At 37.5% G+C, this 72,089-nt stretch overlaps 1 protein-coding gene across 2 annotated transcripts; it reads right to left on the reverse strand.

The window, feature by feature from the left end:
• Positions 1 to 1,636: 1,636 nt before the first annotated feature.
• Positions 1,637 to 27,887, reverse strand: col8a1b (collagen, type VIII, alpha 1b). 2 transcript variants are annotated; one of them, XM_051908471.1, is made up of 3 exons: positions 27,731 to 27,887; positions 5,872 to 6,160; positions 1,637 to 5,387 (listed from the first exon to the last, which is right to left on the reverse strand). In XM_051908471.1, exons 2-3 carry the CDS (start codon positions 6,155 to 6,157, stop codon positions 3,481 to 3,483), a joined length of 2,193 nt encoding a protein of 730 aa, XP_051764431.1. In that variant the 5' UTR covers positions 6,158 to 6,160; positions 27,731 to 27,887; the 3' UTR covers positions 1,637 to 3,480. The 2 variants fall into 2 exon arrangements, with proteins under 2 accessions (XP_051764431.1, XP_051764430.1); XM_051908470.1 differs by lacking the exon at positions 27,731 to 27,887 and adding an exon at positions 17,541 to 17,693.
• Positions 27,888 to 72,089: the final 44,202 nt, after the last annotated feature.

Raw genomic sequence — 72,089 nt, forward strand, 5'->3', positions numbered from 1 at the left:
TTTATGAAGGCCCACCCGTTTGAACATTTCTGGCCTCGCCCCTGCTTCAAACGTCTTAAAATGCACATATGTAGATCAGAGAAATTTAAATTTTAAGAAGTTAATATTGTTAAACACAATACTTCACTCCTGAATGAATCAGCTGCTAAAGTATAATTTAATTTTAAAAAATATCATATTTCAATATTAATAAAAAAATAAATAAAGATATAGTTCACCCAAAAAATGAAAATTCAGTCATCATTTACTCAACCTCATGGTCGAAAAGTTTGTGCAATAAATTCTATGTTAAATCAAATAAAATATTTCTTTCTGAATCTACTTTTTGTAATGTTTATTTGATGCTTTACACAATAATGACTTTAAAATTATCTTTTGGGGGTAATTTCTCAGCCAGATTTGATGTGCGGTTAATTTGGGATTAATTACTTACCACATCATGTAATTAATTAGATGAAAAATTTTAATCGCTTGACAGCCCTTATATATATATATATATATATATATAAAAGAGCTTCTCTTCCCTGCAAACGATACCATGAAGAATATTTAACCAAGTCAGAAACAAAAAAGGTAAGCATTAAGCAGGTATCCTTATTAATTTCAGTATCAGCAGATGCAAAACGTTATTAAAAGCGACAACTTTTTCAGTTATAAACGATAAAAGTTACGTAAACAATAAAAGCTCCTTGTGTTTTTTTTTTCGGTTTGATCGATTTGAGCAACTATAAACAATGCAAAACATAGGAATTTTGAGTTTGTGACAGCAATTTCTATATAGAAAAATCAATTCCTGCCCTCCAGCTGCATTTCGCAAAACACAGCAATGACATCATTTGCAAACAACCTATTCCTATGGAAGTTCAACTTCTATAGGAATTAATTGAAAATGCTCACTCTGCTCTTAACCGTTATGAATGGCTGTGTGCATTTTACTTTCGCTTTCAACCCGTGCGTGCATGTATGCAGGGGAGGGGTGCGATTTTTGAATAATAATTGATTAAATCCCAGCGATCATCGAATATTATTTTTGCTTGAAATGCCCTTTCCTAATAAACAAATTATATATATATATATATATATATATATATATATATACTGCCGTTCAAAAGTTTGGATTCAAAAGTCTCTTATGGTCACCAAGGCTGCATTTATTTAATTAAAAATAAAAACAGTAATATTTAAAATTTAAAATAAATCGTACATTTTTATTACAGTTTAAATTACAATTTAAAATAAATTGTAAGCTTAAATTTGGACATTTTCTACCATATGATGGCTGAAGCAGCAGTGTGTGCCCAGCGTGTAAATTTATTAAATATTGTACTAAAAATTGTAATAAAAATAAATTTTTATTACAATTTAAAATAAAATAAAATAAAATGTGAAATTTTACTACAATTTAAAATAAACATAATAAATGTTTCTTGAGCATCAAATCAGCATATTAAAATGACTTCTGAAGTATCATGTGACATTGAAGAGAAAAAGTATACATGAATTAGTTTAAATTTCATTCCAAAAAAGCATGAAATGGAGTAGGAGATTCACTCTTGTTTGTGCAGTATGTACATTATCATAGTGTCTGGCTAAGTGTGTCCTTTGACACAAAATTCCATAAATGATGGTCAGCATCAAGATTGAAAACGGATTCTTTATTTATTTATTTATTTATTTTGTGAAATTCCCTAATTACAAATTCACACAATTTCAGTTAATTAAAAAACAAAAACAAAACAACAACAATGACATTAACCCCCGGTTTCACAGACAAGGTTTATGCTAGTCCCAGACTAAAATGCATGTTTGAGCTGTTTTAACTAAAAGTAACTTGCACTGACATATCTTAAAATATGTCAGTGCCATTGTTTTGTCTCAAGATGCACACCAGTAATGTTTTTGTTCTTTCTTTTTTTTTTCTTCTTCTTCTAGTGTACGTTTATAAAAGCTACTTAAACGTCCTAACTGAACTAAGGCCTAATCCTGGCTTAATCTAAGCCCTGTCTGTAAAACCGGGCCAAAATCTTTACTCCATATTTGTTTAACAATTCAGCACCATTGTCAAAAATTAAAAACAAAGAATAAATTCTTTTTTGTGCCCCACTATCTCTTTTGCACATATACAAATTTAGTCATTCAGTAGTAAAACTAAAAATAAATTACAGAGAGGTTCCTAAGATTGTTTCTGTTTAACTGTTTAAAGTGTTCATGTGGCCTTATCCAGTGTTGGGTGTAACTCATTACTAAGTAATTAATTACTGCAATTTAATTAATTTAAAAAGTAAGGGATTACTCTTTAATTTACTCTTTAAAAAAAATTAATTACAGTTACTTCTGATGTAATTGCATTAAATACTGTATAGACTATAGAACAATTCTATATTAAAAAAAGTGGATTTAAGATCAAAATTTAACGTCTAATGTTAAAATGTATGTACGTTTTTTTTTTTTTTTTTTTACGTAAACTTCCCCCTTTTAAATACTATGGTCATTTCAAGAATAATTTATGAAATTTATATTATTTATTTGAAAGAATTAAAAGAGCAGTTTCATGTCCATCCTTGTATTGTTCAACTGGTCAATGGTGATACTGTATAGGATTTAGAAAGTAATTAGTTATAAGTAATTTCTAAGTATAAGTTTTAAAGAATTAATACATTAGTCTAATTACACTGTTGAAGATATAATTAGTAGCTAGCAATTAATTACTTTTTTAGAGTAACTAACCCAACACTTGCCTTATCGACTTTTAAATACCGATATACTGTACTCATTAACAATCAATACCCTTGAGTTTTATTTTGTTAAAAAATGATATATACTCAAATATATACTCAAATCAATTACGTGTAAAGAACCAAAATGTAAGGTTCAGGACATTTCATATATGTATTTTTACTGATTTGGTTAGTTACTGAGATCATTGAAAAGCAAAATCTAAAAAAAAAAAAAAAATCCTATGTGCTCACATACTCTCTTGAAGTTCATTGAGATGGCACAATGAGAAACTACTAAGACAGCAGAAAAATAGTGCATATCCATCAATCTGAACATTCTTCATTATGACAGTCCCAATGTCACATCATTTTACACTGATATGTAGTCAATGTGACCCATCTATATACAATCAGTATACTGTCAAACAATGGGAAATATGTAAATAAATAATGTGATAAGAGTTCTAACAAAGTGCTAACCGTATGGATGAATGAATACCTTAAAATGTTAAAAGACTGTTTATATTATGTAATTATGTGTATGCTTAAAACATGTATTTAACATTCTCTTGTATATTATATGAAGTTCCATTGCCACTGTAGCACAGTCTGCTATAAAACATACCCGACTGAATCTCTATGACTTAACTCTCAATTTCTTACCTTGTTAGATATAAAAAGTGGCTCTGTACTGATGGTACATACACAGTTTATTTAAGAAAAATGTAGCATTGATTTTATATAGGTGACTTTTTTCACATATTCACATGGGATATAACAAATACCCAGAGAATGATGAGTGGACATATGGACCAGCGTAAAGTCCTGCAGCTTGGTCTGATGGTAACTGAACATGAACAGTGTCTCCAACTTGTAAGGGCAGCACTGCACTCCCTGATGCCTGATCCAGGTAACTTTTTTTGTATTCATCATATGTATACATTACTGGCTCATTGTTCCTGTATAAGGCCACCCATACATTGTTTCCTTTGCAATTAACATGGTAGACAAAGTAGTAAATTCCAGGTATTTTGCAAGTGAAAATGCCGGTTTGAGAGTTGTAATTCTGGTTGCCATTATGCAGAATCTTGTTGAAGACAACAGGTTGCCCAACTGGAGGGAATGGGGTTGTCAGCTGAGCTGTAAATGCTGGCATCTCTAAGCCATTCCTACCAATAATGGCTCCTCCAGGCTTTTCTTTCTTATAACCTTTTGCCCCATCTAGCCCAGGACCTGTCTCGGGAAGTATTTGCCCGAAAAATGGAGATTGAGCAGGAGGTCCAGGTAGGCCAGGTGGGCCAGGAGGACCAGGTATTCCAGGTTGACCTGGGGGCCCACCCATTCCAGGTATACCAGGAGGACCTATTGGGCCTGGAAGCCCTGGTTTTCCCTCACCTGGGATTCCAGGTTTTCCTGGTGCGCCATATTCCCCTTTTGGGCCTGGTAGACCAGGTGGGCCTATTGGTCCTGCTGGACCCATTAATCCTGGGATTCCCATGGGCCCTGGATTACCTTTCTCTCCTGGAAATCCACCTTCTCCTTTTTCACCAGGCTTCCCAGGGGCTCCAGGTAGGCCAGGTAAGCCTTTGTATCCATTTTCACCTTTAGGTCCTAAGGAACCAGGTAAGCCTCTAGGTCCTGGTTGCCCCAATTCTCCTGGGAATCCTGGCTTGCCTGGATGTCCTGGGGGCCCTGGTTCACCTTTTGGACCCAGTTGTCCTTTAGGTCCTACTGCACCGCCCTCTCCTTTTGAACCAGGGAAACCAATGCCTCCAGGGGGTCCCATCAGACCTGGAGGACCTGGGAGGCCACTTGGCCCTGGTGGTCCAATCATTCCAGTAAGGCCACCATGACCCTTTTCACCTTTTGGGCCTTGAGGGCCAGGCAAACCACCATGCCCCTTTTCACCTTTAGGGCCAGGATATCCAGGCTTGCCAAACCCAGGCAAGCCTGGGCCCCCAGGTAAACCAGAAGGACCTGGTTCGCCCCTTCCACCTGGGAGACCCGGTTTCCCTGGAAAACCATCCAAACCAGGTTTTCCAAAGCCTGGTAGTCCTGGTGGTCCTATTTGTCCTCTTTCCCCTGGGACTCCTGCCAATCCTGGCTCTCCAGGTGCACCAGGTTTACCTTGCCCTCCAGGAGCCCCAGGTAGTCCATTCAGTCCTGGCTTGCCAACTCCCGGTAGTCCTACTTGACCTGGTGGTCCTGGAAGTCCAGAAGGTCCCTTTACACCTGGCAGTCCTGGGAGACCAATCCCATTCTCACCCTTTGGCCCTGGGAGACCAGGGATCCCAGGGAATCCCTTTTGTCCAGGTTCTCCACGAGGACCAGGTTGTCCTGGAAGTCCTTGTCCACCTGGTTTTGCCACACCTGGTAGGCCATGTGGTCCTGGAAGACCTGGAGGTCCTGGCATTCCTATCGGCCCTTCACCACCAACCGGCCCCAACTCACCCTTCGGTCCTGGTAAACCTATACCACCAGGTTTTCCTGGCAAACCTGGCATTCCTGGCTTTCCAATTCCAGGGAATCCTGGTGGACCTTGAGGACCAGGTTTACCTCCAGGTCCTGGGATGCCATGGCCAGGAAGTCCAGGAGGTCCCTGTGGCCCTGGAGGTCCCATTGGACCAGTCTCTCCAGGGGGACCTTTCTCTCCTCTTGGAATAGTTTCACCTAAAAAGAGTACAGAAACACTCACACAGATTATTTGCATGTCTGGATGATAAAATGAATGGATAAATAAGTAAATTAATGTATTTCTGGATTCTTGGATCAAATTATATTCCATATATATATATATATATATATAGTGTGTATTTAACCTAATAAATTAATAGTATTTAACCTAATAAATTAATACAGTAGAGCTAAAATGAGATTAAACAGAAATTTACTATGAATAAACTACACAAAAATGACACACCCACCCTCCAGGAAAAAAAATAAATAAATAAAATTGGATGACAGATGTTTTTAAAAGGTTAATAAGGTCAAAAAGATTGAAAAATTGCTTTCTGTCAGTTACCATTTGTCAGCATTACCTTCACAGTTCATTAAAATGAATTTTTAAAAGTAACAATATTCCATCTAATCTCTAAATGAATATGATGTAATGAAAGCTGCACACAAAATTATGAGAATTAGCAAAAATACCAACCTTTTCCTACAATGGGTTTACCCATGTGCATGGGTATCTGTGGACGCTCTTTTCCATACTGAGGAAGCAAAGGCATCTCATTTCCATATGGCATGTGTGTCATTTCCTTTCCATGGTAATGGTGTTGGGGTATCCCCTCATTGCCATGTGACAGGAGAGGTAACTGAGGCAGAGGCTGTTGGGGCAGTGGCTTGTGTCCATAAAATGCTCCTGCATGGATATGATGTAGCAGACACAAGTGCTCCACCAGTACAAACAAGTGGGCAGAGAGGAGAGGCCCAGCCATGTCCTGTGGAATGGAGAATAGGAGAGAAGTTTAACAATCTTGGGAAAACACAACAAAGCTATCAGTAAGGGCCCACACAAAAAATGTAGTAAAAGCACTTCTATGCCTTTCTCAAGCAGCACATTGTTGTAGCAAATTAGCTCAAAAGGGAAATATGAATAATTAATCATACCTCGTTATAATTAATCATAAATATTTGGATCAGTTAATCGAATTAACTTCATGTAGTTCAATTAATATTACAATCAATTAATCTGTCCGTCCAGCGAACACTCAGTATTGATCATCGATCAACTCTTCAGAAAGGATATTTTCCGTGGCCACAGAAAAATAACCCTTTCTTAGCATGTAGCTGTGATCAAATCATTAAATTGACACTGGTTTATAAGCAGGTCAGAATCAGCTCACAAGAATGTGCACAAAAGTTTATTTAACTAAATCACGAACACATAACTAAACACATACACAGGAAATGAGAAAGTGGAAGTGAATGAAACCGTAGCATAACAGAGGAACGGCGCTATGGGAGGAGTCACTTAATGAACTGAAAGAACCATCAGTTTCTCACAATAAAGCACCTTTGTTAACAAAGGGGTTCACAACTTAAGACTAAATCGCTGTTTAGTGTTCAAATGTACGATACTTGCAAATGCCTTAGCTGTTGAAATGCAGTCTCAGGAGAAATTCTTGATGGTTCGGTCCGATGGTGCTGAATTATAATCAATATCTTCTGTGTTGAATGAAGAAATGACGACGAACTTGCTCTGTTAATTTGACCCTGTTGTGGTCGAGGAAGCTGTGCATGGCTTGCTGATGAGGCCTGCCAGCGCGGCTGCGCCAACTTGGGGCCAGGTGAGGTCTGACATAAACTGCAATCAGTAGAATCAGCAAGAGCCAGGAGGGAACATTGTGTTGGCTTTTAAGCTCCAAAGAGGTCACACCTTTGAGTTTTGGCTTGACCAATGAGAAAGGTGCAATTTCCAAGTGGGAAAGTTCCTTTGTTTGAAAGTGAACTCATTTGCATGAGGGGAGTAAGCTGGCAGTTTGTCTCCATTTATACTCTGATAAATGTAACAAACATACAGTGCATTCCATGAGATGGTGATGTCCACCAAAGTGTGAGTCATTAAACAGTATTAAAAGTATTTTGATATGAGACACCACCTATATGGGCTACATTATCTAGTAGTTCTATCATCAGGCATGCATAACAATATTCAATTTACAAAAGAACAATATACAGATAGTAATAATACACAAAATGTACTGGGGAAATGCATGTTCATTCATTTAGGCAGATTTTTCAATTAATTAGTGGAAAGGACTCCATTTCTATGGGACATGTCTGCTTCTTGTAGCCTGTACTTTTTTTCTGAGCAGGCACTGTCTCCCAAGTGTCTTTGAAATGTATGAGGGGAGCAAATGGTGATAGTTCTTAGTGGGGAACCCAGACATCACTGCATGGGTCAGGGGTTGTGAACTTTTACAATTGTGTGTTTGATCGATCCAGTCATTACAATCCACCCTTTCGCACATTGTTGTCCGTCCTGTAGACAACAGCGAGCGATGACAAAGATGCAGGAAGATCAGACACACCTGGCATGCAGGGCTGGAGGTTGGCATAGCTGGTAGCAAGGTTCTGGTCTCTAAATTTGCTCAGCAGGTGTCGAGGTAGCAGGTGCCTTGACAGTGTCACCTGTTGTCCTGACGCTGGTTGGTGTGGGGCAGGTGGTTGTTTGTGGTTGCAGGAAGTGGTTATGGGAGTTGTAGTGTGAAGAGAGTTTCAGACTGACCTAGTGCTGATGGCTGAAGGGCACCAGGTGTTTGTAGCCTCTGCTCTCAGTCAGAAGAAGTCTGAAGTTTGCAGTGTGGTGGCGCCGACTTGAGCTGGTCTGAGTGGTGTTGTGTGAGCGGTCAGAAGCTTGTGCTTTCCAGTACTCCTCAGGTAAGTACTGTTCAAGGAGCTCTCTTACTAGTGTTAGAAGCTCATGTAGGTCTGATACAGGCATGTCCAGGCGTCTTTGTGCAGCCTCTGAATGGCCGCTGGGTGAAGGGCTTGGAGTAGGATGTTGTTGTTGCCTGCCGTTGGAGATCCTTTTCCTTTCTAATTTCATCTTATTTTTATTTCAGTTTTGTTTTATTTGTTACCCTCGTAGTGACAACCTGTGGAAAGAACCATCAGTATTTTCAGAAATAGTTTGACGACATGTACCAGCTCAGTCATCAGTTGAAGCGACAACCGTCAACAAAGATACTCAAACTCCTTATTTGTGTTCACCAAACTAGCTGCCCCACATCAGCTATTCACACCTTACACATTGACCTCTGTATGAACTTGCATTTGCCTTTGCCATCTCTCTCTTGTGTTCCCACAAGTGTGCCAGTATGTCTCAGACATCCAGCCCTGCAACCCAGGACCCCCTGGAGACCTGGCAGAGCAGTGTGATGGACATCCTTCAGCTCAAAGCAGCCAACAACCTGCAATGGCAGAGAAAGGAACAGCGAGATGGCAACACAAGCGGACACCCGACACCCAGCCTGAGCCATAAAGAGCTGACCAACATCATCTTCTCCTTGGCCCATGGTCTTATGGGGCTCCAACATGAGGTAAATGAACTAGCGCTGCAAGTCACAGAGTTCCACAGAGAACCAACCCCCGCTCAGCGTGAGAAGGCACAGGACAGATGCAAGGACCCTGACAGAGTGGAGTAACTGAAGGAGATCACCAGTCTTCAAGAGGAACTGACAGCTGCTGAGCACAGAGAGCAGCTGGATAACACCACCAAACAAGACCTTTTTGTTTTTTTTACTTAAAGGAATTTTTTTTTCACTCCAAGAACTGTTTGAACTTAAAGAGAGAGATGCTAAAGCTGAGGCCCTTGAAGGCCATCTGCGTGCAGCCAGAGCTAAATTCCAAACACTGACTCAGCAATTCGGCAGCATTAGAGACAAGCTTGATGTGGTCCAAAGAGAATCGAAACACTCCAACTGCAAATGGATCCCACAAGAAAAATGTACCATGCTGAACAAATGCAAGCTCCACCAGCCCTGCATAAAGGGGGGAGGAGCCAAAGCCCTCTTTTTAACACTGCAACAGCCAGTTTCCTGAGAGCCTCTGCAACCGCAGAAGGAAAAGGATTCATTCAGACAAACAAACCCTGAAACGGCACATGAAGTGACACTCAAAGACCCCAAGCGAATGGCCAGACACATCCCTGCATTCACACCAGAGCTTGCAGGAGACCACGACGTCCACACTTACCTGTGAGATATCGAATTCCACCTGCAGTTTTTGACCAGTGTAAAGCACCAAGATAGACTCTTTCTGCTCTGGATCACATCCAGCCCAGAGTTTCTGGTTCAGCATCCAGAAAACCTCAAATCAGACTAGCAGGAGCCGAAACAAGCCATCATAAAGGAATTCTCAGACCCAGAAGTCTGAAAGCAGACTGAGCGCTGCCCTAGACACCAAGCAGGGTAGATCTGAAAGTCTCGATGTCACTACCACAGACTCAGTCGAACCTGGGATGGAAGGAGGAAACCAGCTTCAAGAACCTTTTCCTCCGAAACCAGTTAGTCACCTTCTAGGCAGTACAGCCTGCCCCCACGCAATGCCCATTCAACAACTGTGTGACCTGACACAAAAGGCCTAGCATTGTTCAGGAAGTAGACACACTCTGTTAGTTTAAATCTAGACTAAAAACAAATCTCTTTAACCTGGCATACACATAACACATTATCAATTTATATTTTCACATCCGTTAAAGGATAGTTAGGCTGCATAAATTAGGTCAGCTGGAACCGGGAACACTTCCTATAACACCCAATGTACTCGTTACATCATAAGAAGAATAGCATCTGCGGTAATATTAGTATCTCTGTTTATCCCAAGGTTTACCGTAGTCAGCCGGATCCGGGCCGTATCCAAATCAGATGGAGGACCTGTGCCTAGACACGACCACAAAGCATCCCTGAAATATCAGCTAGATTGTGTCAACTATCGCCTGTGAAGGCCTCATCGACATGACAGCCAGTGGCACAGATATTCAACAAAACCATTTCCATACCGGTGTGATGAATCTGATCTTCAATCAGATGGAACTGCATTAAATATTTTGACTGTTCCGATCCCAATCTGACTTCTGACCTGTAATGCTGCCTGAATCATAATCATGCACTATTGGTTGTTAGCCAGAGGAGAACTGGCCCCGACTGAGCCTGGTTTCTCCCAAGGTTTTTTTTTTCTCCATTTTTGTCACCTGATGCAGTTTGGGTTCCTTGCTGCTGTTGCCTCTGGCTTGCTTAGTTGGGGAAACTTGATATTCAACAATATTTTTGATCTGCCTGCATTGACACTATTCAATGCAAATTGAAGTGAGCTGGACGATGAGATCACTTTTTTCTCCAGAGCTGCTGTGTAGATAAATGAACTAAATTAATGACTAATGATTTTTGCAATGAAATGAATCAATACTGAACTTACTGAATCTGGACAATGACACTATTTTCTAAAAATTATTTTCCTTTTAATTCATTTTAAAGCTGCTTTGACACAATCTGCACTGTAAAAAGCACTATATAAATAAAAGTGACTTGACTTGACTTTATCGAACACAAGGCCCCCTCAGAAATGGTTCTTAAGACCCCACTGACTTTGAACTGCAAAACCCAGAAGCCAAAGTGGGCACCAGAAGGCACCCAGCATGGCCCCAATGCAAGACCACTCTACAAAAAGTTCCTAGTCAGCACAGGGCATAAAACTTTTAAAGTAGGTGAAAACGTGTTCACAGAAAAGCAAGAGTCTGCATTAGTAAAATTTGAATTTTACTGATTGAAAGAAAATCTTGAATGAATGTGTAAGCCTCATATTTCAACAGACTATGCATGGCTCTTTTGAAACATACAGACATTTGCTATATACTATTTGAATTGGCACTGCTGCGCATTGGTTTCCATGACAATGACTCAGGAACACTAATCCCAAATAGTGCATACATCACCCTGACGCCAGAGTGTAAGCAAACCACCTGAGCTGGTTAAGCTAACCCAAACTAACAGCCCTTCAGCTTAGGCTAAGCTAACCAATAACTTAAACAGTCAGTGGTTAGCATCATTTACTTGAAGCCTTTAACCACAGCTTGTGGATATGCTGTGTAAAGTGAAAACATTAAAAACACTAAAACAGTCTCCTTTAACCCCATTTCTGGTTTCTGATTTCTCACTTTCTCTTTCTTTACCTTTAATTCTTCTCAGCTAATTTCACCTTCACCATTTTAAGTGTATTCCTTCCTGAACCCTGTTCATCTAAATTAGCAGTTACTTTGTTAATTAAATCTAAATTTAATTACATGTAAACTGTTTAGCTAGAGAAGAATTCTTGTAGATGTTGAGAATTTTCAATAGCACTTTGACTAAACTTTATGCAGGGACACGCCCATGATGTGGTCTTGAACATGCAGCAGCTGCGACCAACTATGGAGTGATGTTCAAAGCAAATCTAACGGTTAATTTCTAGTGCTTTTGAGTTTTCCCAATTTCAGAGAATTTCTATCTGAATAGGAAAGCTGTTCTTTTTCCTTTTCCACCTCTTCTTCACTTAAGAGATCTAGCCTTTTGCTAGCTATCAGAAGGTTCTGAGAAATAATTTGACCATAAGAACCATTTTAAGTCATTTATTAAACCTCAGCTTAAACCCTTTCAGAAACATTCTCAGAACCACACAAATCTTAGCATCCTAACATCTGCAACTAAGATATTAATCATAGAAGACACACTTCACTAGCAAGGTATGTCCAAAGCTGTATGTTATATCTCTAGCTGACCCATAAAACATTTAGCTCTGAACTCTTTAGGGTCATGCATTAGTCTCTCACCCTTACTCTCACCACAAGGTTGCCAAAATGTTGCAGATGCTCAGCTTGACCTCACAGATGGCAGACCTAAAGGACTGACTAGCCATTGTGAGTAACACCGTTCCACCCAGGACTGCTGACAACCTACGGCACCAGAGCCAAACGCAACGGGACAATGAGAGAAGAGGACCAATGACACATGACCCAAGCCAGAGTTACAGCCACACTGGGCTGATCAAGACCATCATCTCCTTAGCCCACCTCATGGATCTGAAACAGAAGGTAAACAACCTCACATAACAGATCACAGAGACCTGCAAGGAGCGGAGATGTGCCCAAAGCCTCACAAACCAGCTAGAGACTGAGCCTTATACCAGAAACAAAAGACTTCAAAAGGCTCAGACAGCTGCTGAACAATGAGAGCAGCTGGACAGAGCAAGCCCAGTACCAGCAAAGAACTGTCACCATGGGAGACAGCACCCTCAACCTGCAAACACCACAGGATGACTAACAGCGGTTGACAACAACATCCTCCTTTACACCCTTCACAGGTGTCAGTCGGAGACTGCACAAGGACAGCTGGACACGCCTGCCTCAGAGTTACAGGGGCTGCTGGCACAAGCAAAATGGCTCCCTGAACAGGACTCACCAGAGGAGTACTGCTAAGGACAAGCTTCTGACTCCTCACCTGATGCAGCTCAAGCAACTTAAGTCGGCACTGCCACAAAAGCAGAGTAACGCTCCAACCTTCAGACTTCTTGTGACTTCTTGTTAGCAGAGGATAACAACCACCTGCTGCCCCCCTGCCACCAGCACTAGGTCAGTCTAAAACAGTCTTCATGCTGCACAGACCCCTAACCACTTCCTGTAACCACAAGCAAACACCTGCCCCAAATGAACTGACTTCAGGTTAACAGGTGACACTGTCAAGGCACCTGCTGCCTCGACACTTGCTGCACAAACCCAGAGACCTGAACTTGGCTACTGTCTTCTACATCATCTGCTGTGGAATGACGACCACTCTAGGAGACAAACAACCAGAGTGACTTTTCCCAGACTTGGTACCACTTTATATTAAGTGGCCTTAACTACTATGTACTTACATCAAAAAATAAGTACAATGTACTTATTGGGTTCAAATTGAATTGCAAAACACTTTTGTTGCTATTGAGGTGTGATACGGGTAAGGTTAGGGACAGGTTTGGTGGTATGGGTAGGTTTAATGGTGGGTTAAGGTGTAAGGGATGGGTCAACAGTGTAATTATAAATGTAATTACAGAAATTAATTACAGACGTAATTACATGCAGGTGTTTTTAAAATATAAGTCCAATGTAAAAACATGTATGTACACAATAAGTGCATTGTATCAAATGATTTATTTAAATGTAAGTATATAGTAGACCCCAGACTTTAAAGAGCCCACGCACAGTTCCACACTCCTCCTCTGACTGACTTCCTTCTCCTGGTTGCCCTGCGCCTGTCCCTCAACCTGCACTCCAGCCATGTGCTTACCCAGGAGAGAGAGAGAGAGAACTTTCTCACAACTACAAGAGTCAAACTAACCATGCAAGTTCGTCACCATTTCTTCATTAAACGCAGAAGAAATCGATTGCAACTTCAACACCATCGTTTCACGGAATCAACAAGACCCTGTTCAGAACAACAGACTCCTTCCACTGTGAAGGCCATGCAAGTATCAAATATTTTAACTAAACAGAGGTTTAGGATAAGCAGTAAAATCCTCTTAATGAGGTGTTTTGAAATTAGAGACTGGTGGTTCTTTTCATGGTTTAATGACTCTTTTCCATTCCCTGTTCCCATTTCCGGCTTCATTCTGTCACTTTCATTTTACCCATGTACCTGTGATTGTGAGTCTGTGTTTGTTAGATTAGTTGTGTTCGGGATTTAGTTAATAAAACTTGTGCGCAATATTTGGTTCTGATTCTCTGCTTGCAACAAAGTCAATTTAATGATTCCTGGTCTTGTTACACGCTCTAAAGAAATAATTCAAAGAAATAAATTTTTTTCATTGGCCATGAAAAGTACTTTTTCCTTAAAATTAATAAATAATATCGCTAACAATTAATCGACGAACGGGTTGTGGTATTAATTCTGCTACATCAAGTTAATTGTATTAACTGATCAAAATATTCATAATCAATTATAACAAGTTATGATTAATTATTAATATTTCCCTTAAGCTAATTTGCTACATGAATCTGATGGTCCGAAGGAGCCAGCGAGACGGGCTGGGGAGCACTAGCCAGGGTCACAGAGACCATGAAAGCAGGACCAAGGGAACCACAGACGCACCCGCAGTGGGGCAGCGAGGTGGAGCGCAGGGACCCTGCTCGGAGGGCTCCGTGGCGGCCCGAAACGGGGTCTGAGTGTGCAGTGCAACACTTACCTGGTTCCATGGTTGGGCAGAGTGTGCGTGAGAAGGCTTGGTTGCACTCTCAAACCACTGCTGCCCGTTATGGTTCTGCACCGTCCACTGCTCTCTCTGTGCCCTCTTGGGACCCAGAGATAGAGGAAACTGCTTTTTAATTGAGAATTAGGATACCACTGGCTGTGGTGGAACAGAAATTGGAAAGTGGTGGAACAGAAATTGACTCAAAAGATTCTCTGCCCAGCCCTCCTCCGGGGGAAGAACAGCCCCACCCATCTTTGTGTCGCCTGTCTCAGGGGCGGGGCTAGGCGATTTATGCGTCGCACTGCACCCCCAGACACCAGCCACAAAAGCTCAGAATGAGACTGAGCGCACAGCAACCCGGGAAAGCATGGCTGTCAACTCTGAATCTGATTCAGCATGAGTACACACCATTACAGTGGGAAGCTCAGTATCATCTTCATTCCAGGCACTCTGACTGGTCTGCGGCTATGCAGCCCCATACACAACAAACTGTGATGCACTGTGTATTCTGACACCTTTCTATTAGAACCAGCATTAACTTCTTGAGCAATTTGAGCTATAGTAGCTCATCTGTTGGATCATACCACACGGGCCAGCCTTCGCTCCCCACGTGCATCAGTGAGCCTTGGCCGCCCATGACCTTGTCGCCGATTCACCACTGTTCCTTCCTTGGACCACTTTTGATAGATACTGACCACTGCAGACCAGGAACACCCCACAAGAGCTGCAGTTTTGGAGATGCTCTGACCCAGTCGTCTAGCCATCACAATTTGGCTCAAACTCGCTCAAATTCTTACGCTTGCCCATTTTTCCTGCTTCTAACACATCAACTCTGAGGACAAAATGCTCACTTGCTGCTTAATGTATCCCACCTACTAATAGGTGTCGTGATGAAGAGACAATCAGAGTTATTCACTTCACCTGTCAGTGGTCATAATGTTATGCCTGATCGGTGTATATGCTAGAACTTTTCAGGTTCTAAGTTATTTTGTTGGCAACACATTTCCGCACTACTGAATGATTCTGTGCATGCGATCTGTGCGTGATGTGCGAGTCTACGAGCTAGCTAGACTGTATGTTTGTGCGTTACAGTGCAGCACACATTAGTTTAGAACAGTGATTAACTTACAACTATACAATAGGCTGTTTAAAACGTGCATTCTCCCGTTCAGTTTCAAACATCTAGATGGTATAATCACACATGTCTTGTGGAGCGCTCTCAGAGTATGTATTTTTTTTTTGTCATTTTGGAAACGGAGCGTAAATGTGGACTATAAAGACTAGTCGATGTCAAGCTTAAAGCATCATGGCAGAGCATTAAAGTTAACTAGTCGACTAGTCTGTGCAACCCCTAATACCTACACATACGCACTTTATAGGTACACAATGATTACAGAAAGTTGCGCTGTAAAATCATTTTAATTATGCAGTACTTTCCCGGCTGTAATCTAAAGTGTTACCAAATTATTATATAAATTAGTAAATAAACAAGTAGGTAAATAAAAAATTAAGCAAACTAAACTCGTTTGCTTAAAATTTCTGTGAATAATTTGCTGATGCAGGTACAAAAAGACTCTTAGAGAGAGCATGTGTTTACATGCACATTCTTAAACCGATAATGCCTTATAAGCCGACAACGTGTGTGGTTATATAAACATGTTAAACCATTTTCCTTTATAAGTGTAAGGTCATAAAAGGTCTAGAGATGCATTTTTTAAAAGTTGATTTTAACTTTTAAATCTTTAACACTGCAAAAGACGCGAGAGCCGAGCGCATTTACTGGTTTTTGGTAGTTATCAGCATATTGGTGTGCATGTAAACATGCTCATTGTTTGCAACAAAACCAATCATTAATAACTAATGTTAAATCATTTTCTAATATATTCAGCAAGGTACAGTGTGAGGTTTAGTGAACTTGCATATATTTTTGTTTAGTATTAATTACATTTATCCAACTTCTAGCCACTTTTGACCGGGCAACATAAGTTTCCAAACATCTATCCACTAAATGTGCAGAATTGGACAGTGATCTATTCATCTTTCTCACGTCAAGTTATGGAAGTTCAGAACAAGCTATTTTGCAGCTGTGTTTCAATAAATGGTCTTTTTGGGCTGGGGAGGTTGTCTTAACATCTAAAAGATGCCATATATTTTTATAGTAAATAAAGTTTAATAATAATAATCCTAAATTCAAGGAAGATTTGATTCTTCATGACAATTTATAAAGCTCTTCCAAGTCTTTTTTATTGAGTCTTTTTCAACTTAACTCAATGCCTTCTGCCCTTAATACAACATGTTGCCTATAAATAGACTATATTGTCCATTTAATTCACAGCAGATCAAGGAAAAGTCAATATTTTTTAAATATAACTGAATAATGTGGCAAGCAGGATGGAGCCGAGAGCCGCGAGAATGGAGCGAGGCCGGTGGCGAGATTGCTAATGAGTTTGAATGGTTTTCGTTAAAGGGGCTTGTCAAATGTTTACTTGTGTCTAGTAATTAACGGAAGAATGACCTTCACAATTCAAATCAGCCTCACACGAGCCACATTAAACCTTCAACAGAAAGGACTGTATTACCCTTTCATAGAACAATGACATATAAATACAATACTTTACAGCTGACTTGATATATCTAATTTCAGCTCTAGCTAGCATCTTGCCATAATGTCCAACAGATTGTACATTATCTCTAACATAATCTATGCCAAACTATAGGCTTTATTATTAGGCAATACAAATAAAAACATATTGAAGTTTCTTAAATTAATTATGCATTAAAAAGAGAGATTTTTGCTTGCAGTAACATATCTACAACAGAAGTAATACATGTTGTACGACCACTAGAGGTCAGTAACTGCCCACAAAACAGATATGAACACTGTTTCTTACGCCACTATTCACTGTTTTGCATTCAAGTGTTCAGAAAAAAACATAAATCTTAAAAAAAATCATAAATTATCAAACAGATAATACCAATAAAGCACCAAAATGTAGACTGCCACAATGTGATGCCATTTTTACACTCCAAGTTACACAATGCACAAAAAAGGCCCACAAATCGTCAAGCTCTCATTTTCAGAACACTATGGCACAAACAACTTGATTTAGTTCTTACTTTTTTGTTCATTCTTTCTGTTGCTTGAGAGCCACGTCCTTTCAGGTATGTCCTGAAACTCTGAGGAATGGGAAACCCAGCCTCTCAGTTTATGTGCGTTGGCGTTTTAGCACCCAGGCGACAGCTGCGCTAAAATCTAAAACGTGAGCCTAAACGAAAGCCGACCCCAGAGTGGAGGGGGCATCCTGTTTGATTGAGAGCGGAAAAAAATCTTAAAAGTTGGAATTCTTTTTACGGAATCAGTTTTTGATTCTAATACATACAGACATATTGGGATCAGTGTGTGGGTGGGATGCCAGAGCTTTGATTCTCTTTTGTGAGGTACTGTAAACAAAGATCTTGATTGATCTAGCATGAATAGAATGAAAAGACTAAGTAACACATAAACCATTTTTCTTGGGATGCTTTCAGCCAGGTTGATTGTGACTCCAAAGATACTTTCCATCTCTTCCAAATATCTAAACCTTCTTCAATATCATCTGTTCAAACCTTATTCTACTGTATATTCAGTTTCTCTCAGGGAGAGTGCACACCTTTTTAAGGCATGTAATTAGAAACCTTATTTAATCATGTTAAAAACTATTTAATATATGCATTAATAACAATAATGAATAAAAAGAAATACAATCTATCCTGAAAGACTATTCAGTACTTCATTATGGATGACAAGGAGCGACACTTAAAAATAAACTGAAAGAATCAATTATCAATATATTAAAGAGTAATCACTTTTAAAATAGATAAATAAATGACCTTTTCAAATATATATTTTAAATTCTTTGCACTTTATGAAAAATGCTTTTAAAATGTATTTACTAATGTATTATTTTATTGCAACAATTTAAACAAATTAATTTAACAGTTGATTTAAATTAATAAATAATTTATCTAAATATTTATTCAAAAGACAATTGATTCCTTAATCATATTTTTAAGTGGCATTCCTATTTATTGCAACCTTTGACATTCATTCCCTCATTCAGTCATTAGGCACCGAACCCAACCCAGACACTTCATTCCTCAGAAATGATTTTCATTCCTCAGGCCTCTCGAATTTATAACTTCACCCAGAGATTTGTTTTCAGAGGATTTTGTGTCATTCTTAGTGCTGACTACATTCAGCCTAGAACTGTAACTTTAGGAAAACAACTCTTTCTCTGTATTCAACAAGATTGGCAAGTCAAAGTGAACAACTGTCCAATGTCCTCTATATCCAAAAGTCTCATTCCATCTGAACATTTCTCAATTACTGCTGGCCATGTTTGTAAAGTGACATAGAATATCAAAATCAATAGTTCTCATTTGCATCCACATAAATCACAAATGAGATACCGAAAAAATCTCAAGAGAAGCATTTCAGGAGAGGTCATGAGGGAAAAACATGGCTCATAAAAGCTTCTGTTCATTCTGAATCCAACAACTGTGTTCACAACCATGCCCAGTCAAATCTCCATGATTATTTATCAAATTCACAAGGCTAAAACAAGCGTCTCATGTTGTTCCCTCTGGCCTACATCAGATGTTCAGTGATGCCAGAAAAATCTATAGTACAGATTTCGGTGCTGAAGCCAAAGGTCAAATGAGAAATATGTTGACAGGCGAGGGTCAAAACCACAAGGACCAGCATGACAGAACAACAGCAACCCTGCACATCCACTGCAGAAAGCAGCAAGCAATGTTTTCTTCCACTCTTTTTGGCCAAAATTTACAACCGCAGCATTTGTCTGCTTGGTTTTATGCCACAGCACTGTTATCGCCCTGCCCCGATTCTAATATAATCAAATTTCCATTCCTACTTTTCTGACTGCTTCCAGATGTGCACATCAATTCACAGTAAACAAATAAAGAAGAGCATGCTGGGTGTCAACCATATAGTTGATACTGGCATGATAAGAAGGTTATATGCTCAGCCTTACATTATTTTGGCATATTCACCTCTGAATCCTTTGCTTTTGGTTTCTGTGTCCAATTTACAGCAAAACATTTAACATAGACGTGTTAGTTTAAAATTATTACAAAATAAAATGTTGGTTTGATTCATTTTTATAAAACACAATAAAATTCTGACAATTTTAAGTGTAACTTAGGGCCCTATCATACAGCCGGTGCGATGCGGTGCCAGGCGCAACGCAAGTGTTTTTTGCTATAGTTTCAGCCCGACAGTTATAATTTTTACGTCCTGCACCACGTTGTTTAAATAGCAAATGCATTTGCTCCCATTTATGCACCCATGGGCGTGCTGGTCTGAAAACAAGGTGTGCTCAGGTGCATTGTTGGCGCATTGCTATTTTGAGCTATTTTGAACTAAAATAGACTGCCCCATTGACCAACTGAAACCTGGTCTAAAGTCAATGGCGCAATATATATATATATATATATATATATATATTTTGTTATTTAAAGAGCGTGTTAGTAATATGCGGCTATAGGCGGGTACACAACGCACGTACACTCTGCTTATTACACACACAGGGATGCGCAGCAGCACACAAACCTGCCAAACATTAAAAATAAAAGGATTTCAATGTAAAAGATTATTATTGTGTGCATAAAGATAAAATGGAATCCGGCTTTTCCCTATAGATGGTCTGTTCGCGCGCTTTAACCTTGTACATGAGCAGATCCGTCTCCTCGCTAGAGAAGCATTTAGTTTTTCCGCTTCGATCATGTAAATAGCAAATCCGTCATGGCGCGACCGCCACTGGCTTTTAAAAGGAATGAGAGATTAGACTTTGATTGGTTTATTGCACGTTACACCCAAAAACACACCCATTACTCATTAAGAGGATAGGGACAAACCTTTTAGACCATACGCCGGGCGCATCGACCATTTTTCCTGTCCTTAAACTAGCAAAAGTGGATTCGGACATGCCCTAAGTGCACTTGCGCTGTGTGCTTTAGACCATGCTCTTAGATCGTTAAAATAGGGCCCTTAAGGTTTGTGTCAAAAAGTTTGTCCAAATGTTTTGGGGACCTGCTCTGGGGACTCATCTTTTTGCATTGAGACACTTTCAGTGTTCCCATGTTCAAATAAAACCTGTAAATATCAGAATATTAAAGATATCAGACCTGGTAAATTTATGGAAATTAACTCTTTCCCCGCCATTTAAGTAGTTTTCTGGCTTTCCGTCTTTTCACAGTTATACTGTAGGGGGCATTGTTACACATCTTCTGAAAGAGTACAGAATCTCCAGATGAAAATGGGTAAAGAAGCAGCAGAAACAAGTGATAAACGCATTGCTTATGCAAGTTGTCTTTGAAAAAAAAAACTCGATTTTCTCAGCTTTTTTATGAAACTTACCCACATGCATGTTCAGATATTTATACAACAAAATATCCTGGGGCCATTAAAAGTTTTGTGAACATTATCAAAAATGCTAGAGCTCGCTGGCAAGTTTATTTAAAAAAAATAAAATAAAAAAAATAAAAAAACGCTGAAAGGAAAAGTTAATAAAACCTTGTATATCATGAATATCTTTATACTGAATATAAATTTTTCTACTTATGCTCTCTAAAATATGCATTGTGAATGTGAAGAGTGTAAAACTTACAAGCAAAGCTAGCATGATCAAATCATCTTAATGGAAACAAAAAGTATAAATAAGTTTGAATTCACATACATTATGTGACACAACTGGAAATCTCTATAAAATTATCCAGTTAATTACAAATGAATGGAAAGGCCATGGAAAAGTAATGGAAATTCATGAGCCAAAAAGGCAACCCTGCACTTTTTCCCACAGTTTGCTTAGGAGTGATGGAATAAAATAATAAATAATAAAATTACCAGAAGACACTTTGGACAAAAAGCATCTAGCATGCTAAATAAACTAAATGAGATGGAACAGATGCAAATGAGTGTTGTTTTTTGTTTTTTTTAAAATAGTGATTATAATTTTTTTAAAGTTGCATTCCTGTAATTCAAACAGTAAAGCATAGCGCAAGAAAAACAAAGGTCATAGGTTCAGTTCCCAGGGAATGCATGAACTGATAAAATCCTTAAATGCAATGTACAGTAAGTTGCTTCGGATAAAAGTGTCTGCAAAATGTATAAATGTAAAAGTTTTTTTTTTTTTTTTTTTAAGAGAGGGTCAGTTTAGGGCAGGGGTTCTCTCCACTTTCCTGCAGAGTTTAGCTCCAACCCTAATGAAACACACCTGAACAAGCTAAATAAGTTCTTCAGTTTGATCAAGGTTGGAGCTAAACTCTTCAGAAAGTGGACCTCGAGGGCCAGAGTTGAGAATCCCTGGTTTAGTGTGTTGTTCTCCATAATGCTGGCAAATGGTTTCATGATGCAGTGTTTTGGAGTTTCTCTTTCGGATCTGGCTACTGAATTTGAACAACCTTACGAAGCTTTACAGTCAGCATGACCGTGATAATGAGGTGCCGACAGTATACAGCGGAAGATGCCAAAAGACACACTCACCCACCCACACACCACTCCGTGTTCCCACCCTACCAATTACTACAGGTCTTGCTTTCTCTGGAAATGGGAAGAGTGAGAGAGAGTTTCAAGACATTTCTCCCATGAAACAGACGTAGCTACAATTCTCACACACAAATTTACCCACACTCTTAAAAATAAATGTTCTTTACTGGCACTTATGAGTCCATGAAGAACCTTTCCATAGAATCCACAGAACCTTTCAACTGCACACAAGGTTTTTTTTTTATAGTGGAAAAAGGTTCTGTAGAATGTTAAAAATGTTATTTACACTAAGAAAGAAAAATGGTTCTTTAAGCTAGAACTGTTCACTGAAAGGATCTTAATGGCAATGGCACAAAAAGGATTCTTCTATGGCATCACTACAAAAAGCCTTTTTGGAATTTTTATTCTTAATAATTTATCTAAATACTGTAAAACTTCTATTATTATTATATATATATATATATATATATATATGTTAAGCTAGTTAAAAATACTACTGACTAACCCAAAACATAACCCTACTCATACACCAAAAAGAAACCTTGTATTTTTATAATGAATTAACTCATAAGTAACACAATATTAACTAGACATCATAATGATATTTAGTACTCGTGCTGGTATGATATTGCTGAGGTTGAGTTGCAGTTATTCCTCAGGACAGCGGAATGCAGAATCAGCTGACAGAACGGACCGTGAGCCAAAACAGCTGCCTGCTGTAAAACACGTTCTCTCTCTCACTCACTAACTCACACTTCTCTCCCAGGTAGAAGGGAAGATTTTCATGTAACCATAAGTTTTAGTCTATATGGGGAATAGGAGATTTTGGGCAGTGTATGAACCATTATGAGATAGCAGAAAGCCACTCTGTTTCCTCCATATAAAAATGGAATGGATGCAATTTGTGCCTGAGAATTTCAAGAAAAATACTTACTTTTTTAACATTTCCTTTGGAAAGATCTTTCAAGAAAATCATATTTTTTTCCATCTCTGGCAATTGGTACCAAAACTTATTTTCATACCAGACAGACTCTGGCAGTACACTTAAGATTCTTGTGTGATAAGTCAAATGCTGTAATAAAATAATAACATAAAATCCATTTCTCTTTCAAAGCATGTTCTGTAGACTGAGCATTCAGATCGATTGCATATCAACAAGCAAAATATGAGGCCAAGGGTTTTAAGGGGATAAAACACAAAAACATATTTTTTATTGGAATTATTTTAATATCATTAATATATTCTTATAGCTTTTATTAATATTTTTAATTAGCTTTTATTTTTATATTTTCCATTTTCATTTTAAATTCAGTTAAAGTTTCAAAAATGTTGCTGTTTTTTTTGTTGTCTTTATAGGTTTTAATTAAGTTTTATTAGTTACTTTTAGTACTTTTCAACTTTTTAACTTTTTAACTAAAATAAAATAAATGTACATTTTTTATATATATTTTATTGTATTTCAGTTTTTATTTTGTTTCAAGTAATAACTTTTTTCACTCATGTAGGGCGATACTTCAAGTTGTACACTGGTTGTGATGACATAAAAAATGTTAAGCTCATGAATATTAATTAGGTTCTGCACAAATATTATTATTTAATGTTTTAACAAATAAATAGTATATGTGTGTATATATGTACTATGTGTACTGATCCGGAGATGAAGCCTGTAGTAGAGTATTTGCTCATTTCCAAGTCAAAACTCAAATGTAAATGATAAAATCATGATTAGAAAAAAAAAAAAAAAAAAACTAATGAAACAACAATTTCAACAGCTCATTAATTATACATATAAAATGGATTGACCAGTTCAATTTCTCTCATTAGCCTAATAGTAATGTTTTTATTTTGGTTTAGACATCGTAAATGACACTGATAACTAACACTGATGATAATTATTTTTTTTTTCTGTGACACAGATTTTTGGGCTTTTCCAGTTTTTCCAAGAAAAGTACACATAATTAATGCATAAATTTTTGATTAGCCCTGAGCCTTGTCAGCCTTGCAAATATCTGGCGTCTTAGAAACCAAATCTAAGCACAGAGCCAAACCTCTTTTTAAACAGAGAACTGTTGGTCCGCCACATTTTGGTGTTCTCGTTTCAGTACAGAGCTGATTTGACATGAGAAACTACTGCCAGGGAAGACCTGTAATTCTATAGTCTACGATGGAGAAGATTTGTACGGTACACAGCTTTTGGCCTTCGGATAGAGGTCAGTACAATAGCTGCATTCATAATCCAAACTACAGTAGTAAAAAGAAATAGATTTTTTCCAAATAATACGCATCACAAAATAATTCTATGGAAAGAAGCGATCCAATCCACCCCAAATCCTACAAAATCTCAAGCAAGACTTGCCTTCCTTCTATTTCCTTTGTTTCCTATTTGTGTAAGAGTGCATGGTTTTCATTCAGATCAAAAACAAAGTTATAAAACAATCTGTTAATAGGAAACTAAGGGAGGAATATTCACAGGTCAGGCTATGTCTGTGACTGTTTAATGAATCAGGCTGCTCAAGAAAGTTCCAAATAATGGAAGAAAGAGAGACAGCAGGGTTGTGAGGTTCATAGGGTTGTTGCATGAAGATTAAAGATGCTCCGCAGCAAAACAACTTTGAGAACAGAGAACTAATTCTTATTTGGAACTGGTTCCATTTGGTTCTAAAAAACAAAACAAAAACACCAGAAGTGAATGATTGAATCTAATGATTTACTCACTGACCAAATCAGAATCGTTTAGAAGGGTTCTTCACTGAACTCAAAATGTGTTAAAAAAAAAAACTCACTACGTGTACTTAACTCTTTCCCCACCATTGATGGAATTTTCTGGCTTTCCGTGTTTTGACTGTTATACAGTAGGGGGCACTATTCCACATCTTCTGAAGAGTAGAGAATCTCCTGATCAAAAACAGGCAAAAAAGGAGCAGAAACAAGCAATAAAAGCATTGCTTATGCATGTTATAGTCTTTGAAAAAACATGATTTTCTCAGCTTTTTGTTCAAAATGTTGCTTTTTTTTTTATTAAAATTACCCACATTGAAGTGTTAAAAAATGCATAAAGCTAGTATAATTTTTTTTTTAAAAAGGAGAGTTCCTGTTCTTTCTTTTGATATATAGCATGTTCAGATATTCATATAACAAAATATTCTAGGGACCATGAAAGTTTTTTTTTTTTTTTTAAATGATGAAAAATGCTGGCGGTGGCTGGCAACTTTATAAAAAAAAAAAAAAAAAAACACTGGCGGGGAAAGAGATATTTTTCATAAAATCTGATGGCTCAGTGAGGCCTCCATTGCCAGCAATGCAATTAACACTTTCAATGCCCAGAAAGCTACTAAAGACGTATTTAAAACAGCTCATGTGACTACAGTGATTCAACCTTAATGTTATGAAGCAACGAGAATACTTTTTGTGTGCCAAAAAAACAAAATAACGACTTTATTCAACAATATATAGTGATGGGTGATTTCAAAACACTGCTTCATGAAGCTTCGAAGCTTTACGAATCTTTGGTTTTGAATCAGTGGTTCGGAGCGTGTATCAAACTGCCAAAGTCACGCCCCCCAGTGGTGAACCATTGAAATTTCGAAACACTTATGATGTAACGAAGCCTCGTTTACTGAAATCACATGACTTTGGCAGTTTGATACACGCTCCGAGTTACTGATTCGAACAAAAGATTCGTAAAGCTTCGAAGCTTAATGAAGCAGTGTTTTGAAATCACCCATCATTAGATATTGTTGGATAAAGTCTTTATTTTGTTTTTTTGGTCCACAAAAAGTATTCTTGTCGCTTCATAATATTAAGGTTGAACCACTGTAGTCAGATGAACTGTTTTAAATACGTCTTTAGTAGCTTTCTGGGCATCTGAAAGTGTAAATTATCTTGCTGTCTATGGAGGCCTCACTGAGCCATCGGATTTGATCAAAAACATCTTAATTTATGTTACGAAGATGAACGAAGGTCTTACGGGTGTGGAACGACATGAGGGTGAGTAATTAATGACAGAATTTTTGGGTGAACTAACCCTTTAAGGCTTGTTAGACTTAGTCAAACTGGTTGTTCATACAATAATGTGTTAAATATACACATTCAGAAAAGTTTTCTTGTAATAAAAGGTACTTGGTACTTTAATTTTGAATAAGATATTTAATATTTAACAAAAATGCTATTGTTTTTGTTAAATATATTTGTGTGTATATATATACCCTCATGTCGTTCCAAACCCAAAAGACTTTCGTTCTTTTCTGATGAAATCTGAGAGCTTTCTGTCCCTCCACAGACAGCTATGCAACTGACACTTTGATGCTTCAAAAAGTTCATAATTTTTATTCACATTGATCAGCGAACATAAACAGAAACTCAACCGAACCTGCCTGACACGTAAGAACAAACCTCTTGCGGAAGCTCAAACGTGCGTTACACACGAGAATGAATCTCATATAAAGTGATCGAGTCTCTTCAGAAAATTTGGACTAAACCACTCAATTCATATGGATTAGTTTTACGATTTTCTTTATGAACTTTTTGAAGCGTTAAACTGTCAGTTGTGTAGCTGTCAATGGAGGGACAGACATCTCTCAGATTTCATCAAAAAGATCTTCATTTGTGTTCTAAAGAAGAACGAAAGTCTTACAGGTTTGGGACGACCTGAGGGTAAGTAATTAATGACAGGATTTTCATTTTTGGGTGAACTACGCCTTTAATCAATTTAGTAATCAATGTCAAGATGGGAGTGGAAAAAACTGCATTTTTGCAATCCATCTGGACCAGAGAAAAGGATCAAGAGGAAAGGGAGGGAAGGAAGAACGGTTGCCAAGCACCACAGCTTTGCCTCAGTGTCCAGAGCTGGTCGTGTGCCCACAGGAATGGATCTTCTGAACCCTGGAGACATAACATCCAGCACTGATCGCTGTAGGAAGCAGGGAAAAATCACACACACCCGCCCTCCGGCTCACAGCCATGCCCAGTGCCAGGAAAATCAAAGTGAAACTAAAGTGAATGTGGCTCTAGAAATATACAAACCCTTGAGCAGAGCTGGATAAAGACTCTTGCACAACAGCAGGTGTGGTGTGCAGCAGGATATGAGTTAGATTGAATCGGGTCTATGAATCCACATTATATTCAATCCAAAATCAAATCAAAAAATTTAAAAGGTTTGGACAGCCTCTTGGGTTTCTTATTAGTAAAGATATATAAAGATATAAAATAAATATAAATAAAATATATTTAAAAATGAAAAACAAAAAAAATAAATAAATGTTTGTTTATAATCAATATAAACAATCATCTGGGTTCCCATGAATTTCCATGAATTTTCCAAGACTTTTCAAGATGTTTGTGACTGAAAAAATATTTTTTGTGTACTCACAAAGAACACTTGCCAATGAAATATTTCACACCCAAGGATAACAAAATAAATAAATAAACAAATAAAAATAGATATTTCCATAATTTTTCATATTTTATTAAATACCAAAACTTTTTTTCAGGCCTAGAAATCACAATTTTAAAATCCCTTACTATTTACAGGGTATTCCAGACAATGGAAACCCCTACTCCACAATCTAGACAAATTCAAGATGATGAATAACCCGAAAAATGAACAAGCTGCATCATGATCAGACAAGAAACATCTATCATGAACTGATATTACTTTCCTTTGCATGTACACTCCCATTCAGATCAATATCGATACTTAAAGCAATTTTTTTTTTTTTTTTTTTTTTATGTACAACATGCATTACATATGTACAGCACTCACCTCTCTCTCTCTTTCTGTCCTGGCCTCTCTCTGTCTCTGCCTTCTGTTTATCTCTTTCTCTCTGAGTGAGAAGTGAAGGACGGCGATCCAGAAGACAGAAGGAGAAATGTAGTAGAGACTTCAGGCAGCATGGTTTCCACTTTTATGAGCTGGTAGGAGGGGCAAGGCAACTCCTCAAAGGAGGTGGGCAGAGGGAAAAAGAAAAAGGGAGAAAAACGTTCACATAAGCCTCCACCCAGGGTGTTGATGCAGTAGCTATTTGGTTCAGTTATGACATTTACCCACAGTAGCCTAATATATTTAATTATTTAAGCTATTTAAATGCTTTGTATTTTTTTCAGAGGAGCAACAACTACTGATAAAGTAAAATAAAACATTAAATTATCCCAAAATTATTATTTTAATATTGTATGATTGTATTTTTATAATACACAGTGCTGGTAAACGGTAAAAATCAGAATAGAGAGGAGGGGCATTCATATTCTCAAGACAAAGAGATCTGAAGTTATTCATTATTAATGAGATGCTGATTTCCGGATTGTTATGGAAGTTATCTTAACCTTTCTTCCTTCAGTATATGTTCATTATCAGTATCATTTACAAAATCACAGACTAAAACCAAGAACATGAAGCAATTCAATGGCAGCAATAAAGTTTCTGAATATCAGCATGACTGTGAAGAGGTCGCAAGAAGATAAACTTCATTTAAAGTGTGATATTGGTACCGTTTAATATATACAATAAGTTAATAAGTAACTTAATTTTTAGACACAATATTGTCAGTTAATTTGTCTATTTCCCTGTCAATAATGAAAATATTTTCTAGTTCATCTCAGAGCAAGCGTTTCATTCCTGCATAAGTACACTTAAATGTTTCAGTAAATGATTCAATGACTCATTCATAGTCACTTTTTGCACTTAGAATTTGTTCAGTGAATGATTCGTGAGCGACAGTGGCTTAATTCGAAATACTAGCATATAGTAGTATAGTACCATACTATTTCTGCCATATAAAGATAGTGTTACGAAAGGACAGCACTGAGCACAGAGAGTGAGGATTCACGTGCAGTTTAATGAGAAAATACAATCCACAGTCATAGTTCAAAAAACAGGCAGAGGGTCAAAGCACAAATTATCAGTCCAAATCCAAAACAAGGCAGAAATCAGAACCAGGAACAACGAAACCACTCAGAAAACTGTCAGTACCATGAAACACAAAAACAAGACTTCATACTGATCTAAAGCCTAGAGGAGTATAAATAGACAGAGTTAAAGGGTTAGTTCATTTATTACTCACCCTCATGTTGTTCTACAGCCGTAAGACCTTCGTTCATCTTCGGAACACAAATTATGATATTGTTGATGAAAAATGATGGCTCAGTGAGGACTCTATTGAGAGCAAAGCCATTCAAACTCTCAAGATCCATAAAGGTGCTAAAAACATATTTGAAACAGTTCATGTGAGTTCAGTGGATCTATCTTAATATTATAAAGCAACAAGAATACTTTTTGTGCCCAAAAAAAACAAAATAAACACTTTTCAACAATATCTATATGGGCCGATTTCAAAACACTGCTTCAGAGCTTTAAGAATCGAATCAGTGAATCGGAGTGCCAAAGTCACGTGATTTCAGCAGTTTAGTCGAGATCCAAATCACTAATTCGAAACAAAAGATTCATAAAGTTCAGAAGCTTCAAGAAGCAGTGTTTTGAAATTGGCCCATATAGATATTGTTGAAAAGTCGTTATTTTGTTTTTTGGCGCACAAAAAGTATTCTTGTCGCTTTATAATATTAATATTGAACCACTGAACTCACATGAACTGTTTCAAATATGTTTTTAGTACCTTTATGGACCTGGAGAGTTTGAATGGCTTTGCTTTCAATAGAGGCCTCACTAAGCCATCAGATTTCATCAACAATATCTTAATTTGTGTTCCGAAGATGAACGAAGGTCTTACGGGTGTAGAACGACATGAGGGTGAGTAATAAATGACATTATTTTCATTTTTGGGTGAACTAACCCTTTAATTACAATGTTTAAACCAGACACAGCTGAAACTGATAAACTAATAATGAGCAGAGAGTTCTGGGAAATGGAGTCTGGGAATAACAGAGTGTGACAATAAGGAAGGCTGCCATCTGCTGGTAAACAATTGCATCCTCAGCTGACAGATGTAACAGATAGTCTATGGCAGAAATAGAAAGACTGGTATGCTAATGAATTCAGTCATTTTTTTTTTTCTCTGAATGAATAATAATTACTCATTTTATTCAGATTCCGTCTCACAGTCCCTTATTGCCACCTACTGGTATTATAACATAACATCGCACTTATCTAAACATTATTTAGTGCTTCCTTGTTAGTTTATAGGCTATGCAGGTCTTGTATTCATTCTGTTTTGATCTAAAGCCATAAATTATACTGCTATTCAGGCCCGGCTCCAGCTTTGAGATCTAAGGTGGGCCAAGTGACATTCCTGGTGGGCCAGAGTTTTAACATTTTTTTATTTTTCCACATAACAGATTTTGTAACTTTATTTTATAACAAAAGGGGCAGGTCTTAAAAGGGACTCACACAGGGCTCAATGTCACTTAGTAACTTAGCGTTACTAGGTAACGCTAAGTAACGCAAGTTACTTTTTCACATTTATTGACTGAAAGCTCTCCTGTCCCCATGTTGAGAGAAATAAAGTACAGAGGCATTGTGTGCGCTATGTAAACATGACAGTTACTGTAGTTCTACACTAAATGTGAACATTTATTTACTCATCTCACTTGCACGAAAACATTCAGTATTCCTCAAAATTAATAACAGTGTAATGTAATCTCAGAATTTTATGCACACCTGTAAAAAGACACATAGACACATACCCGTTTACACCTGGTATTTTAATCCGTCTCTTTTGTCCACTTTTAACCACTTCTGTCCTGATTTCTTCAAGGGGAGGGTCTATGGGCAGGTAAATGCATGGACTTTTTCAGAACTTTCGATCGAATGGACAAAATAAGCTTGCTCAATTTACATATGAACACGCCCAGAGATGACGGAAAAACATACGGAGAGCATCAGCTTTCGTTTCAGCTCTGATAGCCACAAGACCATGCCGAACGTGGTGAGTGTGTTTTAGAAATCAGGAGTGGTGAAAGAACATTGTGCTTAGTACGTTTTTCATCTTCAAACCAAACTTGGGTCTCCAAACAAAGTTTAAATCCCATCTGGCTGGCACGCTTCCCGTAATGTTTACGCGTTGGGTCAGTAGGTGGAGAGTAGGCGGTCTTTTGCGCTGTTTGAACACATTCGACCACATGAGCGTTTCCAAAGCAATCCGGTCGAATTTCGAGTGGAAAGTGGAAGTGGTCGAAACTGGACAAGGTCAAAATGTTTAACACCCCGTTTACACCTGTATTTAGTGTCGTCCACTTGTGATTTAATCAACCTAAGCGCATCTTAATACCAGGTGGAAACAGAGCCTAAGACACAAAAGAGAACTTAGTTCAGTAATGGTGCGCTGAAGCGCAGCTCTCTGTGTGTAACTGCGGTCACGTTCTAATACTGCTTTCTAGTTTCTAAATAGCAAGCAGATTTTTAATACCAAGCGGCCGAAAAGCATGATCTCCCTCAAAATCTGGAGCTGCATTGAACATCGCACTAATTTTGCAAGCGGTCAGTATTTGGCATGGGGCCAGGATGGGCCAAGCTCCTGACTGTGGAGCTGGGCCTGCTGTTATTAATGGTTTGTTTCCTGCTGTGCGGTGAAAGAACTTTAATCTGTGAGATTGGCAGTTGAATCCGGTGACTCATGCTAGCAGGTGGGTGTAAACCTCCGTTTATTCCCTCTGTTCTTGTGCTGTTGGACAGTGTCAACGAACTGAAGGCGTCTGGATTATTTCTGCCGCACAGCGGAAAAAGCAAACTTTTATGAGGTCAGGAACAATTTGTGAGTCGAGATTCCTTGACATTTGTTCAAAAACAACTCAAATATATTTGACCTGAAATTGAGTTTATTTACTTTTCATTTCAACAGAGTGAATGAGACTTAGACTGTTGTTGATTTGATTCGCTTTCCCCTCCATTCCAGAGACAAGAAAACACTGTGACAAACACCAATCCATGTGTTTTCCAAAAAGTGGCAAAAATCTTGCTTTTGGCAAAACCAAGTGCCAGATATTCAAGCAGCAACATTCCCTTTAAGCAGATTATGCTGTTGTGTTTTGGAATGTTGCCTTGTATGGCGGGATTTTGTTTGAAGTTGCCACACACTGCCATACACAGTAAAACACCCACGTGTTTAATCATGTTGTTTGGATTCAGAATGGCGTAAATGGCGTAATATTGCACAGTGCTCACATTAATACTCAAATTAACAAGTTAAGAATCATTCTTATGTGGTGAAACTATTTTATACTGACGTACAGTGAGGGTAGTTTACATTTTAAAATTTCATTTTTAGAAGAGTTGTCAATGCAACAAAAAAATGGACAAGAATATATTGTTTCAGTTTTTCTACTTCAAAATTTCATGTTTAATTTAATGTGTTTTTATTATTTAATATTAATTAATTTGCTAGCAATTTCTTAGTGAAAACTGTTTTTACACTTTTTTTTTTCAGCGGTAGGGCAACATGATGCCATTAACTGTTTTCCCATGTTTTCATTGGTCTAAATAGATGTTGACATGCAACAGTACATTTAAAGAGTATTACACATCAAAACTGTAAGATGAAGGAACAGTTCCTAATGAAATGATATGGAGTTAGTTAATCATCTAGGCAGGTGTTCAGGCAGTCTCAGTTGTTTGTTTCCTTTTCATCTTTTTATATGTGATTCTTCAGTTAGGTGCAAATGTTTTAGCACATGACCTAGAATATGAATCTGATGATCATGCAGGCCTTTATTATCTTTAAAGTGGATTTCACACATTCGTCAATACAAACTGGTTTGGTAATAACACTGAATAAAGCTACTCAGACTGTGATGTAAAAAATTGAATTAAATTTAAATGTATTGAATTAAAAATTATTAAAATTAAATTGTCCATTTGTTATAGAGGGAGCCCACAACATTATAAAATATTAAATGTTATAAAGTAACACTAAAATAACTAAAGTACAATAAAATATCTTATAATCTATATTTTAAAACATGAATCATTTAAAAAAAAAAAAAAAAAAAAAAAAACATGTATTCTTTAAAATAATCCTAGGGAACAGAAAAGTTTCTTCTATTTGAAGAATGGCCCATCTATAGAGCCCCCTGCTGTCAACAAACAATAATGCATCTTCACAATACTCTTACCTGTATAAACACATTCAGTTTGTCTGTGAAAACTTTTTATAAATTAAAATCCGATTCCTGACACTGAATAGAGGTGGATATAAGTCATATTTCCCAAACACTGTCTCTTTCAGATCAATGGTCTTGTAATCAGAGGGAAAAGTTTGTCAAACTGCAATAATCATAAATCAACAAATACAAAAAACCTAATACTGATCCTTCATTAATAAATAACTACACAGGAACAAATGAGTAATGCATTATTAACACTCTAGTAACTACCATTAACTAACAAGAAACTGATTAATGAGTTAGTAAGTAATAGTGTTCAGTTGAAGGTGGTAGTTCACTATTAGCTAATCAGTAACTACAATTTTTTTCATACCTCCCAGAAAAGTACTATAAGAACTACTATATACAGGTTCATAATTAACATGAATGATGCATAATGTATAATTAATTCTAATGTAAAGATCATGGTAACCCACTAGTAACGACTGAAGTATTACCAAATCCTTCAGAAAGAATGACTAATTATTTGGATCAGTATTAAAGTGAGAAACATGATAACTCTCTAGTAACTACTGAAGTCATTGTAAACTTTTGAGGTTTTTGTAAATTTTTTGTACAGTTTTGTACAGTAATTCCTTCTGATGTATTTGGTAACAGTTAAGTAATTACTAGTGGGTTACTACAATAATTTGTAGTTCCATTAGAATTATGTAGTAACTCTATCACTATCCAATACTTTACAAAAACCTCAAAAGTTTACAATGACTCCAGTAGTCACTAGAGAGTTATCATGTTTTTCACTTTAGAATACTGATCCAAATAATTAGTCATTCCTTCTGAAGGATTTGGTAATACTTCAGTCATTACTAGTGGGTTACCATGATCTTCACTTTAGAATTATGCTGCGTTCCAGGCAACCTGTGTTTTTCCAACCTTCTACCCGTGAAAGTGCACTGGAACGGCAGTCAAACCCGTGACTTCCCACCCGTGAACTCGTACTAGATCGATGTACTCCCAGTTTCGTGCTCTGACGTCACATAGCCCGCGAAACAACAATGGCAGCCCCTACGAATACATTTCCAAATATACAAATAACATAAAATAAAAGGTATAACAGCTTCTCTTGCCTTATGCACCATTTTCCCTCCTCCTTTTTCCTCAAATAAGCAAGGAGTAAGCACCTTTGGCGATAGAAATGATTGTAAATGAGCATAAGCCCCGTATGGTCCGCCATGCTGGTCTGTTTACATCTAGCTACCACAATTCCTTGTGCTCAGGCAGTTTGGCGTGACTTGCTTGGAACGCTACAAAGTCGTGTGTCGTAGTTAGAAGTCATGACTTACGGGTTCAAAAACCTGCCTGGAATGCAGCATTAATTATACATTATGGATTATTCACATTAATTATGAACCTGTTTATAGTAGTTCTTAGTAGTTCTCTGGGAGGTATGAAAAAAATAGTACTTACTGATTAGCTAATAGTAAACTACCACCTTCAACTGAGCACTGTTACTTACTAATTCACTAATCAGAGTTTCTTGTTAGTTAATTGTAGTTACTAGAGTGTTAATAATGCATTACTCATTTGTTCCTGTGTAGTTATTCATTAATGAAGGATCAGTATTCTAAAGTGTTACTGAGAAAACATGTCTAAAACAGTGTCAATTATATATTATGAATATCTTTTGTGGTAGTTTGCAGTAGACATTGTTCATAATAATTCTCACTCCCACTATTATACAATTTATCGGCATTAAGAAAAACTCAATGGGGTAACTAAAAAAAAAAAAAGTTTTCTGTATAGAGCCTCATTTCTGTTGAACCATTGTCGGTGTGAAGCACAATGTGAGCCTGCTGTTGTAGTTACGCTGCAGGCCTTACTTTGGATACAGTGCAGCTGTGGAAATATTTGAGATCATTTCCTATTTCTAATTCTCGCAATTCTTGCTTTCTCAGCACAAACACAGCACCTGAAGAAAGTCCATAAAACAGGCTCAGATAAAAACATCGTGACACACTCAAGTGGGGTTTCTGAAATATTGAGGCATATGTCTGAGACAGCAGTGAACTTTTCCAAGTCTGTAAGGTATTTGAATCTTTTCAAACAGCCAGTGAGAGTCACTTGTTCAAAACTTGGAGACGTAAACAGACAGCTCTGAATGAATGTGCTTAGCAGAAGAACCGTTGATAGCAACAGCACATTATTACTCTAAACAATTTTTATCCCTGCAAAAGTTATGCTAATGAAAAAAAACTGGCAAATCTTTTTCCTTTAAATCATTGGCTTAAAAAAACACTTGCTCATATTCACCAAAAAGATCAAATTTTGGCGAGATAGCCTGATCCAGTGCATGTGCGAGTGACTTTAGCACTTGAAAAGTCCACTAAATAGTGCGAATGCGTCTTTCTGCACTCACAGAAAGCAGAAAATTAAGTATACCCGGGCCTTAACCACTCCAAATTGTAGCGGAGCTGACGGCTCACATCGGGAAACTCCATGACTACAATAAATATGGGAGGACATGGGGGCATCTGCTTCAGTAATTGCTTTAGTCATTTTTTTTTTGTTGTTGTTGTTTCAACTTTTTATTTTTTGCAAGTAAATTACTATATTTAAAGAAACTAATTAAAACTAATTGCTGCATTTCTCATTCTTTATGCTGTAATACAGTCAGTACCATGAAAAGATCTTATTCTTATCATATAATGAAATACAGATGTGAAAAATCATTCAGACTTTAAAGATAAAAGTTCATCATTTATGTAATGCTCCCTGTTGTTAGTGTTTTTTTTAGGTGCGTCCCAATTCACGTACTTATGCACTATTCTATGCCATTTTGTAGTATAAACAGTGTGAGTAGTTTGTTCACACTGAAAATTCAAAATTAAAGTATTTAAAGTGCACTTTAAATACCCAGATGACGCACTTAATTAACCGAAAAAACTAAGTGTGGAATGTTGGACACTTTATGCACTCAACTGTTGCAGCTTTAATTACGTAGCAGAAGGGTAGGGGCTAACAGACTCTGATGTTGAATTTCAAAATAACCTTATAAAATTCATACATTACACGGTTGAGTACATAGTGCATAAGTACACAGTGTATAAGTGCATAGTGTATAGTGCATCATTTGGGATGCAACGCTAATGTTTCAGCACACTTTGGCTAGCATGCTAATGTTTTGACTTGCAATGTGAAGCCAAATGTGTCACCACACTGTAATCACATTTACATTTTAATCCAATATATGTATATATATTTCATAATTAACAGCATAATGTTTTTAAAACAGCTCAAAATTATACTACCAAAACCAAATAGAATGACAAAGTAGGCTGTAATGGTAGCATTGCATGACAAAGTGAACTAAAGATGTAAAACAGGTCTTGCTTTGTGAATGTGAAAAACGCATTTTACAAAGAGAAGCTTTCATGCAGGTTTCTCTAAATAGCCTGAGTCTGCAATTCTCTGAAGGCTTGTATTCGTTTTGTGGTGTTTGCTATCACGGTCAGCCTCTGGTTTATGTCCTGGCTGAGGAGAAATCATGTCGAATACATTTGGGGGGTAAATTCAGTTTGAAAGGATGTACCTGTCATCACGCTCTTACACGTGGCTCACGCTATACGCTTATAATGTCATTGCAATGACTGACGGCTCTAAAATCAGACCATGGACTACTGAACAAACATGATAGCATCAGTTCTTGATTTGGGAAAATAAATCAAATGCAACATTTGATAGCAATTAAATTCAAAAGAAAAATGTTTATACATGTTATTTTTTCCACTGGCTTTTGCACCATATTTCAAGACTTCTGAAGCTGTACAGCAGCCAAGTGTGAAGAAAAAAAAACTAATTGACATTGGTATATACTGTATACATCAATATATACATTAATGTGTGTATGCATGTATTATATATATATATATATATATATATATATATATATACACAGTGCTGCTTGAAAGTTTGTGAACCACTTGCAGAATCTGTGAAAATGTGAATAACTTTAACAAAATAAAAGGGATCATACAAAATGCATGTCATTTTTTATTTAGTACTGTCCTGAGTAAGATATTTTACATAAACAATGTTTACATACAGTCCACAAGACAAAAAAAATAGCTGAATTTATAAATATGACCCCATTCAAAAGTTTATGAACCCTTGATTCCTAATACTGTGTCTGGTTACCTGGATGATCCACGACTATTTTAGTTGCGCTTGAGTCCTTCAGTTGTCCTCAGTGTAAAAAGATGGATCTCAAAATCATACAGTCACTGGAAAGGGTTCAAATATGCAAAAGATGCTGGAAATCTAAAGAATTTTCAGGACCTGGAGGATTTTTCTGGAGAATATTGAGCAGTTTAACTGCTCAGGACAAACATGGGACTCATGAACAACCATCACAAAACAAAAAAAAACGGTCGTAGATCATCCAGGTAACCACACAAATTAAGAATCAAGGATTCATAAACTTTTGAGCGGGTTGTTTTTATAAATTCAGCTATTTTTTTTTGTTTTGTGGACCATATGTAAACATTTTTTATGTAAAATATCTTACTCAGGACAGTACTTAATAATAAATAACATGCATATTGTATGATCCCTCTTATTTTATTAAAATTATTCACATTTTCACAGATTCTGCAAGGGGTTCACAAACTTTCAAGCAGCACTGTATATATATATATATAATTAGTGCTGTCAAGTTGATTAATCACGATTAATTGCATCTAACAAAAGTTTGTAAATACACTGTAAATGTATATATATATATATATATGTATATATATATATATACATACAGGTGCTGGTCATATAATTAGAATATCATCAAAAAATGTTCATTTTTTTATTATAAATTATTTTTAAAAATGAAACTTTCATATATTCTAGATTCCCTACATGTAAAGTAAAACATTTCAAAAGTTTTTTTTTTTAATTTTGATGATTAGAGCGTACAGCTCATGAAAGTCCAAAATCCAGTATTTCAAAATATTAGAATATTTCCTAAGACCAATCAAAAAATGGATTTGCAAAACAGAAAAGTTCAAGTTCTTTAAAGTATGTTCTTTTGTGCACTCAATACTTGATCGGCAGGACATATTACAGCAAATGATTTGCTCCTAGCACAAATTACTGCATCAGTGAAGTGTGGCATGGAAGTGATCAGCCTGTGGCACTGCTGAGGCACTATTGAGCCTTCAGATCATCTGTATATTGTTGGATCGACTGTTTCTCATCTTTCTCTTGAAAATATCCCATAGATTCAGGTCAGGCATATTGGCTGGCCAATAAAGCACAGTAATATCATGGTCAGCAAACCACTTGGAAGTGGTTTTTGCACTGTGGGCAGATGCTAAAGTCCTGCTGGAAAAGGAAATCAGCATCTCCATAAAGCTTGTCAGCAGATGGAAGCATAAAGTGCTCCAAAATCTCCTGGAAGATGGCTGCATTGACTTTGCACTTGATAAAACACAATGGACCAACACCAGCAGATGTCACGGCCCCCCCAAATCATTATTGACTTCAGAAACTTCACACTAGACTTAAAGCAGCTTGGATTCTGTGCCTCTCCAGTCTTCCTTCAGACTCTGGGACCATGATTTCAACATGAAATGCAAAATTTACTTTTATCTGAAAAGAGGACTTTCGACCACTGTTCACTGTCCAGTTCTTTTTCTCCTTAGCCCAGGTAAGATGCTTCTGACGTTGTCTCTGGTTCAGAAGTGGCTTGGTAGTCCTTTTCCTGAAGATGTCTGAGTGTGGTGACTCTTGATGCGCTGACTCCGGCTTCATTCTACTCATTGTGAAGCTCTCCCAAGTGTTTGAATCGGCTTTACTTGACAGTATTCTCAAGCTTGCGGTCATCCCTGTTGCTTGTGCACCTTTGCCTACCCAATTTCTTCCTTCCAGTCAACTTTGCATTTAATATGCTTTGATACATCACTCTGTAAACAGCCACCCCATTCAGTAATGACCTTCTGTGACTTACTCTCTTTGTGGAGGGTGTCAATGATTGTCTCCTGGACCATTGCCAAGTCAGCAGTCTTCCCCATTAGTGTGGTTTCAAAGAACAAGAGATACCCGGAATTTATACTGTAGGGATGGTCATTTAATGAAACTCAAATGTAAATATTCTAATATTTTGAGATACTGAATTTTGGACTTTCATTAGCTGTACGCTCTAATCAACAAATTAAAAAAAAAAAAAAACTTTTGAAATGTTTTACTTTACATGTAGGGAATCTAGAATATATGAAAGTTTCATTTTTTAAAATAATTTACAATAAAAAAATGAACTTTTTCACGATATTCTAATTATATGACCAGCACCTGTATATATATATATATATATATATATATACACTAACACACACAAACTTTTGTTACATTTGTTTAATCGTGATTAATCAATTTGACAGCACTAATTAAAATATAACTAAATATAACAACTAACTATGACAACAAAAAGTGGCTAATATGTAACAAAGTAACAAACTATTAAAAATCAGTTTTGGTAACTGAAATATTGCTGAAATAAAATGAAATATTAGATGGAAAAACCTAAACTGAAATAAAATTTAGAAATCATGCTTTGGCAACTAAATAATCTTAAGTTAAAGTACTATAACTGCTGAAACTGAAATATATTATGGGTCCATGTACATGTACCTCCTAGTCATTTGATTTTCTTGTTTAAGAAACAGAATAGTTTTTCAGGGTTTTTGTATTCCTTTGTATTCCTATTTCATTTGATTTTTATTTTGAGGAACAAAAATTGAGGGGAAAAAAAAAAAAAAAAGAAAGAAAAAAAAAGAGAAAAAACAGATGGATTAGTATTATTTGTTCACTTATTCGGGGTCTAAAAAAAGCATCTCCAAAATGAGCAATGTTGTGGGTAAATTATTTATGCTAGCAGAGTCTTCACATTAATTCCATCTTGAATGCAAAACTGGACCTCGACTGGAACGCAAAACATGATGAGCAAAGCTATTCTTCTCCTCCTCTCTGGGAAGTGATTCATCACACAGGGAGTTTAGACAGAAGAGCAGTCTTTTATCAAACCAAACACTGAACCTCCCTTGATGTCTAGAAAGAAGAAGTTTCCACAAATCAGCTTGTAGAGCAACAGAGCATTCTTGCAGTGGAAAGACAGCCAGTACACCACTAGGGGAGTCTTGGACAAGACTGTCTATTATGGAACAGCACCAGGGTCAGTTTGGGTTCGTCTGGGTCGGTCTGCACCTGACACACTTTATTTACAAAAACGTTTTACAAAAAAAATTTTCTCTCTGCAATAGAGCACACAGATTAAGCTGCAGCAGATAACTATTGAAATTAGTTAAAGGGTTCCACGGTCATGAAAACCTTGGAAATATTAGAGATTTTTAAAATGGTGATTTTCAGGCCTAGGCCCTTTCTATGCTAAATATAAGGGTGGGTCACATTTTATTTTGATGGTCCACTTTAGACACTCTACTAACTATAAATAATTTTGCAATTTTAATGTGTCACAATAATAAGAGGAAGAGACACGGAGATCAGCAGCACTGGAGTTTATTTAGCAGGTAGGTGAACACAAGTTCAGCAGGTAAGTATTATTTTTGCAGAATGGAATAACAGTCACACTTAACTAAATCTTTCGTTGTCTTCAATCTCCTGAATTCTCCAATTCTCCATTGTCTCCAATCTCCTGAATCAATCTCCTGAATTTGACCATTTGTTTGGGGATGGTAACCAGAAGACAAACTCACCGAAACCCAGAGGAGTTGAAAAAAGGCCTTCCAGACGTGAGAGGTGAACTGGGGTCCCCGATCCAATACTATGTTTCTGGCAGGCCAAAATTGCGTAATACGTGATGGAATAATGCCTCAGCCATTTCCATGGCGGATGGCAGACCCTTGAGGGGAATTAGTCGACAGGCCTTTGAAAAGCGGTCAACTGCTACCAAGATGCAAGTGAAGGTGTCTGTGAAGCATAGGTAAGGGATGGAGCTTGCCTTCTGGAAGATGTCTCAGAGACTTCGAAATAACACAAGTAGTACAGCCCTTGACATACCGTTGAACATGCTGGGTCATACTGGGCCATCAGTAGTGGTTATGGAGGAGTGAGAGGGTTTGCTGGCTACCTGGATGCCCGGATCCCAAAGACAAGTGAACTCAGTCCATTAGGGATACACAGAGGGCTGGTGGTACAAAGAGGCATCCCGACCTCCCGGCAGAGCAGGCTCCATTTGGGTGGCAGTGGTGTTCTGTTCATCCAGTGCCCACTGGATGGGGCTTACAATGATGGCTGGAGGGAGAATGGGTTCTGGTTGATGTTGAATGGGCTCTGGTGAGTAGACACAAGAAAGAATGCCAGCTTTAACATTGTTATGTCCAAGGCGATAGGTGACTGTAAAGTGTGTAATTCGCACTTCTCAAGCTTCAGGTACAGTTGGTATTCCCTGAGTCGTTGGAGGATCTGCATAATGTGATGGCGATGGTCGGCCAGGTTCCGGGAGTAAATCAGAATATCACTGATGTACATGATGACGAAACACTGAAGAACATCACAGAACACCTCATTCATAAAGCCCGGAGGGTGAGTTGGCCAGCCCGTACACCATTACCCGATATTCGTAGTGCCCTAATGGTGTTATGAAGGCGGTCTTCCATTCATCGCCCCTCTTTATTCAGATGAGGTTGTAGGCGCTACGCAGGTCCAGCTTGGTGAAGATGCAAGTGCCCCTCAGCTGTTCTAGGGTGGCCGGGACCAGGGGATGTGGATAACGGTATTTAATAATTGCTCATTTAGGGCAAGATAATCGATGCATGGCCTCAAGCCTCTGTCCTTTTTGGCCATAAAGAAAAAACTGGAAAGGTTGATGGTCGAATGAATCCTTGCTTGAGCGCTTCCCTGATGTACTCATCCATGGCCTTCATCTTCGGGTTCAATAAAGGATATATTTTCTGTTTGGGCAAGATGACACCAGGTAGCAGATCTATTGCACAGTCTCATGGCTGATGAGGTGGTAGTCTAGTAGCCAGCTGCTTGCTAAACACATCCTGGAACGCTCAATACTTTTCTGGGATGCTTACGCCGGATTTAATGTTAGGGCTCTTTATGGTGGTAGATTTAGGCATGAGGGAGGTACCTGGATCTTCATGAGGAGTGCCTGTGGTCGTGTGTTTGGGAACAGAATTACTGGTTACATCTGCTGGAGTTGTGTTTTTTTTTTTCTTGTCTTAGAGGAAGTTGAAGGCAGTTCTGGAAGCAGTTTTTACTCCAACTCCAACAGAATATTGTCATGACCATGACACTGTTGGGGCATGCACTTGCATCCACGGGCATCCTAAGATGATGTCAGCAGTAGACCCTACCAGCACCAAAAAATGACATTTTCTCCCTATGTAGGCTGCCAATGTTGAGCGTAATGGGTGGTGTGTAATGCATGATGACTCCTCGACCCAGCAGCTTACCCAGTATAGAATGAACCCTCAGGGCTTGTGAGCAGGGGAATTTCTTGAGTTGTTTGAGGAAGTCCTGGGAAATTAAGTTTCCTGCTGAGCCCAAGTCGAGGAGAGCCTGGGCAGTAACAGAACAATGAGGTAGTCACTGATACGGTTGTGCGCTTGAGTGATGGAATCATAGGTGGAAAGTGTATAAAACTCACCGCTGGACGAGGAGGACGCACAGGGCACTCAGGAATGAGATGACCATCAGAACCAAAGTAGAGGCATAGCGGGATTTCTATATGTCGTTGACGCTCAGTGGGAAATAGGTGAAATGAATCTACCTGCATAGGTTCATAAAGTGGTGTGGAGTGGCAGATGGAATATTAGAGGAGGATTGCAGTGGAGAAGATTCCTCTTGACATGCGGAGAGGCGTTGTGCAACCCGAATTGAATGTTGAATAAGATTTTCCAAGCCCATAGTTTCCTTGTAGATCACCATCTGCAGGCAAAACAATGGTGAGAGACCTTGACGATATGCAGTAATTAAGGTGGCCTCGTTCCAACCGCTGACGGCCACGAGAGTGTGGAACTGGATTGAATAATCTCCCACAGAGCATTGGTCATGGTGAAGATGATACATTTTTTTCCAGAAAAGTTTGCTCCGGCTGGTAAACACCTTCGAACTAGAGGTCTGCACAGGCTTTAAACTGAGGCCCGAACCCAACCCGTGCCCGAGATCGTTTGACCTGACCTTGAACGGTACTGTTATAGTTTAACCCGAACCTGAAATCCGTCTCCATAGAGATGTACGATTCTTGCTATCATAAACCAAGACAGCTTTGTAAGACCTACACTACATGTAACCGCTGAGCTATTTATTGGTTGAATGACAAGATCATATCGTACAATGTTAAAATAGACAGAAACATCAGGCTAAGAAAAGACGCACAGAGGCCATTTGACATGCTATCGCGCTTCATTTCATTAATCTAGTTTGCACTCAGTCATGTAGCCATCATATCGTACAATGTTTTAAACATTTAAATACACATATAAATAAAATAATACAAAATGTGTATGATGTAGTGTTTTAGGTGATAGTAGCCTGCTCTGGACAAAGCTGATTTCTGAGAGACGCAAGAGAAACGCGGCTATTTGATTTACGAACGCGCTTGGCTCATTTCATTCATAGAGTTTACACTTATTCGTCTATGATATCACATAATGTTTAAACATTTAAATATACATATCAAATGATGTAGTATTTTACAGTAGACCTACTCTTGACAAAGCTCTGATTTCTGAGACAGAGACGGTGCAAGACAGCGCGGTTATTTGATTTGTGGCTGCTCTCAGTTTACAGTTGTTCGCTTTACACACACATTATTGCGTAGTAATTTTAGAGGCTTGTGCATAATTGTGCTATCCCCTGGTTCACCTGTTATTCGGTAGAATTCGTTGTGCTGCTTTACCTGCATCATTTGGCACTGTAATAAGTTTTCCCTCAGTAATTGTTTGCCTTGTTGCACACATAGGTTTGAATGTCATGTGCCATGTTGTGGCTGAAAGAGTGCGCGAGAGTGGGATCACATGCACAAAACATTTAATATACAGTGCCACTTGAAAGTTTGTGAACCCCTTACAGAATCTGTGAAAATGTGAAAAATTTTAACAAAATAAGAGAGATCATACAAAATGCATGTTATTTTTTATTTAGTACTGTCCTGAGTAAGATATTTTACATAAAAGATGTTTACATATAATTCACAAGACAAAAAAATAGCTGAATTTATTAAAATGACCCCATTCAAAAGTTTGAGAACCATTGATTCCTAATACTGTGTGTGGTTACCTGGATGATCTACAACTGTTTTTTTGTTTTGTTTTGTTTTGTTTTGTGACAGTTGTTCATGAGTCCCTTGTTTGTTCTGAGCAGTTAAACTGAGCTCTGTTCTTCAGAAAAATCCACCAGGTCCTGCAGATTCTTCAGATTTCAAGCATTTTTTGCATATTTGAACCCTTTCCAGCAGTGACTGTATGATTTTGAGATCCATCTTTTCACACTAAGGACAATTGAGGGACTCAAACACAACTATTAAAAAAGGTTCAAACATTCACTGATGCTCCAGAAGGAAACACGATGCATTAAGAGCCAGGGGGTGAAAACTTTTTGAATTTGAAGATCAAGGTAAATTGTACTTAATTTGTCTCCGGGAAACATGTAGGTATTCTGTTGCTTCCAAAGGGCAGTACTAAATGAAGAAAATTGATATTTAAACAAAATAAGAAAAATTTGGACATCTTCATCCTGTTCAAAAGTTTTCACCCCTAACTCTTAATGCATCGTGCTTCCTTCTGGAGCATCAGTGAATGTTTGAACCTTTTTTAATAGTTGTGTTTGAGTCCCTCAGTTGTCCTCAGTGTGAAAAGATGGATCTCAAAATCATTCAGTCACTGCTGTAAAGGGTTCAAATATGCAAAAGATGCTGGAAAACTGAAGAATCTGCAGGACCTGGAAGATTTTTCTGAAGAACAGAGCTCAATTTAACTGCTCAGAGCAAACAAGGGACTTGTGAACAACCATCACAAAACAAAAAAAAACAGTCGTGGATCATTCAGGTAACCACACACAGTATTAAGAATCAATGGTTCACAAACTTTTGAATGGGGTCATTTTAATAAATTCAGCTATTTTTTGTCTTGTGAATTATATGTAAACATCTTTTATGTAAAATATCTTAATCAGGACAGTACTAAATAAAAAATAACATGCTTTTTGTATTATCTCTTTTATTTTGTTAAAATTTTTCACATTTTCACAGATTCTGCAAGGGGTTCACAAACTTTCAAGTGGCCCTGTATAAATTTGAATTATAAACATGCTCCCACTCTCGCACGCTCTTTCGAGAACAACACAGAAGACGGCACGCAAGACTTATATAACAGCCTATATAGTTTTTCTCAGTTACAGACCGGAACCCAACCCGAACTGAACCAAAAACCGAAGCTATTCATGAAACCTTAACCCGAACCCACCCCGAGCCCGACGGCCCCGAAGAACTCGCGGGTTTCGGGTCAGGTTCAGGTTAAGGTTTTAATGAATAGCTTCGGGTTCGGGTCAGGTTCCGGTCTGTAACTGAGAAAAACTATATAGGCTGTTATATAAGTCTTGCGTGCCATCTTCTGTGTTGTTCTCGAAAGAGCGCGGTCACAGACCTCTACTTTGAACTTCCATTGGTCTGTGGCGATTACGTAATAGGTGGGTGTGGCTCCGAGGAGGCCTTCTTTGACATGGAAATCTTCTCCGGTTAATTTCTTCTGTTCAGTTCGTCGAGGTCAGATGTCCGTGAGTGAAAACAAGAACACACTGGAGAGCTGCTTTATAGTAGGAAATGAAGTTGTAATTTTAATTGAAAGAGACACTGACATTGTTTTTTTGTTTTTTTTCATGTTTAATACTAATTAATAAATTAATACTAATAATAAAGCTGCTTGCTTTTTAAGCAATCTATTGTATAAATTGCTGTATTAATAAACTTGATGTGACTCAAGTGCCGAATTGCAGAACTCATGCAAACATCCACATTGCTATGATCAGATGCTTTCTTAACTACTGTTTTCTCACCATTGTCATTTTTGTTGTGGGTTTACTGTGTTATCAAGAGGAAAGCATGTAGCACATATTTATATATTAACCTGCGTGGGTGGTATATTGCTCGTCACGTATTGCAAAGTTCTTTTTACCTCTAAGCAAAAAACAAAAAAGAACTTCGCTATGGGTATATCAGAGGGTATATACTGGCAAGATGAGCTTTTAATAAAACTCAGCTTTCTATGCATTATAAAAATTAGCCCCACAGAATTAAAGATCCACCAGCATACTTCACAGTGGGGATAAGGTACTTTTCTACATGGCTATGTTTCTGTGTATGCCAAACACACACATGGTTTTCCAAAAAGCTTTAATTTAGTCTCTTCTGACTATAAAACCCAGTCCCACTATTGTAAGACCGAATGTAAAAGGCTCTTCGAGTAATGTTAAACATAATTTTGCTGTAAATTATGTAAATCATTATTCTAAAATCCTGTTAGAAATTCCCCAAGAGAACCCATGAATCTTTTACGGATTTTCTGTAGGACTACACTGAACAGCTGTATTGAAAAGACGAAGCGGCAGCTTTGGAAGATGCAGAATTTTGTTCAGTCATCATCAAACTACAGAAATGTTATACTTTCATACAACCACCCAGTATGAAATTGCTGTTTAGAATAAGTCTTTTCTGTGATCAAAAACCTGTCTGAGTACAGACCTGATGGCGCAGAAACTATAATTTACAGGTCAAATAAATCAAAGAGGCATTCACACATTCTGAAATTCTATAAAGGTTCTCTTCCAGACATCCACAACAAACATTAACGCGTCGGCGACAGGCCAAGTTTTTGTGAAAATTAGCCTAACTGCTCTCACAACATCCTTGTTTATTCTCTGTCGACCTGTCCGGAGTATAGCTGTCTCTGAGTCAGTCAGAGTAATAAAAGTCGTCACCACAGACCATTTATGCTGAACTGGAACACTCTAGCTGCGGTAGATGAGGTCAGGACCGCTTGCAGTTAAAGGGTAAAACGGCATGTAAATCAAAGGAAACAGACTATTATCCCGCTATCAGTGGCGCACCGTAAATCTGCAGGGGCTCTGCCCCCTTGCACATACTTTGAAAGGGCCCCGCCCACAAGTAGCAACATTAAATAGACAGTTCACCCGAAAATGACAATTCTGTCATCATTTACTCACCCTAATGTCATTACAAATCTGGGGTGCTTTCCCAAAGCCAAATATGTTCGCAAGTTCCATCGTTACCAACAGAGTTCAATGGAACTTGCGACCATATTTGGCTAACGATGCTTTTGGGAAATACACCCCAGTATGACTTTCTTCTGCGGATCACAGAGATGATATTTTTGAAAGATGTTTCAACTTTTTTCATACAATGACAAAACAACATTGGACCCCATTAACTATTAATGCATGGATTAAAAAAAAAAAAAAAAATTTTTTATATATGGTCAAATATTTTCAGATTGGATATTTTGGTCCTCTCTTCAGTACCTCTGCATTAAAGGGATAGTTGACCCAAAACTGATAATTTTTTTTACTTTTGTGGTTGTTGTTTATTTTATGTATTGTCTTGTTTCTTATTTGGACCTTGAGTCTGTAATAAAGTTTGATTATTATGAATGTCATGTTGTTCGAAACTTGTATTACTTTGTCTTTTTTTTTTTTTTTGTCCACAGAATGAAAGTTGATGATCAACGAAAATGTTTGGTTACCAACATTTCTCAAAACATCTTCATTTATGTTCTGCAAAAGAAAGAAATTCAAACATGATTGGAAAGACAAGAGGTTGAGTAAATGATGATAAAATGTTCGGGAAATTTTTGGGTGAACTATCCCTGTAATGTCATCTCTGTGCCAAAAAACGTTGGTCAAGATTTTGCAAAGACGTAATTTTCCACATTTGCTGGAGCTACTTCAAATTTTAAATTTAACTGACAGATTGACCAGTTAAACAGGCATGGCTCTGTAAAATGAATGTTTGTGCAGTAATTTGCAAAAGAAAATAAGTGTAAAAAAAAAAAAAAAGATATGTTTGTACAGTTCCTTTCTAGCCGTGTAAACATGCTGCAGATTCCAGTGACTGCTTCTGGAGTCATATCCTTTTTAACTGTATTATATATCACTTACAACAATGTACTGTGGTTTTTGGACATGTACCATTCTAAATACTAGGGTACATGAAAGTAATCATTCTGTACCATGGTGTATATATATATACATATACACATATACACACATAAAGTACCACCTGATATCATCACTGTATCATGGCGCCACCATGATGCATAATAAAGTACTTTTTGTAAGTGATAGCCATGTATGAATCCAGATATTAGCACATGCCAAATGTTGTGCATAATATTACATTAAGGCAAATTGTCTATGTCTTGCTCTGGGTGATGGGACGTGTAAAATCCTGTTTACAGAGGGAGAGTATTAAACCTTTTAAAAAAAATATATCACTGTGCAGCACACAAAACTTAGCCAATTTTCTTGTCAGACACGCTTGAATGGCTTTTGTCGGGACCAAATTTTGGCCCATTCCCCTCTGCTGTCATCCAATGCATAGTGCTCTGTTTGTAGTCCAAAACAGGAAAACCTTTGGAAAACTACCGGTGACACAAAATGGAATTTTAGAGTAGGTTCTCAAGGGGCCATTATAAAGGTGAGTTGTAGCTTGCTTAGCATGAAGCCATATGGAGCAAACATTTAAGTAATGTTTACAATGGCTCTGTTCCAAAACCTTGTGAGCTACCTACATAGGGTGCCTTTTAAGGCAACAACCTAAATAAAATGTAACTTTGTTAGTACCTTATGCATATAGTCTCAGACTCACCTCACTAAAGATTTGCTGTTAGCATGTTGCTAGGCTAACAACATGACACTCTGATAAACAACACATAGCTAAGCACAGACAAAAATATTCTTAATTTTTAATATAAAAAGTCCAAAAGAAGAGTTCAGGTGCAAAAACCTCTAAGTCTGTCTGACATGTTTTCTCTTAAATGAGCATTTTTTACCAGGCTCCTATGTTTATTTTCAGTAATTTCACTTTAATGGCAATGAAAAGGTTATTAGTCAGTTATTTAAATGCTTTATTTTCAAAAATGTCACTTTAGTCAATTAATTGGTATGTAACAAATTTGACTGTATTTTGCTGCAAAGTCAGCTAAGTCCATGTGTGCTTTTTTGTAAGTCCACCTCTAAGGCCAACTCTTTGGACAAGAAGACATAGTAAAACATCCGTTTCTGTCAGAGCAGCAAAATTGTTATTACAGGAATAAATTTAAAATCAACATTTTCCTAAGTCTACCATCTTGGATATATTTTTTCACTGAGCTCAGCATATTGCTTTATGAATTTGTCTTTACTGCAAGCAATACATGCAAAATTGCCTTAGAATGTGGATAAAAAAGGAATCTTAGAATGCTCTGTATATATAGGCAGCTCACTAGGTTTTGGACTAGATTTATGAGAGTGTATATTTGTCTTCATACAGTATATATTTTCAGCATATTCTGAGAGACTCTAGAGGTCAGTCTTGGTATCTTTATGAGGTCACAGAATCGTTATAACAGATCAGTTTATCTCCACATTCACACACTAGAATGTTACGTAGCTTTCTATGTCGTCCGTGTCTGTTCCAAAACATGACTCGTAGTAGAATAAATGTCACATCCCAGGAGTTTATTTCATCAAGAATTGGAAGTTTGTGAAACAGAAGACATTTTAGCTCAAGAAGAAACATTTGCGGTTTTGTTGTAGCACCTGCGGGCCCTTCAAGTCATTAAGTTAATGATAAAAGCAGACAAGGGCAGCAGGAGTGCACGCTAATATCAGCCATATATGATGAAGGTGAGAAGAAATGAAAAATTAGTTGGAAGATGCTGTGCTGCATCCAACTGAAGAACTACAACCAAAACCACAACTCGCCTGGCTCGCGGTTAATGTATGGAGGTTGTGACGAGTCTATTATCAAAATGTACTCTCTTTAGAGCCTTCATATTTGAGGAGAGGAGGCAGTTTAATGGCGAAAAGTCAGCACAGATGGTGTTACAAGAGCTGAGGGCAGCATCACTCAGGACAGCTGACAGGAGAAGTTGAGAAAAGGAGATATACAAGGACAGAGATGCAGTCATGGGTTCAGGCTGTCAGTTTGAGATGCTTCATAAAAGTTTAGTTATTGGATTTAAGGGTTAAACTATTAATCGTAAGTGTCCCATGTAAAAATAACAGCATCTGTTAATATGCTCAGAAACTCCCTCAGGCATGAAGAAACTGTTTTTTAGAGGGAGAGTTCACTCAAAAATGAAATTCTGTCATCATTTACTTATCCTCATGTCATTTCAAACATGCATTTTCTTTTTTCTGTGGAACACAAAAGAAGATATTTAGCAGAATGTTCACTCTGCAATTTTCATACAACAAAAGTGAATCTGGACAGGCATTATCAAGCTTTAAAAAAAAATGACAAAAATCACCATAATTTCACTTTTAAAGTAGTCCACATGACTTCAAAATGAAGCAGAGCAGAGCAAAGCAAAACACAAAACGAAACAAAGCAAAGCAAAACACAAAATGAAGCAAAGCAAAACTAGACAAAGCAAAGCAAAACACAAACCAGTGGTATAATGTAACTAAGTAATAATACTTCGTTACAGTACTTGAGTATTTTTTGGGAGAATCTGTACTTTACTTTACTTTAGTTTTTATTTTTCTGTCAACTTTTACTTTTACTCCACTACATTTCCTAAATAAAATGTATACTTTTACTCCGATACATTTTCCCAATGCATTTTCATTACTTACTACAAAATAAAGTCGGAAGAACACAGACTGCAAGCAAGCATGCGCAAAAAAGTGTTCGCACAACCGCGGTTGATTTCATTTTCCGGGTTACGTCTGCTGCTGGAGAAGAGTGTGCTGTCATTATACAGTACGAGAGCGGCCTCTAGAGGCGAAATAAAAACTATCACTGATGCCTCTGATGCTTTCTAATGATATAACTCATCTTTATTAATATTTTAGATAGTATCTATAGATAGCTCCTTTGCCTGCTAACATGATCACGTCGAGCTAGGTGGGCGTGGTTTCAGCAACCAGGCATCTCAGTTCTGCTCAGTTCACACTTCCAATCACTTCCCGCCTCTTTGCCCATTTTCAGTTATCCGGGAGTGAAGCGCAATGACGCGCAGCTAAGATGGCAGCGGCCATTTTTTCGCTTCAAAAACGCTCTTCAGAAATCTACGGGTGACGTCACGGGCACTACGTCCATATTTTTTTTACAGTCTATGGTTTATATCCATTTGTTCGCTGCTGTTATGCATTCGTTATACAGCGAAGTTGCATATTTAAACTGTATCCTCATCATGCAGCGACAGAAACATAAATCAGAAATGTATTCGATTTCAGTTCTTTTCTTTTTTTTTTTTTTTAAATCGGCAGTGTAACACATTTTGACTAGATAATCATCAAGTTTTCTAAAATAGAGGCAAATAATGTGTGAAAGTATACATACATTAGACCTATGATATGGCTTTGTGTGTAAAGATGACAATTTTTAAGCATGACTGTTTGGATTTATATGAAATGGTAACACTTTACAATAAGAGTCCATTTGTAACATTAAATAAGGTTAATAAAAGTATTGTTCATTGTTAATTTCAACATTTTAACATTTTAAAGTTGTCTCTTACATTAGTTATAATGCACTACGAATTAACATGAATGATCAATGTATAATTAACAGTAGTATTTTTTTATATTTAAAACTTACAATAAACGTTTGCCATTTTTTTAATTCAAAGAAACAAAATGCAATAGAGTTAAAACTGAACATAATCTTGCTGCTCAAACTGTGTAGAACAATTATTAATAATAACTTTTTTCCTCCTTTTGCATTTTACATTTACTTGTACTTTTACTTTCAATACTTAAGTAGGTTTCATTTAAAAAAAAAAAAAAAAAAAAAAAACTTTTCATACTTAAGTACAAAAAATGTCACATACTTTAAAACTTTTACTCAAGTAATATTCTAAACAGTGACTAACAGATATCTATACTTTTACTCAAGTATGGCTTTCAAGTACTTTATCCACCACTGCACAAAACGAAGCAAAACAAAACAAGACAAAGCAAAGCAAAACACAAAATGAAACAAAGCAAAATGAAACAGCAAAATGAAACAGCAAAACACAAACAAAGCAAAGCAAAGCAAAAATGAAACGAAGCAGAGCAAAAGACGAAACAAAGCAAAGCAAAACAAAACACAAAATGAAACAAAGCAAAGCAAAAATGAAACGAAGCTAAACAAAACAAAAAAAGCAAACCGAGGCAAACAAGAAAAAACAGACAAAAAAATAGTACAAAACACTAAAAAAAAAAAAAAAAAAAAAAAAAAAAATTTGTAATTAATTAATTAAAATAATTTTAACATGGTCGTGTGAAAAGATCTAGGCCATAGGCCTGAAGTTTGAGATAATCTAAAATATTGACAGAATCCAGTTATACTAATGCAAGTATGTGATATTCTTGGCACATCCCTATCAAAGTATTTAATACAGTTTGACAGATAATTTATATAAATCACAAGGATAAAATGCGTACAAGCTGGGAATGATGCACAAGCCTGGAAGTTATACCTATATTTTAGAGTACTGCCTTAACAACAAGTTATACCTATATTTGAGAGTACTGCCTTAACAACACACTAAAATAATCCAGCTCTGATTTGTGTGCTTAGGAAATAATTCATGGCAAATATCATGGGAAGATCGCCTTCATGTGATAATTACAGCCAGACTACCATGGTATCCGTCAAGACCTTTCTCTATTAAATGCCTCTTATTTGTTTGGCTAGCACATGTAGCCAGTATCTTATTTCACTGTGGTCTGGAAGCTGCAGCGGCATGGGGTTATTTTGACTACAGCCTCTTGTTCGTTTAAATCAAATGATTATTTGGAGGTGTTTGGTCCAGAACCCTGTGAGGTCAACAGTCTCTGAGTCACTGTCTGGTTGTTTGGTGGCTGTCTGGCCAAATGTCCCAAAATCATTTTGACCAACAGATTCATAGAGACAGTCACATTTAAAGTGGGAAGAATTATCATCTCTATTTTCCAGTTCTGCACTTTTCTCCCAAGTATGCATCTATAGTAATGCACAAGCATCGCTATGACATTAGGGGGGTGAATGGGGGGAATTTGCAGTGTGAAGAGAACAAGTGATGTACTAAAATGTTTATTGGATAAGCTTAGACATTTATATTATATTATATTATACTACTATATTATATCTGTTTAAAAGTTTAGGGTCCATTAGATTTTTTTTTATTTTTTTTTTTAAGAAATTATTTTTATTCAGCAAAAACACATTAAATTGATCAAAAGTGATAGTAAAGAGTTTTACATTTTTACAATACAAAAAAATAATATTTCAAATAAATGCTGTTCTATTTAACAAAGAATCCTGAAAATTATTAGTTCTGAAATGTTCTATTCAGTTTAGTTCAAAATAAAAATAAAAAACAGCAGGCACTGGAAATTAAGCACTTCATCTTTAAGAGCCTAACTAAAGCATTACCTCATCATTAAAACATCAGCAAGATGGTGTTTTACAGCACTGTTATTACAGACACAGCTCTTTAATCAGCCTTTAGCTTGCAAATGACCCTTTAGGCACACCTAAAACATCAGGCCCATCTGGAAACTTTCAACAGACCAAATCAACCAAACCTACTATATCAAAGATCAAAATATCTATGACGCCAAGGATCTTTAAGCCTTTGCGATGCATGCTTCTTAACACATCTGCTTGGCAAAAAGAATTTATCGTTGGTGGAAATTACAAAAAAAAACTGCATCTGGATGAAGAACGTACTGCAGGAGAGTAGAAGAGAGACTTTTTAAATACAGAAGAGTATTACTGGGACTTGAGGGTGGACTCTTTTGACTTGGGCTAGTAAGCAACTTCCTACTGTATAGCAACTTTCAACGGCACCCGCAACCACCCAAAACACTTAATTTTTTTTTTCTTTTCAGGAGAACTAAATTACACTGTTCTATGCAATACGAGCTCTCCATCATGTTCCCATTGGCCTTGGCTCAACTCATTTGCTCATAATCACAGGAACTTGCTGTTTAAAGTAGTTTAACAAAGGCTGGGACTTTTAACAAGAGATTATGCCCAAATTGATGGTGAATTTCAACTGGCAACGACTTCACAGAGAGATTGATAAGTATTTTCTTACTTCATCTAAATATTGCTGAGACGCGAAGCGCTTATTTCTTTTCAGGTTCGCAGTGTTTACGAACAACGAGCAGGATCCTTATTCTCACAACATTCACAGACAATTTCAAATATAAACACATGCCTAACATTTCCCCCGCGAAAAAACACCACCAACCGCATGCAGCCGCAGCTGACTAATAAAACTTGAGAAACTGCTAGAAATTATTTCGCTTGTATCGATTACGCAAACAAGCCCTGTTTGAATTGGACAGACACTGATGCCGGACAGGGTTGCGTGTCAAACAAAATGCTGGACTGTTTTTATACACGTCAGTTTGTAAACCTCTGTTAAGTATTAGCCTTTTCAAGTAAATGCAAGTGTTTAATGGTCCTAACAGATGTTGCTTTGATACCGAACCAAAGTCCTGTCATATTCCCATGTAGCGCAGTTCTGAAATCCGGCCTAAAACTTCAAGCGCTTTCAGCTCTGTATCACTGCCCGACTCCATCTGAACAAATACGACTGATCTCAGTCTCAGTTTGATGATGTGTGTTTACACAAAATATGGAAATTAAAACATTAATGCACATCTCATGGCCGAGTAAGTGTGAGTGTGTTTATATAGGAGAGAAACAGAGAGATGGCTGGTGAAAAGAGATCGCTGAAGCAAGACAAGAACTCTCTCACACACATACACACACACACTTATCTGGCACTATTTGGATACCACAAAACCCGTGGCCTGTTGAGGAGAGGTGTGCTGTTACTTTTTAAGTAATCAAATGCATTTATTTTTAGTTCCCCTTTAAGACTTTGTGGAACAAAATAACAAATTATTCCAAAATGGTTAATGGTCGCTCTCTCAATCAAACTGTGAACACTGTAAACTCTGTTTGATTTTTTTTTTTAATCAGCCAAATGTATCAAACAAGGAATTATGGCAAGTTTCCGATAGAATCTGAATGGCTTTGGGTGGTTAAAGCTCGAATTTTGGACCTCAAGATGACCGCTGGAACATCGAGGTTCACAATCCGGACAAATGAAACCTCCAGCCACATCAGTCAACAGACTTGAAAGTATTCGCATGGGTTTTTGGTGGGATTTCCAGACATGTCGTAGCCTGTCACAGACGCAAATATTCCCTCGCCCCTATCAGCTCGAGGCCGATTCACTCTGTCGCTTTCTACCGTCCTACCGTTTATTTTTGAATACCGAGGCCATGAGCGTCTCAGACAGCTCCACAAATATTCCAAACACATATTGGACAAATGCTCACACAGCCGCATGCCAGTGTACACACCATGCGGCTCGTCACTATCCGTCAACCCTGGCAAGAGCGCTACTCTGCAGGCTGGGAGATTTACGATAATCAAAGCTCGTCTGGGATGGGGAGGGCTGCCGATGATGGAAGAGAAGTCCCCAGGGTGTCGTACAGCTTCCTAGGCAGAAGCTAACATCATCTGTTTCCCTTCACAATATCTCAACTGGCTTCAGAGGGTGAATATGGATTCATTTTGCATCAGTGATAATATGTTAACAATGTTTGATTGTTTGATTCCAGGCTATTTTCACACAGGCATTTATTTTGACTTGTCACCCTGTTTCGGTTAAAAAAAAAAAAAAAATACTAAGCTCATCCACCTTTTTCCTACGCCCCATGATGCTTTGTGCGAACTATGGGAATAACTTCCGTTAAACTGTAAACAATCAGTGAAAGACTAGCTCTATGAACGCAATAAGCTTTTTTCCCCATTTTTTTTAAAATGGGTATGCAGTGATATTATTCTACATCCTTCAACCATCGAATATTAAAAGGTTAAGTGTTAAAGCATTAACAAATTACTTTCAACAGACCATAAATTACCCTAAAATCTTGATTCTTTCTGCAGCAATATTGCAGACATGTTAAATATTACTGTAGTAATATATATATATATATATATATATATATATATATATCTATATAAATGTAACATATGTTGCCTTAAAGGGTTAGTTCACCCAAAAATGAAAATTCTGTCATTAATTACTCACCTTCATGTCATTCCACACCCGTAAGACCTTCGTTCATCTTCGTAACACAAATTAAGATATTTTTCATAAAATCCGATGGCTCAATGAGGCCTGCACTGCCAGCAAAACAATTAACACTTTCAATGCCCAGAAAGGTAATATATACATATTTAAAACAGTTCATGTGACTACAGTGGTTCAACCTTAATGTTATGAAGCGACGAGAATACTTTTTGTGCACCAAAAAAACAAATAATGACTTTATTCAACAATATCTAGTGATGGGCGATTTCAAAACACTGCTTCATGAAGCTTCACGAATCTTTTGTTTCAAATCAGTAACTCGGAGCGTGTATCAAACTGCCAAAGTCCAGTGATTTCAGTAAACAAGACTTCGTTACATCATAAGTGTTTCGAAATTTCAATGGTTCACCACTGGGGGGCGTGACTTTGGCAGTTTGATACACGCTCCGAACCACTGATTCGCAACAACAGATTTGTTAAGCTTTAAGGATTCATGAAGCAGTGTTTTGAAATCACCCATCACTAGATATTGTTGAATAAAGTCGCTATTTGTTTTTTTGGCACACAAAAAGTATTCTCGTCGCTTCATAACATTAAGGTTGAACCACTGTAGTCACAAGAACTGTTTTAAATATGTCTTTAGTAGCTTTCTGGGCATCTGAAAGTGTTAATTGTCTTACTGGCAATGGAGGCCTCACTGAGCCATTGGATTTTATCAAAATTATCTTAATTTGTGTTCCGAAGATGAACGAAGGACTTACGGGTGTGGAACGACATGAGGGTGAGTAATTAATGACAGAATTTTCATTTTTGGGTGAATTAACCCTTTAATCAAAAATGTTCATTAATGTTAGCATTGAGTGATAATATTTCAAAGTGATTTCCATCATTTTGACAGATTTACCTGTTTTAGAAACACTCCAGTGAACACAGCTAATATTATTAGAAATAAGGGGGGAATTACATTTTAAAGCATCCATGTGAAAACAAACCTGGAAAGAGACAAACCTGAAAACAAGAGATTCCAGTGCATTCCAATTAATTATTCATGGGATATATCATAAATTAAATCGAGAGAACAGACCACAAATTTGCAGTATATGTTGTTTTTTTCATACTGTTACAGACAGTGGGATATAAAAGGGAAAAAGAAAATAATCAGGAGAAAAAAAACCCAGCAGACTGAAAAGAGCTCTTGCCATAGATCGGGGTGGTGTCTGTCCTGGAGAGCCACAGTCCTGCAGAGTTTTGCTTCAACCCTAATCAAACAGGAGCTGAAAATCTGCAGGACTGTGGCTCTACAGGACCAGAGTTCACCAACCCTGCCATGGTCTTGTCATACCCTGTCACATTAAAATACCAAGCATTACGTTACTTTCTTGATGCCTGAAATGGAGTAAATTTTACAGCTCATTCAGTCAAACTGACGGATAATGATTATTTGTATGGCAAGCGTATAATTTGAAATTATTTGTTTCACTCTTTTTGAGCATAACTTTCCCAAACCAGAAGTGCCTCCCATAATTTAAAACAGAAAAAAGTGGATAAATGACAATTTTGCCAAATGAGTTGCTCTTAAAGCAGCACACAGTCAATTTTTACTTATTAAATGTTTTACACAAAGAAATGAAGATCACTAGAAGAAATGTAAATTAAAATTGTTCAACCACATTAAATGAACATCACATTAGTTATTAGACATATTATCATATCATATTGACATGGCAACAGGCCAAGTTACTACTGCTGGCGGCCATGTTTTTTTTGTTTTTTTTTTAAGTATCTAAGACTTATTAAAGGATATGTTAATATAGTACATCCACCAGAGAAGATGCATACCAATTTTCAACTTCATAGATTACATGGTTATGGCTTTATAAAGGAATTTCAGTTGTAGCGCCCCCATAAGAGCAATTCTGATGCAATTTGGTGTGCATCCTCAAAAGGTCCTGTGGTCTGGGTGTATTAAGTTTCATTAAGGTTGGACACAGGTTTTTAAAAAAATTTAAAATGGTGGAAAAATTGTATAGATGGAAATGAAATTGGAAATATACAGTACATTTTGTAGGGATTGACTTAAGAATTCAAGGGAAAAAGGAATTTCGTTTCAAGACCTTCGGTGCTTGGACCCCTAATAATAAATAAACAGTAGCTGCAAGCAGAAATAGGTGACACTGTTCCCAAATTTGATATGTACCCTCATAGTGCTAATGAAGCACCTAGTTTTGTTTCAAGATTAAAGTATTATCGAGATACAGCCTCCAATTTTGGGTTAACATTGGCAAGTTCACGTCATCATAACTTCTGAACATTGATGAATATCAAAATTTCTGTGTGGCTTGGTCCAGTAATTATCTGAGCCCATTTTGGGAAGAATTGGATAAAATTTGAAGGAGTAGTGAAAAAATAAAATACAGTGCATTGTCAACTCCTGTATTGATTGAATGTGATGGGAGAAAATTAGGGTTACACTTTATTTTGATGGTCCACTTTAGACACTATAAGTAACTTTGCAACAACATGTTGTTGCAAAGTTACTCCAGCCACATCAGTCAACTTGAAAGTACTGGCAAGGGTTCTTTGTGGGATTTATAGCCATGTCATAGTCTGTCACAGACGCAAACATTCCCTTGCTCTTATTAGCTCACAAAAACGCTAGAGGCCGATTCACTCTTTCGCTTTCTACTGTCCTGCCATTACTTGTAGTTAGCAAAATGTCTAAAGTGGACCATTAAAATAAAGTGTTACCAAAATTAGAATTCTGTTTCTAAGACAAGGGGTTCAAAAGTTATAACAGATAGAATTTTTTGAACTGGTGGTGGCGCTATGGAGTTGGTCCTAGAAACAAGAGATGCACCAATACTAAATTTCTCTGCTGATACCGATAGCCAATTATTCACAATGATATCGGCCGATGCCGATACCGATAGTTTGGTTTTTCTTGAGGAAAAAAAAAATCTCTCCAAAATAATGTTGCAAACTATACAGGGAACCCTCTCATTTGGTACACTACAATATTAGAGGTTACAATTAACAACAGAGGTATTATATTCAGCTGCTGTTTATTTTCAGATATAATAATTACATTCAAATAAAAACTGAAATGTATAAAATTTAGTATCACATAAGGTAGTTTTCATAAGCAATTGTCTTCATGGCAAATTTACACAAACATATAATTAACAGTAAATAAGCTCCTCTCTAGTTTTTTTATATATATATATATATATATATATATATATATATATATATAAATATATATAGCTAAGTAACTGTGAACATTGGAAAACATTCCTGAGGTAAATGTGACATGATTTGTTGACAGCTGTTTTATTGACGTCTTTCCGCAGTTGAAACACAAATAAAGTGATTACATGAGACATGATACATTCTGGTAAGTTGTACAATATATTTCAATATACCTTTGATGTTCATTCATGTTTTTCGAGAGATAACTTGTATTGAAGAGGAAGAAAAGACTCGCGTTCAGAGCTGCCGATCATTACAGCGATCTGACACGTCACATTTAAGAGCGTCAAAACGCCATTTATTGTTTGAATTTCATGATAAAATGGACAGAATTTGAAAACTGAAACTTTAATTCTTATCAGAAGTAATAAAGCACCAATCTTTTTGCGATTATTGGATGGGAGGCGCTACAAATAATATTTGATGTAGGGGAAAAAACTACGGGTGATTTATAGGGTCAAAAAGAGCCTGCTTTAACGTCACTATTTTTAAACTGTTAATTTCTTCACACACAGTATATATAAGTTGCAGTCTGAACACGTCTTTCCGCACCCTTTTGATTGACAGGATATAATCGGCCTGATCATCGCAGTCTTTAAACAATTGGCCGATGGCCGATAGTGATAATAGCTTTTATCGGCCGATACCGATTGTTGGCTTATACATCGGTGCATCTCTACTAGAAACCACAAATTTGGCCAGGTTACTATTCAGGAGCCCCACAATCAGGGTTTAAAATTCATAATTTGATGAACTTCATACAACCTGGCCAATAGGTGTCAGTTTAACATTTAAAACCACAGGTCCTTTTGGGACAAATAAGAGCCAGCTAAACATAAGCTAAAACTTAAAGAGTGCACTTTAGTTTCCTACTTAGATAGCTGCTCCAGCTGACAGAGTTAAAGCAGAAAAAGGAAAACTACTGGTTCTTTAGACATCCAAAACCGAGTGCATCATGGGAGCTCATCTGAAGACCACTGGTGAAGCATCCAAAAGGACACAACCACAGCAACCTCTTGGTTTACATCTGATACTGGAGTGGCAAAGATAGCAGGGTTTCCAGATTCCAGATGATGCTTATTGAGTGTTTAAGATCCAATAGCCATTGAGGAACAATGTTTAATACACACTGGTTTGTTTATCTCTAAAAGGCCAAGTGTTCACATGTTTAGTCTGATAGCAGGTTTCAGTGCCTGGTATGTTACAATACATTTTTTCCTGAGTAACTGGGAAGCAAATAATCCACAACACAACAAAGTGCACCTCATGAATTTTCAGGCCGAGGATTTAAGGAATGCAGGGTCTCAGAGTTTCTCAGCTGGACCGGTGACCCCCATCACCCTCTTCCTATGCTGAACAGAGTGTGTACTTAGACACTGTCAAAATGTTTAGTCTCATGTGCTTTATTCTTCTGCCTTCCCTACAAATTGTTGCCAGTGCGCATTTGAGACTTCGTTCAACACTGCTGTTTCCCCCTTCCTCCTCAAACCACTTTCTTCCTGAAAGCATTCCTCGTGGAGTAGTAAAACAAATGACTTCAGGCCTTTCCTGCAGCCTCGCGTTTAGGCCACATATGCAAGCAAGCCAATTCACAAGCATAGATGAACATGATTTACTTACAATTTAAAGGGATAATTCACCTAAAATGTCTGTTTTGTCATTATTTACACTTTCTCAAGTTGTCCTAAACCCGTTTTATTTTCCTTCATCCATGAAACACAAAGTTAGGGAGAACATCTATGCTGCTCTTTTCCATACAGTGAAAGTGGATGGTGATTCATACTGCAGAAAAGTGCCATGCAAGTAGTTTATATGACTTGTGCGTAATATTACAAGTCTTTGGAAGCCTTACGATAGTTATGAGGAACAAACCGAATGCAAGGAAATATGTAGTTGGAACGAAACTAAGGTGAGTAAATGACCATTTTAATTTATGGGTCTACTGTTCCTTTAAGAGTATAATTATATCAATTAAATTGTTTTACCAGATTTTTGTGATACTGTGCATTTAATAAATAGTATAAACAAAATATATAAATTGTGATAGTGAGGAATATAAACATTATTTCACATGTTCTCTATGGAGTATGTCACAATAAATGTGTTAGCTGGTGTGCTAGCTCCATAACTCATTCAGCATAAAAACAGACATTAATATGAGCTTATCTTGAGGAAAGCAGATCTTTTTGTTGACATATCAGTAATCGTGTTTCCTGTTATATGAATACTGGAGTAATAAATGTCCTGCAGGCTTACTATCTACACTATAAATGCCCCTTCTGATTTAAAGCGAAAATAAAACTCACGCATGTGCAACAAACAGAAGAATGTTTTCAGTGCTGTTGGTGGACTAGTGTGGATTTAAAGGGACAGTTCACCCAAAAATTTTAATTATGTGATTATACTCACCCTCATGTTGGTCCAAACCTGTATGACTTTTTCATCAGTGGTTCAGTGGAGAATTTCATCCGTTTACTGTAATGAAAGTGGATGGGGACTGGGGACTCTAAAATAATTAAAATAACAAAATTAAGACTGATGAAGTAATACAAATATATGAGGAAAAATTTCAAGTCATTATTTACTGAAAATCTTGCTTTAGTTGTTTGTGGTGGGTTCATAAAATTTAATGAGAGAAGTAGCAATGATCGATTTGTGAACAAATTATTCTTTTGAGTTGGATCTTTTCGGTGAATTTGTTGAACTAGTTCAAAAACTGATCTGAAGGATTCCAAACAAATAATGATTCACAAATAAAAAGGCTGTGATACACCAAATCAATGTCAGGCCATCATTGAGCAGTTTTGTGGCCTAGTTTGTGGTGTGTTCTGCACCACTGCCACTAGTTGGACGCTTGTCGGCTGCTTTTCGGGCCGATTGAACATATTGAAACGGTAACGGAGCTCATCGGTGAGAGAAATCACTCTGATTGGCTGTTCTGCTTAGCAAACTAGTGCATGAGAAGAAAAGCAAAAGTGATGAAAGCAAGCAAATGACAAAGCATATTTGAGGTCATCTTTTGTTTTCCTTTTTGAATGACGAATACAGACTACTGCCACCTGCTGGTTTGGAGAGTTATTTTTTTTCTCATGCAGGCACAAAACTAAATGCTAGTTGGTCATCAGCTATAGTCTTTGTGGTTCAAGCACAAATGTTTGTCCCAGACACAGGTGACGTGAGGTGACACCACAGATGGCTTTCATCGCCACTAGATCTTTGATGCCTTATTAAGACTGCTCAATTCAACTGTCTAACTCATTGATCCAGTCACAGCAGTTATTAGCCCACACTGGAGGGGATCATCAGTGATTCATGACTTAAATTTCAGTCTGTTCCTCACTCAAATCTATCATATTACTTCAGAAGGTTTAAAATATAGAGCAGTCCAAAAAGGTTTTTTTTTTTGTTGTTTTTTTTTAAATGTTGTCTCAATGTAACACCAGCAGTGTGTTTGGCTAGACTAAAATGATTAGAATCAGTTTCAGTGGAATATTGCTTAGATTTTTGGGGAGACTTTAGGAAACCATCAAATAACACTGTCAGACAGTCTCTCCGAACCAGGGCTTATTTTTGGGATTGTATCAGGCTTGGCAGGGCCATCTGCATGGCTGGTTTCGCACTTTGCTTACTTGTAGAAGCAGCTATGCATGCTTCACACCACCTGGCCAGACTTCACGTGACCACCGCCACATTCAGAAGTTAAGTCCTTTCGTCCCTATAATACACTTTTATGAGATTTTTCTTGGCTTCAGGAGATGACCATAGATCATTTCCAAACCAAAGCAACCAACATTACATGGGGAGACGGGCAGGCTTTATGCAGTGGTATGACTGAGCTCAAGTGACTGTCTCTGCTAGGGCATTGCAACATTAAACATGACAGTGATTTAAACAAGTCTTATAAATGAACAAACCAAATTACTTTTTTCAAGTAACTAGTAAAGTAACACATTACTTTTAAATTATAAATATCAGAGATACATTTTCAAATAAGTAACGCAAGTTTGATGAACCAATTCAGCCATATGAATAAGCAAAAATAACATTAGTTAAACATCACATTTGTGTTTGTGGTTGTTTTTATTGCTGAAGTAACAGTTGAACTTCTGCTCATCATAATCTTCTGCAATATAGAATGTCAGCACAGCAGAAAGGCTTGTTTGAGCTGTGCCCTCTACTGTACAAGCATCTCTTTGCATTTCTTTCAGTCTGTGTGAAAGGGCCTTTTAAACTTTTTTGAATCAAAAAACAAACAAGCCCAGCCCAGGTGAGAAAAAGTAACAGAAAAGTAATGGTAACACAAATTACTTTCCATAAAAAGTAGCTAAGTAATGCAATTAGTAGGGCTGCCCCCTAATAGGCGACTAACCGTTAGTCAACGAGAAGAGGCCTAGTCAACCAAAATTTCATTAGTCGCGGGAAAAAAATCCACAGGAAGTGGCGAAGCCACGCACTAATTGTCTAATTGCACTAATCGACTAATTGTCTGTGACGGACAAATTGTTAACAGCTGGTCTATGTGGTAACATCGGGCCAGACATCCAAACGTTTGCCTATCAATAATTGACCTCAAATATGGCTTATCATCTGAAACATATAAGTAGTAGCATCTTTACATGGCCACTCGCTTTAACGGTAACCTAGAAAAATGTGGGCTATTCAAGTGTTTGCGTAGAGAGTTAAAGCTGAATTGTAGCACACTTACTGCATGACAGCTAACATGGAGGTGCCGGTACAATCACTTGCACTTAAAATACTCAATTTTTGGTCATACAGATAAGAGTAATACATCTTTTGAATCTGAAGAGTCTACTTTTATTTGTGCACACTCACAATAACTACAAAATGTGCTTTTGTAAAATAATGAAAGGAAATAGGATGCGCTGTGGCAAGCTTTACGTGTGCGCTAGAATGCTGATTAGGCTATGTAGGCATTAAAGGCTCTTTATTATGATTTTTATGGTTTATTAATAAGCGTGCAATTAGTCGACTAATTGCTTAAAATGAACGACTACTACTCGACCAGAGAAATCTTTAGTTGAGGGTAGCCCTGGCAATTAGTAACTTTTTTAAGGAGTAACTCAATATTGTAACATTACTTTTAAAAGTAATTTTCCCCAACACTGCTTATATGCTATTCTGAATTCAGCCCCAGTCTGAAACCCATCACAAGCGACTACACTGTAGTAAACAGGGAATGTCAATGTAAACAGGGGGGGGAAAAAAAATCTATTTTTGCACACTGGTAAAATGTCTACTGTAATACAATGCAATAACATGTTGCTTCAAAAAATTTCTTAAATCAAAATACATGGATTCTGAAAAATGCTTTCATTGCTGATGCTAACAGGGCCATGCTAACAAGCTAAACTTTGGCTGAATTATCAAAAGTTTACATAGGCGCCTTCTGGCACCACACAGACCTCTAGTGGCTACAATGGGAAGTGCACTCAGTGTGGTTCAGTGAAAATCTGTGTTTTGGATTCCTTAACATGTCAATTTGAAATCCCTGAGCACAATGACTACAATTAAAGGATCAGTGTACGAGATCAAAGAAGCTGGGGTTCTAATACAAGCACCTATCTGTCTTGCTAGCCAAAACAAAGGAACATGCTTTATTTGAGCTGGAAGTAAATCACAGTTTGTGGCTGATTAATCAAGGACTGACCCTGAGCTAGTCGCCTCCATAATAAAGGAGTTAGTTTTAATGGCGCAATGGATTTTAAATGAGATTGGTGATATCCATCGGACAAGAGGACAGCTGGCTTTCTGAAGGCCTACAATCTCCTGTGCTGACCTTGTCTGAGGACTCACCGCTAATACTAGGAAAACAGAAGCTAATCTCTTACACCAACATATGTGGCTTCCAGCTCAACGCATTTATCATCATAATAATAGGCTTTCATGAGGTCCTAGCATGCTAACAGCACCCTGAACTAGCTCGGCCTGATAAATGGAGTACTACTGCAGACCAAAACAGACCGTTAAAGATATGAAAGAAGGTGGTTGTTCGCAATTACATGATTCCTACATTTATTTCTCTTTGTCAATGAACTATGTATGTTCCAGGTTCAACTGACAAGTGAGCTAAAATTACAAGAATAAAAAGCAAACACAAGGTCCTTCAGCTCACTGAGTCCAATACTGGCCATGTTTCAAGAACATATTTGTTTGGTCAAATATTCCTCAGGTTCAGTACAGGGATAATGTGAAACCCAGCCGACCAAGTAATGAAGGCGGCAAAAATCTGGAGCAATTGGTGAATTCTATGTTCCTATGGTCCAAGGTCACAAATAATATTGTAAGTATAGTTGTAGAAGTTATATATTATGTAATTTTATTTATAAAACTAAGCAATGCAATACTGAAAAAAGAACCAACTTATACAACATATATTTCTTGTAACAACATAAAATCCTGATGGACAAGCAGTGAATTACTTTCATGGTTGAATGATTATGGAGAGCTTTATTTTATAACAGTAAACCCCAGACCGACCCTCAAGACCTGTCATAAACCCCAGGCTGCCCTAAACACGTGCAAAGACCAGGAATTCACCTTTTAACCGGGTCTGTCTCAATGTTCCACATGAAATCAGAGAGCGAATAGCAGATGGCTGCACTTGTGAAAGAAAAGAGAAGGAAATCTTTCCATCTCAACCATGAGGTCACCAGCGACACATTTAAGTTTGCTGGACACCTTGCAGTGACTATGATTTAATACCAGTCTGTGTTCCCTCTGTCCTGTCTATAAAGGCCTTTGAAGGGTCTGGACACAGGAAACAGCTTGTTGGTACAGCTGGGCAGCTTTTCGCTCAAATATTTAGGCCTATCTTGGTCTATCATGTGAAGACTGTCTTATGTCTGTCTGTAAGAGGCAGAAAATAAAGTCTAACTTCACATTCTAACCTCTTAAAAGAACAGTACATTCAAAAATATAAAATTGTGTCACCAATTACTCACCCTCATGTCATTCCAAATCTGAATGACTTTGTTTTCCATTGAAAACAAAAGGAGATATTTAGCAGAAAGTTCACACTGCTCTTTTCTGTACAATGAAAGTGAATGGTGAGCTTTTGCTGCCATGCTCCAAAAATGACAAAAAGCACAGAAAGAAGAAACTTCTGAAACCATATAGGTTTACATGAAGAAAAGACTGAACTTTATGTTGTTCATTATGTAATCAATTTAAAGGTGCGGTATGTAAGAATGACAGCTAGTGGTCGAAATGGGCACTGCAGTCCAAATTCAAAATATTGTTTGCCCCACCCCCTCCTCCTCAGACTCCTCACGTGGGTTGCCAGTTTGAGGACACACAACAGGAGCAAGCTCAATTGACGTTGGAAGGCGAGGAGACTTACACACTGTAAATTGATGAGTTGATTTATATGGATTGATATGGCGTTTTAATATGCTCCCATTCATAGAGATTTTTAGATGGATGCTGAGGCTTATTATTTAGGGTAGAATCTGCGATCTCTGACCCAGTTTCTTCGCTGCATGTGTTTTCTGCCAACTGGCAACCCGGGGTGGTGAAATACTGTTGGGTAAATTGGCAACGTGCGGTCTTGCACAGACCAAAACAAAAACAGACATTCCGACACGGAACGCACATTTCAAAGTAAAATAACTGGCTGTAGCATGGGTTTTCAGAGAAACTCAGCATGTTTCCTAAATATCTGCAAACAGATTATGGTATTTTTATGCTTTAGTAGAGTCAAAAACCTACATACAGCACCTTTAATAAAAACAAGGCCATATTGTCTTGAACAATGGGGGGGTGGGGGGCAAAGTTTGTTTTGTTTTTTTGCGTGGGGAGGGGTTATGTTATTGTTCTTTTTATTTAAAGGAATTAAATAATTAAAGGATTAAAAGGGATTAAAGGGAATAAAGAAAAAAGAAATAAGAATGGTAAAAGTTCCAGGTCTGTTATGAAGTAAACAATTTAAACTACATGCAAATAATATTATTTTAAAATATGCATCTTGTCTCTTTACATACAATTATGAATTACATGAATCTCGTAAAATAACAGCATATGTTCAATTCAAAACGGGGAAATTTAGTCTTGGTCGGTATTATCATAGAGCAAGAGAAGCAGTGCAGAGTATGTAAGTCACATGACAACAGTGAGGCGCTTTGATTGACAGGACAAAAGCACAAGAAAACTTTTTTAATAAAAGGTGCTGTTCTTCATTTAATATCAATGAATTTGTCTTTGTTTTATTGTTGTGTTGTCATTAGAAAATAATAAATGAACCACAAACTAAGCATTCATTTTAAAGTAAGGGGAAAATCTTAAGATCTTTTATTTACTTGTGTTAAAACGCAGGTTTACCATGTCATCAGTCTAATTTGTTTTGTTAACAAAGGGTCAATATATGTTTAATATAAGTAAATGTTGTAAATTGTTCTATTTTATTGCTTATGTGTTTTCATTAAAAAATAGTAATGAACCACAAACTAAGTATTCGTGTCACAAGCTAGGCTTGGTGACAGATAAGAAATTACATGGACTTGACACACACGCACACAACACTACCTCATTATGCCGGCATTTACCATCTTATAAATCAGCATGGTGTTATGCAATTCTTTTGTGTAATTGCTTAGTGACAATTCAATTTAAAGTAAAGGGAAACTCAAAAGTCTCTAAAACCTTTCATTTATTTGTGTTACAATGTGGGTATCACCCACAATGTCAAATCAAGAAATATATAATTGTCTTACTTTACTGCCAGTCTGCATGTAGAACTCCAAATGTGACCTTTCTCTCCGGGCTGAAGCTGATGAGGGCATCAGTGTCCAAATTGTCTAATATATGTCCATGAACATGCCTCAGAGCAAGGTGGGTCAGTCTTTTTTGTGTCATGCTGGTGCGTAATCATGTCTTCAGATGGCGGAGAGCGGGAAATATCTTCTCCTATGACTTGCTTTGATGAGGTTTTCAACTTCTTTTAAAAGAGCCCTTGTTTGTGGATGGAGTTTAGACATGGTTGTTGCGATGTCTTTTACTGTCTTGGGACAATCACTGCAGAGGTCATCATTTTCAACTGGATCTCCAGTCGGGCTTTGTCAAAGTGCAAGGGAAGGTGAAGGGAATCTATATCCACTATTTGTTCTTTGTTGGCTGCCTTAATAAGCACCTTTTCTCTGAGAGCTGTTGTTTTCATGCCATCTTGATCAAATCTCCTCTTTACTTCTGCTGTGACCAAGTCCACAGCTTCATAGAACTCTTGTCTCCATGAGTGTTGCGCAACTTGTGCATCTGCCTCTGGCTTTGCTGTGTCGGTGACAGGCTGAGTTTTTGTCACCCTGTGATCACCTGGCATTGTACAGTATGTACCACTGTGAATATAGTACATAACATGTTATCCACCACTGTATCATCCTGCCTTCCAAGCATTTCGGCACACTCAAGGTTGCCCAGTGCACTGGCTTTGGTATACTGCAAACTCCTGGCCACCAACTAGCACAGCTCGAATATTGCTTCACAACAGAGGAGGTCATAGTAAGTTTTAGCTTTTATTGCTTGCTTGAGCAGGCCTCCAATCTTCTGGTCTGGTCCTCTCACACTTCTGTCATTCTTAAGCTGCTCCAGTGCTTTGATGATTTCTCTGTATGCACTACACACACATTTGATAGCTATTGTTTGTATGCACCAGCTTGTAGGACATATGGCCAGTAAGGTAACTATCTCATCACAGCCAAACATGAAGGACTCATGGAGCTCCATGCATTTTGCTGATTAACGGATTACCACAGCTACGCCATGAAAAAAGTTAACTGAATCTGCCATGAGACCCACCTCACATGCAGCCTCTTAAAGTACTAGATCAAGTGAATGGTTGGCACAGTGGATGAAGAGGGACTCTGGGCATATTTATTTTTTAGCCACGCATGAACACCGAAAACATGTTAGAAGCTCCATCGAAACAACATCCATGGAGATGCTCAATTGGGATGTTCAGCCTGAGAAATACAGCGGGTAAAATAAGTATTGAATACGTTAACATTTTTTTTATTATGCAAAGTTCAAATGCAGCAATTCACATAAAATTTTGACCAGACGTTGGTATTAGCTCAAGAAATCAACACAAAAGAAGGAAATCATAATACTACAATCCATAAAAAAGTTATGTGTAATAAAGTGAAATGACATGGGAAAAAAATATTGAACGCACTAAGAAAAAGCAGTACACTAAGGCAAGGCAAGGCAAGAAAGCAACAGATTTCACTAAGTAGTTCTACCTCCTACCTGTGCAAAATTAGAATCAGTTGGGTTAGTGCATGTTGTTAGGTTAGAAAAAGGCTTACCCACCTCTGAATGCAAGTATTGGACATCTCATGATGGGTAGAGGCAAAGAGCTCTCCCAAGACTTTCACAACAAGATTTTTGCCGCACATAACAACGGTACTGGTTACAGAAGGATTTTCCAACTCCTAAATGTTCCTGTAAGAACCATTGGGGCCATTTTCCACAACTGAAAGGAATCGTTCCACCATCAACTGGCCATGCAAAGATTTCTGATCAGGGAGTCAGAAGGTTAGTAAGAAGAGTACCCCAAGAACCAAGGACCACTCGGAAAGAGGTCCAGAAAGACTTGGAGGCAGCAGGTACAGTTGTCACAGAGAAAACAATAGGAAATGCACTCCATCGCCACAGCCTCCATGCACGCTCACCACAGAAAGCTCCATTATTGAAGAAAAGGCATGTTGAAGCTCATTTGAAGTTTTCTACACAACATTTGGAGAGGTCTGAACTACTGGGAGAATTTAGTGTGGTCAGATGAGACAAAAATCAAACTTTTGGCAACAATACCACATGCCATGTTTGGAGGAGAAATGGCTTTGCATATGACCCTAAAAATACCCAACCAACAGTTATGTTTTCAAGGTGGAAGCATCATGGTATGGGGCTGTTTCTCTTCTCATGGTACTGGCAGAATCAATATTATTGAAGGAAAGACGAATGGAGCTATGTACTGGGAATTCTTGAGATTAAATTGTTGCCATCCACCAGGATGATGACGATGAGACTTTGGTGGACCTTCCACCAGGACAACAATCCAAAACAAACTACAAAGGAGAGTTTGAATTGGTTCCAGAAGAAGAAAATAAAGTTGTTAGAATATCCCAGTAAATCACCAGATCTAAACCCAACAGAGCATTTGTGGAAGGAAGTGAAGATCAAAATTCACATTTTTGGTCATACAGGATGCACCTTGAAGCTGTCATTGCAAAAGAAGACTTTCCACCAACTATTAAATACAATTTCAGTAAGTGTGTTCAATACTTTTTTCCTGAGTCATTTCCCTTTATTACACATAGATTTTTTTATGGATTGTAAAATTATTATTTCTTTGTGTAGATTTCTTAAGTTAATATCGATGTCTGTTCAAAATTTTATGTGAATTGAACTGCTCTATTGTACTGGAGCCTGTGGTACCATCAGCTGTGAGTTCATAGTACAAACTAATTTCGGCATGGGATACAATCTTATGTTGAATAGTACAGGCATACTGTTGAATGACTTCATTCTGGATTGTGTCCGAGAGCCAGTTACCAAACTGCCTTCCAGGAAAACTGAAGCTGGCTGGTTGGTGTGGAGTGATTGCCTCAACCAAAACCACGTTAGCATTTTGTCCTGGTACTGCCACGACGTCAGCTTGAACTGGTTGCTTTGGAGCTGCTGCAATTGATCCGCCAACTCGAGGCTCAATCTCTTTTCATTTTTTTTTTTTGGGCTTCTCAAAAATGTCAGAAATACATTTTTGCGCCATTTGGACTGTTGTTGTGTTGAGACACTTGACTTCCTTCACTGACGCGTGCCCACCGTGACGTCATGAAACAATTGTTGCTTATTGGCATTGTGGCTTAGGCTACTTACTTTCATGTTTCAAATGAATTTTAATGAATAGACAAATTAATCAAATACATTTTATTTCTTTTTTTGTTAAAACAAACATATAACCCCCAGAGCGGTGCCTATCAAGAATATCAAATATTGGTGGGGGCAATTTAGCCATTTCTAATTATTGGGGGGGATATTATATTTATGTGTTATAAAATTGGTTAGCAAAGCTGGTGAGATACAAATTTGTCTTTTCTCTGAAACGCTGAAGAACAGTCTGAATCCATTTGGTGTCTGGAAGACATTAGCGTTGAAAAAGGTGAGATACAAACTTGTCTTTTCTCTGAAATGCTGAAGAACAGTCTGAATCCATTTAGTGTCTGGAAGGCATTAGTGTTGAGAAAACTTAAACAAAATTTCCAAAATCAACTGTTTTGAAAGTGTACCTGGCTTCAACACCGATTTTAACTGATCCAGCAGAAATCTGTTGATGTAAGCCCTGTGGAAGCTGTTCCCTGCTGTATGATATGTTAACCACATTTGGACTCTCTCATGGTCTCTCATCCACCGTTTCCAAGCCAACAATAACGGGTGACTCTGTTTGAGTCAGCAAAGCGTTAATGTGTTTCCTCTACAGTCCTTCCA

Source organism: Ctenopharyngodon idella, chromosome 10 (assembly GCF_019924925.1).
Source record: "Ctenopharyngodon idella isolate HZGC_01 chromosome 10, HZGC01, whole genome shotgun sequence".
NCBI lineage: Eukaryota > Metazoa > Chordata > Actinopteri > Cypriniformes > Xenocyprididae > Ctenopharyngodon > Ctenopharyngodon idella.

Bases quoted from the DNA above. Each gene is read 5' to 3' on its own strand.
- col8a1b (XM_051908470.1), bottom strand. The intron at 5,388-5,871 runs GTTGGTATTTTT...TACTCTTTTTAG, and splicing joins TAAACCCATTGTAGGAAAAG to GTGAAACTATTCCAAGAGGA.